The sequence below is a fragment of the Myxine glutinosa genome, chromosome 2 (genome assembly GCF_964187855.1).
Source record: "Myxine glutinosa chromosome 2, kmMyxGlut1.1, whole genome shotgun sequence".
Classification (NCBI taxonomy): domain Eukaryota; kingdom Metazoa; phylum Chordata; class Myxini; order Myxiniformes; family Myxinidae; genus Myxine; species Myxine glutinosa.
The window spans coordinates 125,871,251-125,943,339 of record NC_136262.1 but is presented as its reverse complement, the minus strand read 5'-3'; the positions used below and the strand labels follow the sequence as shown (position 1 = coordinate 125,943,339).

Below are 72,089 nucleotides of genomic sequence, written 5' to 3'. Positions count from 1 at the left end.
TTCCCCTCATTCTTTGTGCACTATCGTCCGGACCATCTTTCACAGGTAACTGGAGAGTTTGGTCGACCAACTTGGCAACCAACTTTGATGGTGCTGACTGAGAGTGACCTTTACCTTTATCACAAATTTCCTCTCTCTCTCGAAGCCTGGGAGACACCGTATTGCTCTTATCCTCTCCTTGTCACACGGTACGTATCAAAATTTTCAGGATGGATGAAGTGAGTCTTTCTAATAAATAATGTGCTAAAAGGGAAATTTTGCAAGTGGAAAACAAAATTGACAAACTATTTCCCTCATCAGAATAAGGATAAGATTGTTTAAATGTTCCTCAAGCAAGTGCATGTGAACTCTACACATGCTTCACAAAAGAGTGCCTCCTCTAACTACAGCAGCAGGTTACATTAATACCCGTAACACACACGCATACACGTACCAGTTTTTACTTGATCATAAATTGAACCTGTCTATAACAATCGTCAGGGAGTGAGTGCAGGATAGGGTGTTGGTAGATTGAGTGTAGGCAGAGGAAAAGGGAGAGGCAAACTCAGCAAAGTTTTTTTTTTTTTTTTTTTTTTCCAGCAATTCCACATCCATCAAGACCACGTTGCACAAATGTGTATGATACTGTTGTTGAAGAAACGTTAACACCCATACATCAAGCTAGGTCATCCACAATATCGCTACTGGATGTTTTTTTTTTTTTTTTTGTATACTGAATCGAGGCTCGTGAAAGAGCTGACATTTATTTCACAAACAAATCAACCAGACAAACAAAATATATAAAAAGAGGGAGCGGAAGACAAGAGAAGGGGAAGCACACAAACACTTGAGGGCACACAACATTTAAGAGCAGGGAGATGTGTGGGAGGGAGAGGGCTTGGGGGGAGGGGGGTGGCAGAAGTATCAAACACAAGGACACCAAGGACTTCCAGGACAGAAGTTGGTCATGTGCCCCGAATGTTATGAAATGGTTTATTGGGAGTGGATGGATCTGAAGTTCGAGGGAGATCTTTTTGAATCAAAAAAAAAAAAAAAAAAACTTTTTTTTTTCCTCAAAAAAAAAAACGCTTTTTCAAAAAAGATCCCCGAATCTTTTTGGAAGTTACCTTCAGTAGAGACCATACCTTGATGTAGTTAACATCAATTTTGGAGTGTTTGACCTTTCATCCTCGACCATTTCTGTGGTGAACAGTACCAGTTTTGTTTTTATCCTCAGAGTCGTGAATATAGTTCCTGCTGAAACATGAAGTAGGGCTGAAACCTTCCTCATGGAGTCACCGTCACTACAGTAGTTATCAGACCGATTTATAATATCCTTCCCAGGAGCCATAGTACTCACCACGATTTCCACACTCCACAATGATATCACCCCTGTGTACTTTGATCATATCCTTCTGCAGGTGTGGCACTTTTTGATTGATTTTAAGACAACTATAATCAACACATGACTAATGACTATACTATGAAGCATTTACTTTTTAAACCAGAGATGTGATTCTATCATTTGTTATTTGCATTTTATCACACACACACACACACACACACACACACACACACACACACACACACACACACACACACACACACACACACACACACACACACGGTGATGTACGTGCACCTGCCCCACTATTTTTCTGCACATTGAACCTCTGCCCCACTCCCACAGTATGACGTCAATAAACTGAATGAATGATCGTTTTAAGGCCATTTTCCCCGCTAGAGCGGGGGTTAGCCTTGCGGGCCCCATGACAATCATGGTTCCCTGTTTGAGGCAATGTTTTTATGGCCGGATGCCCTTCCTGACGCCAACCCTTAGTCGCCTCGTACGATGCGCAGGGATACGGTGTACCTATTCTAAACCGGGGTACACACCGTGATCATTCATCCCAGCAAGCTGGTACTCAATTTGCCGACCTCGGAAGGATGACAGGCTGAGTCAACCCCCTGGTGTTAATTCGGCGATCGATCGGGATTCAGAACCCAGGATCCTAGGATCCCAAGCCGGCACCCTAACCGCTAAGCCAACACCAGGCTTTATTACGTCAATAAACTGATGGGTTTAATTAATGTAATGTTGATGTAGCACAGGAATGATGGGCTAAACGGCCTCGGCCTGTCAAAGCTCCTTGTATGCATCTTTGTAAGTGGAGAATACAGGGTGTTTCAAAAAAAGTGGACTATTTGAGAAACCTGGTAGTTTTTTTTTTTCCTATACAAGATCGAGGCTCGTGTAAGAGCTAACATTAATCACAAAAAAAAACAAAAAACAGACACACAAAACATACAATACAGGGAGCGGGAGACAAGATGGGGAGAGAGAGGGAAGCACACAAGCACAACATTTGAGAGCAGGGACATCGGGAGATCTGTGGGGGGGAGAGGGTTTGGGGGGAGGAGGCATGGGAAGGAGGATGGGGGTGGGAGAGGTAGAAAACACATGGACACTGCGAGAACTTCCAGGAAAGATGTCGGAATTGCAAAAAATTAATGAATTTTCCTGTTGGTGCCCAAGTCGATTATTTAAGAACCGAATCTTTATCCCACAAGGTAGAAGAGTTCAAGATGCACATGAGATTACTTGTCGTTGTCACGAACCCACGGTGGTAAAATGTTATTTTTTAAAATTAAATTAAATTAAATTAAATTTTTTAATTAAATATTAAAATTTTAAAATTCATATTCAAGCTATATCTGCGTCTCACAACTGTAAATATACATCCCACGTGACCACCCATCTGACCACTTACCTGCCCGGGTCCGGGTGTTCTCTTAGGCTCGTTGATTCAGGCTCGTCACGTTGCTCCCCGCAGCCTGGAGCGGAGCTCTGCTTTGTGCTGCGACACGGTGGCCCTCACGGTGCTGAATCGCACACGTTCCGTGCGGAGACAACACGAGACCTTTCGGTGTGGACGCGGACCTTGCTACATTCTTGCTACGCTGCCGTCGAGCTATCTCATGAAGCTACTGTTGGTATGCACTTGATGTATTGCTCGCAATAAACTCCTCATAACTATCTTCCAATGTCGCCGTTTAGAGAAAATGATATGACAGGATAGGCAAATCAACCGACCGTACTCACTAACTTTCAAACGATACGGAGAGTTGCTGAAATTCATGTGGACAACTTACTTATTACCCTGCGCTCGCGAAGCGAAAAGTGCGGTTGAGCATTCAAGTGCGTACGTGTGCCGTGTCTGCATTTAAAAAAAAACATTTTCTTGGCAACCGTTGTTCCGATTGACATGAAATTTTACCGTAGGAGCGTCTCTGCCTGTAGATTTTTTTTGCTGATAATTATGACGTCATAGGTCACGTGGTACGGACGCCATCTTGGAAAAACGTTACACCTCTATATCTCCCAAACCGCTTAATGGAAAAAATTGAAGCATGGCTCATTGTCAAGTACACCTCATGGGGAATAAAATATGTTAATGATGATGTCATAGGTGCCTCCATTATGACGTCATAATTCGACAAGTACAGCGCTTGATCTGATCAGTATGAAAAAAAAAATTCCTCCAACTGTTAGTCCGATGAACACGAAATTTTCTAAATATGTGCGGCTCCTCCTGTATAATTTTTTAATGATAATTATAACGCCATAGGTCACGTGGTACAGACGCCATCTTGGAAAAAATCGAAAAAAGCTGCACCTCTATATCTCCAAAACCACTCCATGGAAAAAATGGAAACATGGCTCATTGTCAAGTACTCCCCTTGGGGAATAAGATATGTTAAGGATGATGTCATCGGTACCTTCGTTATGACGTCATAATTCGACAAGTACAACATTTATCTGATCATTGTGAATTTTTTTTCTCAGCAACTGTTGGTCTGATGGGCACAAAATTTTCACCATAGGAGCGCCTCCTCCTGTGGAATATTGTAAAGATAATCATGACATCATAGGTCATGTGGTACAGGCGCCATCTTGGAAATACCGAAAAATGTTACAACTCTATATCTCCAAAACTGCTGCATGGAAAATATTGAAACATGGCTCATTGTAAAGAACTCCATATGGCGAATAGGTGTTGTTAACGATGACGTAATTGGTGCCATAATTATGACTTCATAATTCGACAGGGACAACGCTTAGTCTGATCAGTTTGCAATGTATTGAGCATGATCTATGCAACAATTATATTTATAGAGAATATAAATTTATGATTTAATCGCTCACGTGGTCTGGCAGCCATATTGGATCAAAGAAAAATATGTTCAAAAACAGAAGAGTTGGCTCGCAACAAGTTGACTGCGCAGGGTAAGTATTCTATGAATACCATCTAGTTTTTGAAGAAGGAATAGTTTTGTTCAGTCAAAAATACCTTGTGCTCAGAATTGTGCCTGTCCACATATTTGGCTTTAGATTTGCATTTGCAAAAGCATTAAAATGATAGAGATGCTGAGTGTAGATGTGCGTGTGGAATTTTGATGCGGGTGTGGAATCTTCTTGAGATGCAATCGATTTTCCAATGGCTGAGTAATGAGAGTTTACAACTAGACAGCAGTGTGGATGTCTTGTGCCCCCATTTTGGTGTGTTAGGAACATCATACAAACAGATTTCTTTCTTTCTTTTTTCCAAGAGCATTGAATATTGTTCAGTCTGTCCAATGGCATGTCTCACAATCTGTCCTGGTTGTTAAATTGATTCTTGCCAATGTCTATATAATCACCTGGGAAAAATGCCAGGGGCATAGAAAAGGCCCCTTTATGTGGTATGTGCCATGTGGAAAACTCTAGAAAAGAATGGACATTCCACAGCTTGTAGAAAATGCCAAACAATAGAAAAGAAGGGACATTGAAAAAAAAGTCGTGTGCATGCTGGACTACCCTTGTGTTCTTAGGAGGAACCAAGTAATGCTCTAGAAAAGTTCATATAAAGAGGCGTCCTACATACTGTATATAGGATAAAACCCATCAGTAAGTAAAGTTTTTTGAACTGTATGAATCAAATTGGCGCCCCTTTATATGAACTTTTCGAGAGCATTACTTGGTTCCTCCTAAGAACACAAGGGTAGTCCAGCATGCACACGAGATTTTTTGAATGTCCATTCTTTTCTAGAGTTTTCCACATGGCACATACCATATAAAGGGGCCTTTTCTATGTCCTTGGCATTTTCCCCAATAATGATTGTAAGATGCCTACAATCGGTTTCCTTTTGAAATACAATCACTTGGTCAAAGTGATACTCTAACAGCTGTGTCCTTGTTGTGACTGTGTATGCTGTTCTGTGCACATGATGTAAATGACTTTGTTAACCCACTCTCCTTCCAAGTTGGATGTTTTTATTACCCCACGCTTATAGTGCTAGGCAGGGTTAAGCAATTTGTTAACTCTGTCTGTCTGTTTGACTGTTGTCACTCGTCAGTCTATGATCGTGGAACTACTTGATTCCAATTGAACGTTACATCTTGGACATGAATCAGAACATGAACCTGCAGTTTAGCAGTACTTTGGCTCTGAATTTGGCAGATCTCCCTCCCACACATTCCCGATGTCCCTGCTCTCAAATGTTGTGTTTATGTGCTTCCCCTTCTCTCCCCATCTTGTCTACCGCTCCCCTTTTTATATACTTTGTTTGTTTGTCGCTTTGATTTGTTTTTGTGATAAATGTTAGCTCTTTCACGAGCCTCGATTCTGTATACAAAAAAAAAAAAAAAAAAATCTCGTCCCAAGATGTGTTCTTATGCACACTTGCGGTATAGCAATTACCTAACTCTGCCTGTCTGGCAGCCAAACAAAATTGAAAATCATTCCAAACAGGAAACTTACTGTTTTTAGGGATGTCATAAAGGACACATACCACAGGCACAAATAATTAATTTAACGTGTTAAATTAGATGGTGTAAAAGATGCTGGATCAATGGTGGTAACTTCCAATTAAATGCTTTGGGGTTTTCTTTCTACAGCTTTTAATTTTTTCTTTTATTACAATTGAATTACATATTTAAACACTGTAGAATACAAATCTCCTTGTTTTCACTTCTAAAAACCTTCAGTTTAGCAATACTTGGACAAAATTATATGCTGTCTCGACCAATCAAATTTTCCACGCGCTCTGAGGGTAGAGAAACAGTGAGATTCAGACAACAATGGCAGTTCCTAGGAATGCAACCACAAAGCTAACTTCGTCCAAGGATACACTACCGATCAAAAGTTTTAGAACACCTCAAATTTTCCAGTTTTTATTGAAATTTAAGCAATTCAAGTCCAGTGAATAACCTGAAATGGTGCAAAGGTAAGCAGGAAGACAGACAGACCATTATAACCCTTAAAAGTGTATGTCTTTCCTTTAGAGAAATTGCAAAGAAAGCCAAGGTGTCAGTGAGTACAGTTTCCTACACCATCAAAAGGCACTTGGAAAGGCACTTGGAAAGAGGACAGGAAGAGGTCTGGCAGACCCAAAGCCACAACAGAATCAGAAGACAAGTTTCTCAGAGTCAACACCTTGCGTGACAGGTGGCTCACAGGACAACAGCTTCAAGCACAGCTTAACACTGGTCGAAGTAAGCAAGTCTCAGTTTCAACTGTGAAGAGAAGACTTCGAGCTGCAGGTTTGACAGGTCGAGTGGCAGTAAGAAAGCCATTGCTAAGATGGCAAAATAAGAAAAAGAGGCTTTCCTGGGCCATGAAGCACCACCAGTGGACTACTGAAGACTGGAAGAAGGTCTTATGGACCGATGAATCAAAATTTGAAATCTTTGGTTCATCACGCAGGGTTTTTGTATGCCGTAGAGTAGGCGAAAGGATGGTTCCTCAGTGTGTGACACCAACTGTCAAACATGGAGGAGGAAGCGTGATGGTCTGGGGCTCTTTTGCTGGATCCAGAGTCGGCGACTTGCACGGAGTGACTGACACCCTGAACCAAAAGGACTACCACAGCATTTTGCTGCGCCATGCAATACCCTCTGGTATACACCTGGTTGGTCAGGGGTTCATTCTACAGCAAGATAATGACCCTAAACACACCTCCAGGCTATGTCAAAACTACCTTCGAGGAAAAGAACAAGACGGTAGGCTTCAAATCATGGAATGGCCAGCACAGTCTCCAGACTTAAACCCCATCGAGCTGGTTTGGGATGAACTGGACAGAAGGGTGAAAGCAAAGCAACCTACAAGTGCAACACATTTGGGGGAACTTCTGCAACAGTGTTGGGAAGAACTTCCCGAGCAATATTTGATTTCCATTGTGGAAAGAATGCCACGGGTGTGTTCGGCGGTTATACCTGCAAAAGGTGGCGACTTTGCTGAGTCAAAAATTTAAATTAAATTTTGTTAAACAAAATGATTCTATGATTTCTTTTTTATCTCCAATTGTTTCTTTGTTCTATGCTTCATTTCAGAGAACATTGAGACATTAAACTGCGTAAATTTCAATAAAAACTAGAAAAATTGAGGTGTTCTAAAACTTTTGACCGGTAGTGTACATTTTGTTTGGTGCATCTTATTTTCAAAGCTCGTTCCAAAATCGTCATTTTCTCCAAGAAGAGTTGGCTCCTAAAATTTCTCCCAAAATTTCTAAAATTGTCAATTTTCGTCTGATTGACTTGAAATTTGAAGAGGATTTGCATACTTGATCGTTGAATTCAACCAGCAATTAGTTTAGGTCAACATAGGCCAAAAGGTCAACATAGGCCAAAATATCAGCATAGGTCAAAAGGTCAACATAGGCCAAAGGTCAACATCGGTCAAAAGGTCAACATAGGCCAAAATATCAACATAGGCCAAAAGGTCAACATAGGCCAAAAGGTCAACATAGACCAAAGGTCAACATAGGCCAAAAGATCAACATAGGCCAAAAGGTCAACATTGGCCAAAATATCAACATAGGCCAAAGGTCAATATAGGCCAAAAGGTCAACATAGGCCAAAAGGTCAACATAGGCCAAAGGGTCAACATAGGCCAACATATCAACATAGGCCAAAAGGTCAACATTGGCAAAAAGATCAACATAGGTCAAAAGGTCAACATAGGCCAAAGGTCAACATAGGTCAAAAGGTCAACATAGGCCAAAATGTCAACATAGGCCAAAAGATCAACATAGGCCAAAAGGTCAACATAGGCCAAAAGGTCAACATAGGCCAAAGGGTCAACATAGGCCAAAATATCAACATAGGCCAAAAGGTCAACATTGGCCAAAAGATCAACATAGGTCAAAAGGTCAACATAGGCCAAAGGTCAACATAGGTCAAAAGGTCAACATAGGCCAAAAGGTCAATATAGGCCAAAAGGTAGGCTAAAGGTCAACAACTTATTTTGGGGATTTCGCAAGTGTCGTGCTCTGCATGATATATTTCTTGTTTGTTTATTGTGGGGTTTTTTCAATCGTATTTATCCCATCGCTGATATGTAATTACTGGTATATGAATCTTCCCTTTGTGTATTTTAGTCAAATTATATTTGAGATATATAATAATAATCTGTTGTAATCTTTTTCTGTAAAAATCATTACTTTGTCCAATAGCTTGCAGCCCCCTCTTCCCCAATCTCATCCCTCCGTCCCGCACCCACCTTCCCATCTCCTTTCCAATTAGATAGGATTTTATGAGGTTGAAATTTTTCAAGGGACCTCAGGCTGATATTTGGGGCCATCTGTTTATGATGCTCACTTTATACACCATTACATCTTCACCCTGATCATGTCAAACTGCCTTTCTTTCTCTTGCAGCCTGTTTGTGGAATGACTTGGATTGCTGGCTTACTATTCACTACGAACATGGCTTCACGGTGCATCGGCAAATAACAGCCAATAATCCATCAATTATGAATTCCGACCTGTTGTTTACCTACCCATATGAGCGACTGCGTCGATCGTCCGATGATGGTGTCTCCAAGCTTTATCTTAACTTTGGCGGCCCAGAAGGAGAGATTGTAAGTGGTTGTAGGTTTTGTTCTTCTCAATTACTAAGAATATTTTGCAAACTGAGGCATATTGATCAAATAAAAATAGATAAATCTAATTTAATTTTGTGCATGAGGGTAAGTAGCTCTGTTTTTTTTCTCTCTCTCTACAATAGTGAGGTCTTGAAAGAACAAGGTAAATTAACATTGTGGTCGTGAGGAAACAATTGGGCACAACCAGCAAGAGAATAAATGTTCAGTAAAGCGGAGAGAGAGACAAAGAGACAAAGACAGAAATAAACCACTGAAACCAGCAAATAAGACGGTTGGGTTAGGAAGGCTTCAGGGTAGGTCAGGAATGAGGATGACAAGAGGTAGTGGTGCACTGCTCGCTTGAAAACCTGGAGGAAAGAGTGGGAAAGAACGGCCTGTGAATGAATGTGCAGCCAGCCTGGATTTTAAAACTTTAACCAGGAGAGGGTTACTGTACTAGAAGAACGTTTTTTCTGGCGGATTTTTTTTGAAGAACGTTTTGCAAGAAGATTATAGATGTTTGTGTGGTGTGTGTCTAAAAGATTTAAGACCCCCGGGGTCTGTAGGGTCTTTGGGATTGTGAGGGTCTTGGGGTGTCATGGGTTCTAAAGGGTCTGCAGCATCTATAGGGTCTTAGGGATCTGAAGGGTCTTAGGGTTCTGCAAGGTCTTAGCCTAAGAGTTCCATAGGGTCTTAGGAGTCTTAAGTGTCTAAGGGATATAAAGGGTCTCAGGCAGTCTTAGGGGGTTTAAAGGGTCTTAGTGTTATAAAGGCTTTCAAGGGGTCTAAGACACTAAATGATGTAAACGTCTAACGGTGTCTAAAGGGTCTAAAATATATAAAGGGTCTTAGAAGGGTCTAAGGGATCTCAGCAGTCTCCAGGGTCTAAAGGTTTAAAAAGTTCCAATATTACGGAATTAATAGACGTAGTTATTATGATGCAACTGACTTTCAAACAGTGCGTAATTAAGAGACGTATATATATATATATATATATATATTCACGTGAGTTAGTGGTTAGACCTACACTTGCTGCATTATACATGGATTATTATAAAATATAGATTATTACATTATAGATGTGTGTGTCTTTATGTGTCCAGGCCATAACTTTTTTTTATCATTTGAGTTTTTGTCATAAAATTCAAATCGGACGCGGATGGCCTTTACATTTCGAGATGCTTTCTACTTATTTCAAGTATTATGGTTTGAATAATATGTGGATAGAATTTTAAAGACTTCTCACCTTCTTTTTTTTCATACCGACTTCTTTCCTGGAAGTCCTCGCAGTGTCCATGTGTGTTTTTTTTTTTTTTTTTTACCTCTCCCCCCCCCCCCCCCCACCCTTCCCACGCCTCCCCCCCCCCAAGCCCTCTCCCTCCCACAGATCTCCCATTGTCCCTGCTCTCAAATGTTGTATTTGTGTGCTTCCCCCTCTTTCCACATCTTGTCTCCCGCTCCCTTTATTTCGTCTTATGTGTCCATGTTAGCTCTTACACGAGCCTCGATATTGTATACAAATTTTTTTTTTTTTTAAAGGCTAGTAAAAGTTTATCCAGTATTTCAAATCCATACATCACTGGCTTTGTGACGATGCATTTTTGTTATCTACAGTGCCTGGACCTTCTGGGCAGTCCAAAACCCATCGTCTTCATCCTGCACTCTTTCCTCTCGGCAAAACTCATCCGAATGGGACTGGTGGCATGACCCTCGATAATCCGCTTCCTGTGTCATTCTTTTGAAGTATCATCGTGGATCAATCGGCACGATTTCCTCCACATTTTCTCGTGCTTTTTTTGTAAAAGAATCCTCTTGTTTCTATGGTTTCAGCGGATTAAGATGAATTGCATCAATACTGGAGTATTTCTATTATTCTGCATGCAACATGTGGCTGTGGGTTTGGGTCATCGCCGGGATTGGTCTGCGCCCCTGTTGCAGTCATTTGTTCAGGGTTCCAGAGATAACTCGCCGACTCTTCATGAAGAACACAGCGGGATATTTAACCTTCACCAACCACTGGGAGCAGACTGGTCCTCCTGCTCCATGTCCATCCTGGGGACAGTGCAGAATCACCCTGCATGTGAAACATCAGGGAATGACAGTTTACAACTGTGTCGGGATTTGAACCCAGGTTAGGCAGCTCAGAAGTGAGTGTTCATACCTCAAGGTTATCCTGCCAGCTCATGTCTAATAGGTAAGGCAGAGCGGAACAAAAAATACAATGCACTTGAGTTGCGAAAAGGGCCCTTTACCCTCCGAAAGCAACAAAAACTACAAGTTAACATCTTTCAGATTTATTCTTGGTTTTCTTAAGATCATCTTGTTTGCACGGGAACTCGAATGGGGATTTTTATGGATTTAAAGAATATGGTTATCAATAAGTTATGGGTTTTTTTTATACAAGTGTCGAGAGATTTAACTCATCGAAAGAACAATGGAAGAAAACCATGACAACCCTGATGAGTAAATGGACGTTTTTTGAGGGTCGGTAACATGAGGGTAACCAATCTTCCAAAACAATTATTCGTTAATAATTAGGCCTCATAACTGTGAGTAACTTTGTTATTTTCTGGTTTGTTTTTCAAATATAATAAAACATTTACTGGTGCTTTCATGGCTTCTGTTTTACTTACAGCTTGTTATTGAGAAAGAAGTGCTTTTTGGATTTCAGACACTGGAGCCTTAAAATATTTATAATTTATGTTTAAGCTTGGGATAAAGAATTTATATAAGCCTGGTGTTGGCTTAGCGGTTAGGGTGCCGGCTTGGGATCCTAGGATCCTGAGTTTGAATTCCAGTCGATCGTTGAATTAACGGCAGGTGGGTCGACTCAGCCTGTCCTCCTTCCGAGGTCGGCAAATTCAGTGGCAGCTTGCTGGGATGAATGTGCCGGTGTGTGCCCCGACTTAGAATAGGTACGCTGCATCCCAACGAGTCGTAAGAGGTGACTAAAGGGTTGGCATCAGGAAGGGAATCCGGCCATAAAAGCATTGCCTCAAAAAGGGGTCAAAAGGTCAACATAGGCCAAAGGTCAACCACTTTTTTTCAAATTTCTAAAATCCTCAATTTTCATCCGATTGACTTGAAATTTGAATAGGATTTTCATATCGGCCAACTGAATTCAACCACCAGCTATTTTTGAGATCAGAATAGGTCACAAGGTCAACATAGGCCAAAGGTCTTTGAATATTTGGTCTTTGAATTGAACCACCAATTATTTTACAGTCATATTTGTTTTAGGGATTTCGCAAGTATCGTTCTCTGCAAGACATCTTTCTTGTTTTTGTTTTTGTTTTTTTGTGCACAGGATATTTCCACACATTGTTGACGGATCCGGTTGAAATTTTGTGGAGAGGTTGGGTGTATGACAAAAACAAATTGATTCGATTTAGGTGAAGATCCGGATCCGGATACGAGAATGTTTTTGTGATTTTTCATATACGGCTAAAACCGATATACAGCACGATATTTCAAAAAGTTATGGACGACTTATGACAAAACTTGGTGGATGAGTTTTAGTTAGGCAGTTAAGAGGAAGCATCGTTCATTTTTTCAGGAAAGCACCAAATTTGGCACAGATGTAGTATGGATCTATACAATAAAATTGTTTTCCTGAGGGGTGCCCAAAAATTCAGAAAATTCAAAAAATCCCCAAAAAATGTCCTGGATGCCGTGAAAAAGGGGAGAAAACGGGTATTGATTCGAACTGTAGATTCTGATATTGTGGTCTTGGCAATAGCACAATACTTTACCTACCAGTCACACGGTGTGGAGGAACTCTGGATTGCCATTGGCACTGGTAAAAGCTACCGCTACCTTGCCATCCATAAAATTGCCACCGGCCTTGGCCGCAGGAAGTCCGAGTCTTTGCCATTATTTCATGCCTTCACTGGCTGCGACACAGTGTCATTTTTTGCCCAAATTGGGAAAAAGACAGCCTGGAAGGCTTGGGAGGCATACCCCAGCATCACGCAGACCTTTCCTGCTCTCGCTTATAGGCCATCTGTGGACGCTATTACTATGGAACTACAGAGCATAGAAAGATATGTTGCCATCCTCTATGACCGGACTACCGAGATAAAGACAGTGAATGACATGCGTCGACACTTGTTCACGAAGAAGGCAAGAACAATTGATCACATTCCCCCAACAGCAGACGCATTCGAACAACACCTAAAACGTGCATGTTTTCAGGCTGGACACGTATGGAGTCAGGCACTTGTGCCCTACCCAGAACTTCCATCACCAGCTGATTGGGGCTGGATGAAAACAGGGACTTCTTGGACACCAATTTGGACCACAATACCACTGATACAGGAGGCATGTTCAGAGCTTACAAGCTGCCATTGTAAGTCGGCCTGTAAAGGCAACTGTAAATGCTCCAGGGCAAATCTGCCCTGCACATCACTGTGTGACTGCGATGGACAGTGCTTGTAGTACTACGCGTCTGTGCGAGAGCCTCCACCTTTCAAGTGCCCACAATATTTTAAGTTAAAACTGCAACTGTGTGTAACTTTGATTAATTAATACCATTCCATTGTTATCAGAGACAAATAAAACAATGTGTATCATTTGGAATTGAAATTTTACCTAAAATACTATGAGAGATTCAAGGAAAATGGAAACACCATGGCGGCCATCTTCAAATTAAAGATTATGGATGCCAATCTTTATGCAATTGATCCCATTGGATTCAGAGACCATGAAAACATGGGTAAGACACTGGAACTGTGGTGTTATCGCTCATAGTCATGAATTCCATCGTGACGGAATCACCATGTGCACTCTAATTTTGAACATATAAGGTAATTATCTTGAATGCTAAGAAGAGCAGAGAGAATTCAATTATATGTATTGAACCAGAACGGTCACATGGCTACAGACGAGTACTACTCTCAGTGAGGCTTACCCCGGTTAACAAAATTTGTTACCCAGAATAGTCTTGTGACGGAATCACACTATGTGTACATGGTCAACAGACTAATGAGATTTGATATAAAAACTCTGCTCTGTTAGTGAACACAAGGTCTAGAAAAAAAAATTCGGACGTCAACAATAGTACTGCTTTCCTATCGCAGTCTTATTGGTAATGCAATGCAGAAACTGCAAACTATAGGTGGCAGACCAGGTAATGTGATGGAATCACACGTAATGTGACGGACTCACAAGTGCGCTTGTGACATGTTAACACAGCTGAAATGACAAAGTATCCAAAATAGGATTGGAAATCCTAGTCGAGAAAGTTGTGGATATACAGAACTCGGATGGAGGAACAAATAATAAGCAATTAAACAAATTAACAAATTAATTTTAATTTCATCATTAATAATAATAATAATAATTCATTTATTTTGTTTAGCGCTTTTCAAGAAGCCCAAAGGCGCTTTGACAGAGTGGAAAACATAATGCATAACAATACATGAAAACAACAAGTGCAAAAAGACAAGAATCAATAGGGAAATATTTAAAGCAAAAGGAGGGAGAAGGAGAAGAGATAGTCAGGGGTTAAATGCTGTGGGTTGAATGTTGAATGCAGTGTTGAACAGGTGGGTCTTTAGTGATGTTTTGAATGTGGTGAGTGAGGAGGAGTCTCTGATGGTGTGAGGTAGTGAGTTCCAGAGGGTGGGAGCAGCGATGGAGAAGGCCCTGTCCCCCCAGGATCTGAATTTGGTCCGGATGGAGGGGGTCAGGAGGTTGGTACCAGCAGAGCGGAGGTTGCGGGTGGGAGTGTGTCTGGAGAGGAGGTCAGCCAGGTAGGATGGGGCCAGGTTATGGAGGGCGTTGTATGTCAAGAGGAGGATTTTGTACTGGATTATCTGGGGGATGGGGAGCCAGTGAAGCTTGTAAAGGACGGGGGTGATGTGGTCACGGGTCCGGGAATGGGTGAGTAGATGGGCAGCAGAGTTCTGAATGTATTGGAGTTTATTGGTGATTTTTGAGGGTGAACCATAGAGGAGGCTATTGCAGTAGTCCAGACGGGAGGTGATGAAGGCGTGGATGAGGGTTTCTGCAGCCGTGGAGGAGAGGGATGAGCGGAGACGGGGCATCATTGAACATGTAACGGTTATTATTAAGCTACTCTGACCGCTAGGCCTAGTTAGCTCTTTGATACACAACAACACACAACATGCATTTTAAAGGCCATTTCCCCTACTAGAGCGGGGGTTAGCCAAATTAAATAGCCAAATATCCAAAAGCGGGGGTTAGCCAAGCCAAATATCCTTGATACAAAACGAAATTAAAAGTTAGCGTTTCTTTTTGTTTATAACCAAAACCTACGAGATATATGGCACAATAAAATCAGCACAAGGAGTATAAATTAATGGATTTAATTTTTTACACGTGGGTGACGATTTTCATGGAATTCATGTAGTAAAGAAGTTATTGAGGGAAATAGGTCACAGAGGGCGGTCATGTTGAAATTCAATATGGCGGCCACCAGGGGTTCTGAATTTTTGGGCGCCCCTCAGGAAAACAATTGTATAGGTCCATACTACATCTGTGCCAAATTTGGTGCTTTCCTGAAAAAATGAACGATACGCCCTATTTTTCGGTCTTAACTGCCTAAGTATTTGTTAAGTGCCAAAAACAAGCAGAATAGATTTTGGTTCAGTTTCGAATCCAGATCCGACCTATCAGTGGATACTAAGACCCCCTTTACACAGGGCTGCGACCTTTGTGCCACCTTTGAACGACCAAAAAATGGCCAGGACGCTCAATGGTCGCCTAAACCCAGAAAATCCTGTTTCTATGTAACTGCTCCAGCGATCCTTGTGCCTCCCTTGAACCACCAAAAATGCAATTTTCGGGCATTTTCATGGCGATCTACGAGCGACCTGTGCGTCCACTGCGCCACCTGCCTGCTTACGGCAACCGTCCACTGCTTACGGCAACCTGTGCAACCTACGGCAACCAACGCGAATAGAAGCTACATAGGCGACCCCCGAGCAATGTTTGGGCAACCATTGAGCCTCCTCTGTGCCATCATCGGTGACCAACGGCAACTAACGGCGACCACTGGGCGACCATTCAGCCATGCTTCTGCCTCCTAGGCGACCCTTGAGCATTGTTTGGGCGACCCCTGGCGACTGCTGGGTAACCTGGAGTGCCTGGGTATATACATGCCCTGATTCTGGCGCTTTTCCATCAGTTTCATCCTCGCTGCCAAAGTGAGAACATGTCCAGAAGATAAAGATTTTGGATGAACAACCAACTCCTCTTGCATACTGCCATCTTACAAGGTCACCAAGCACTGCTGGTGAACCAGATGGCCATTGCTGTCCTTAGAAGAAGGATGAACAGGCACAGAAGAAGGAGACCACGAACCTGGTGGGTCCGCCCCTGGCTGACACAACAGAGAAGGTTACAATTCCGGGACTACAGCCTTTGTCTTTGACTTTGACTTTGTCTTTGACAAAACAGACTTTGTCTTCATAAGCTTGCCTAGACGTGTCCTGAGACTTTTATACCATACTTTAAGCACTGTGACATCTTTGCCCATCTCGCCAGCCTTCTGCTGCCACAGGGATTCCTTCCTCTGTTGATTCTTATATTGGGTCATCCTTTTATCATACATCTCGGTATGCTCTCTGAGCCATTCCATTATGGACTCCTCTTCTTCTATTGTGAGGTTTGGTGAAACCTTTTCCTTTCTTTTCCTCTTCTTACAGGAGGGTTGTAGGGCACTTGTGGCCTGTTGATCACCATCACCTTGGCCATCAACATGGGTATCTTCATCCCCTTCACCTTGGTCTTGAGGACCTTTATTCTCTTGACTTTGGGCAGCATGCGCTCCACCATCAGGTCCACCACCTTGGCCAGCAGGGACTTCTTCTTGGTGATCACCATGGCCAGCAGGACCTTCTTCTTCAGTAGTCCTGGCATCTCTGCGGTTCTTTGCCCTTGGTCTTGTGCACTTCTTGGGAGGCATGATGTCTTGTGCCTGTTGAGTCTGGAGACTTTCTTGAGTCGAGTTGTTCACCATTCACTGCAAACACAATGAGCCACTGCAGGTACCAGCCCTCTATTTATAGGCAGGCTGAGGAGGCACTATAGGTGGCTCAAAGGAGGCAGAAGGGAGGCAAAAGCTTTGCCATGGTGGCTCAAGGGTTGCCGTGGTCACCGAACGGAGGCACAGCGGTCGCCACAGTCATCGTTCAATGCACGCTATTGGTCGCCCAAAGGAGGCACAAGGGAGGCACAAGGGAGGCAGAAGCATCGCCCAGATTGACAGGAAAATTTGCAGCAGAACGCATCTATTACCTGGCGACCATTGGGCGACCACTGTGCCTCCATTCTGCAACCACGGCAATAGTCAGGTTCACTATGTCAATAAATTATATTTCGTTCAAAATCATGGTAGATTAGCAAACCTATACATTTTTGGAAAGGTTATAGCATAAGGAAACTAAAAATCAATGTTTACATTTGGAGAGATACCTGTATGGCGGCCATTTTGGATTTTCAAAATGGCCACTGTAAAATACATATTTTGTTCTATTTCTGCCTCTAATTACCCTAAAAACTTTTAAAAATATACTAAACCTATATTTTCAGGGACAAGGAATCCAATGAAAGTATCAAATTAGTGCTATGGGGAATGGTAAGACACGAATCGAAGGTTTTGAATTGCAAAATACTGTCTTTATATTCGCGATAAGTTGCATAATCAAATACATGTTATCATTTTGTACAGGCAGTTAATAACATCAAAATGTGTCACAATAATTCATATCACCAAACATACACAGGCAGTCAGCAAAATCATATATACACATGCAGTCAGTATAACTTCACATCTACACAGGCAGTCAATGACAAAATATACACAGGCAGTCAATGGCATCAAACATACACGATTACAGAATATGCCATTTAGAGTTCGTCATCACTGTCCTGTGTGTCGTATCCGACAATATAGTCCGCATCGTTTTCACAGTCCGTTCCACACAAGCAAAGGTCGGTCAAATTGATTGGCAAATCGAATTGGTCGAATGGTCGATCGAATCGAATTCGATGAATCGAATCGAATCGATCGAATTGGTCGAATGGTCGAATGGTCGATCGAAACGATTGGTCGAATGGTCGAATTGGTCGAATGGAATTGGTCGATTGGTCGAATTGGTCGAATTGGTCGAATCGAATTGGTCGGAATTGGCAAATGTAAACATTGATTTTCAGATTTTCCATGTAATAACGTTTCCAAAAATGTATAGGTTTGCTAATCTACCATGATTTTGAACGAAAAAACATAGTGAACCTGACTACAATGCTTGTGCCTCCCTTCTGCCTCCTATGAGCAACCAACCTCCTCGGCGACATTTGTGCGACTGATTTGAACATGTTCAAAAATTTACGGCGACCATGGCGTCCATGGCGATGTCTGACCCTCTGTGTACCACCTTTGAACGACCTAGGCAACCATTCTGCCTCCTTTGAGCCTCCATCGGCGACCTGGCAAATTTTATGGTCGCACAAGGGAGGCACAAAGGTCGCCATCCTGTGTAAAGGCCCCCTGAGCCTGGTGGAGGTATGCTCTATACGGAGTGACGTTCTAGTTTTGTTATATTGATATTGTCCATATAATAATCTTCGTTTTAAACTACAACTCTTCCACGACTGATGACTTTGTATGGAAAGAACGAAGCGGCTGTTGAAGCAGGTGAAAATTGAGCCAGTTAAAACGAAGCAGGTGCGAGTCGAGGTAATAAAAGTGAAGCAGGTGCAAATTGAGACAGCTAAAACGAAGCAGGTGAGAGTCGAGGTTATAAAAGTGAAGCAGGTGCAAATTGAGCCCGTTAAAACGAAGCAGGTGAGAGTCGAGGTTATAAAAGTGAAGCAGGTGGAAATTGAGCCAGTTAAAACGAAGCAGGTGCGAGTCGAGGTTATAAAAGTGAAGCAGGTGCAAATTGAGCCAGTTAAAACGAAGCAGGTGCGAGTCGAGGTTATAAAAGTGAAGCAGGTGCAAATTGAGCCAGCTAAAACGAAGCAGGTGCGAGTCGAGGTTATAAAAGTGAAGCAGGTGCAAATTGAGCCAGCTAAAACGAAGCAGGTGAGAGTCGAGGTTATAAAAGTGAAGCAGCTGCAAATTGAGCCAGCTAAAACGAAGCAGGTGAGAGTCGAGGTTATAAAAGTGAAGCAGCTGCAAATTGAGCCAGCTAAAACGAAGCAGGTGAGAGTCGAGGTTATAAAAGTGAAGCAGGTGCAAATTGAGCCAGCTAAAACGAAGCAGGTGAGAGTCGAGGTTATAAAAGTGAAGCAGCTGCAAATTGAGCCAGCTAAAACGAAGCAGGTGAGAGTCGAGGTTATAAAAGTGAAGCAGGTGCAAATTGAGCCAGTTAAAACGAAGCAGGTGAGAGTCGAGGTTATAAAAGTGAAGCAGGTGCAAATTGAGCCAGCTAAAACGAAGCAGGTGCGAGTCGAGGTTATAAAAGTGAAGCAGGTGCAAATTGAGCCCGTTAAAACGAAGCAGGTGAGAGTCGAGGTTATAAAAGTGAAGCAGGTGCAAATTGAGCCAGTTAAAACGAAGCAGGTGAGAGTCGAGGTTATAAAAGTGAAGCAGGTGCAAATTGAGCCAGCTAAAACGAAGCAGGTGCGAGTCGAGGTTATAAAAGTGAAGCAGGTGCAAATTGAGCCAGTTAAAACGAAGCAGGTGCGAGTCGAGGTTATAAAAGTGAAGCAGGTGCAAATTGAGCCAGCTAAAACGAAGCAGGTGAGAGTCGAGGTTATAAAAGTGAAGCAGGTGCAAATTGAGCCAGTTAAAACGAAGCAGGTGAGAGTCGAGGTTATAAAAGTGAAGCAGGTGCAAATTGAGCCAGCTAAAACGAAGCAGGTGCGAGTCGAGGTTATAAAAGTGAAGCAGGTGCAAATTGAGCCAGTTAAAACGAAGCAGGTGCGAGTCGAGGTTATAAAAGTGAAGCAGGTGCAAATTGAGCCAGCTAAAACGAAGCAGGTGCGAGTCGAGGTTATAAAAGTGAAGCAGGTGCAAATTGAGCCAGCTAAAACGAAGCAGGTGAGAGTCGAGGTTATAAAAGTGAAGCAGGTGCAAATTGAGCCAGCTAAAACGAAGCAGGTGCGAGTCGAGGTTATAAAAGTGAAGCAGGTGCAAATTGAGCCAGCTAAAACGAAGCAGGTGAGAGTCGAGGTTATAAAAGTGAAGCAGCTGCAAATTGAGCCAGCTAAAACGAAGCAGGTGAGAGTCGAGGTTATAAAAGTGAAGCAGGTGCAAATTGAGCCAGTTAAAACGAAGCAGGTGAGAGTCGAGGTTATAAAAGTGAAGCAGGTGCAAATTGAGCCAGTTAAAACGAAGCAGGTGCGAGTCGAGGTTATAAAAGTGAAGCAGGTGCAAATTGAGCCCGTTAAAACGAAGCAGGTGCGAGTCGAGGGAATAAAAATGAAGCAGGTCAGAGTCGAGGTTATAAAAGTGAAGCAGGTGGGAGTCGAGGTTATAAAAGTGAAGCAGGTGCAAATTGAGCCCGTTAAAACGAAGCAGGTGGGAGTCGAGGTAATAAAAGTGAAGCAGGTGAGAGTCGTGGTTATAAAAGTGAAACAGGTGGGAGTCGAGGTAATAAAAGTGAAGCAGGTGCAAATTGAGCCTGTTAAAACGAAGCAGGTGCGAGTCGAGGTAATAAAAGTGAAGCAGGTGCAAATTGAGCCCGTTAAAACGAAGCAGGTGCGAGTCGAGGTAATAAAAATGAAGCAGGTGAGAGTCGAGGTTATAAAAGTGAAGCAGGTGGGAGTCGAGGTTATAAAAGTGAAGCAGGTGTAAATTGAGCCCGTTAAAACGAAGCAGGTGGGAGTCGAGGTAATAAAAGTGAAGCAGGTGGGAGTCGAGGTTATAAAAGTGAAGCAGGTGGGAGTCGAGGTTATAAAAGTGAAGCAGGTGCAAATTGAGCCCGTTAAAACGAAGCAGGTGGGAGTCGAGGTAATAAAAGTGAAGCAGGTGAGAGTCGAGGTTATAAAAGTGAAACAGGTGGGAGTCGAGGTAATAAAAGTGAAGCAGGTGCAAATTGAGCCTGTTAAAACGAAGCACGTGCGAGTCGAGGTAATAAAAGTGAAGCAGGTGCAAATTGAGCCCTTTAAAACGAAGCAGGTGCGAGTCGAGGTATTAAAAATGAAGCAGGTGAGAGTCGAGGTTATAAAAGTGAAGCAGGTGGGAGTCGAGGTTATAAAAGTGAAGCAGGTGCAAATTGAGCCCGTTAAAACGAAGCAGGTGGGAGTCGAGGTAATAAAAGTGAAGCAGGTGAGAGTCGAGGTTATAAAAGTGAAGCAGGTGCAAATTGAGCCAGTTAAAACGAAGCAGGTGGGAGTCGAGGTAATAAAAGTGAAGCAGGTGGGAGTCGAGGTAATAAAAGTGAAGCAGGTGCAAATTGAGCCTGTTAAAACGAAGCAGGTGCGAGTCGAGGTAATAAAAGTGAAGCAGGTGAGAGTCGAGATTATAAAAGTGAAGCAGGTGGGAGTCGAGGTAATAAAAGTGAAGCAGGTGCAAATTGAGCCTGTTAAAACGAAGCAGGTGCGAGTCGAGGTAATAAAAGCGAAGCAGGTGAGAGTCGAGGTTATAAAAGTGAAGCAGGTGGGAGTCGAGGTAATAAAAGTGAAGCAGGTGCAAATTGAGCCTGTTAAAACGAAACAGGTGGGAGTCGAGGTAATAAAAATGAAGCAGGTGCAAATTGAGCCAGTTAAAACGAAGCAGGTGCGAGTCGAGGTAATAAAAGTGAAGCAGGTGCAAATTGAGCCTGTTAAAACGAAGCAGGGGCGAGTCGAGGTAATAAAAGTGAAGCAGGTGAGAGTCGAGGTTATAAAAGTGAAGCAGGTGGGAGTCGAGGTAATAAAAGTGAAGCAGGTGCAAATTGAGCCTGTTAAAACGAAGCAGGTGCGAGTCGAGGTAATATATGTGACACAGGTGCGAGCCGAGGTAATAAATGTGACGCAGGTGCGAGCCGAGGTTATATAAGTGAAGCAGGTGCAAATTGAGTCTGTTAAAACGAAGCAGGTGCGAGTCGAGGTAATAAAAGTGAAGCAGGTGGGAGTCGAGGTAATAAATGTGACACAGGTGCGAGCCGAGGTAATAAATGTGACGCAGGTGCGAGGCGAGGTTATAAAAACAAAGCAGGTGCAAGTCGAGGTAATAAATGTGAAGCAGGTGCAAGTCGAGGTAATAAATGTGAAGCAGGTGCGAGTCGAGGTGCCTAATAAAAGCGATTCAAACAAGGTCTGTGATCGAGTCCTTGGTGAGGTGTAGTTTCTGGTTTGTGTTCGAAGAGGTTGTACTTTATTTAGTTCTCTCGATCGATGGCTCCACGTAAAAGGTCCTCGGCGGTTTTCTCAAGACCCAGAAGGTCTCGCGTATCTCTGGGTCCCGCGGGAGAGTTTCTGAACCCCGCGGATCGGCAAGAGAAGCTGCGGCTCATTCTGCAGGACTACGAGAGTGAGGGTACGTCAGGGCGTGGTGCGGTGTGGGCGGCGGCGGTGAGGTATGGTTGAGATGTGTGTGTGGGTGGTTTTATTATTGGTCCTCCCGGAATGTATTAATAATTAAATGCGATCCGCACCCAATAAGAGGTATTTAATTTTAAGCGACAACAAATGTAAAACTGGAGGCATTTCAGTTGCTCCTCCCCTATTAATGACGTAATAGATGACTTTGGGGGGCATTGATATTCAGGGTCAAAATGAAAAATCCTTCCGTGACCCCTCCCTCCCGCCACCTTTTCGGCTACCCCAGGTGTCCCGCAGCGACCAGGACCAGGTGGTTCTCCAGGCTTAGACTTGGGCACTGTCGCTTTAATTTTTAATGCGTATCTTCACGGGAGAGTGAAGCGGGGCTTCCGCTTCCGGTCCGGTCTGAAGAGGACGCAGGCGTCACATGCTCGCCGCTTCTTCGACTGGGCCACTGTCTGTGGCTTGCTTTTTTTTGGTGGTCGTGCGGACTTTTTGGCCATTGAGTCTGCCCTCCGCATAGTCCCGGCTCTGCTCCCTGCTTCGCCTACCCGGCTCCTTCGCCTGCTCGCTGTTTCCTCGGGCACGCTCTCGTGGGTTGTGTCCTTCGCAGCGGTGTGGCGGCGGTTTTCCCACCGTGATCTTGATTTGTAGCGGCGGCGGTTGATTGCTGCTGCATTTCCCGCTTTGCCGTAATCACCCTTGGCCTCGTGATCGTCTCTTTGCTCCTGTCTGCCCTCTGCTTGGTCCCGACTCTGCTCCTGGCTTCACCTACCTGGCTCCTTCGTTTCCTTGGGCCTGCTCCCGTGGGTTGGGACCATTGTTTCACCTCCTCAACCTTGGCCTCGTGCTCGCCTCTCCACTCCTGCCTGGCATGGCTCTGCGGTACACCGCCGCAAGGCTCCTTCTGCTCAATACCTGCTCCACCCCATCATGCATCTCTGCCATCAAATCAAATGGACTCCGACGACCCAGGTACATTCACCATGGCTCCGGTCGTAAGTTTGTATATGTACAATCACTCAATCAGGTCACTCCATCCCCGTCCTCTGGTCGGCTCAGCGCACTCCCACTCATCGTCCCAGCGCACCTAATCACGGCAACGCACAAAATCGCACCTCCTGCCTGCGAACCCTGGCTAAATCACCTGAATTCATCCCCGCTGTTCAAAACAACATCAAGCTCACCCTGTTCAACACCCGGTCCCTCAACAACAAATGCCTCATCCTCAACGACTACATCCTGGAAAACAAACTGGACTTTCTCTGTCTCACCGAAACCTGGCAACAACCACTGGACTACTACACGCTCAACCTCACCACACCCAATGGATATACCTACGTCAATAAACCACGCTCGGAGGGCCGAGGTGGTGGAATTGCTGTTATCCACCGTCAAGACATCAGGACCAGCCTCATCCCCATCGCCTCATCCTCATTCTTTGAACACCTAGCTTTTAAACTCTCTGGTCGCACGCAGTCAGTCATGGCTGTCGTCTACCGCCCTCCCAAACCACACCCATTATTCCTGTCTGACTTCTCCTACTTTCTGACCCAGCTATGTTCCCTCTCCCCCTCAATCCTCCTTGGTGATTTCAATATCCACATGGACTCCTGACTCCACAATAACCACTGACTTCACTGATTTACTCACTTGCTTTAACCTCACTCAACATGTCAACTTTCCTACGCATATCCGTGGTCACATTTTGGACCTTGTCTGCTCCACTGGATTAATTCTGCACCATCTCTCTGGCTCTGACCTCACCCTCTCTGACCACTTAGCCATCACTATGACCATCAACATCCCCACCCCAACACCAAGACATTATCGCACTATCAACTTCCGTAAGCTAAACGCTCTTTCACCTACCTCATTCTCATCCACCCTCTCTGAAAAAATGTCCACTTCTCCCTTCATTGACCTCCACACCCCTTCCGACCTCACTGACTACTACAACCACACTCTCCTCCTGCCTTGACCAGCTTGCGCCTGTAAAAACCAAAACAGTTTCTTTCACCCATTCTGCTCCCTGGTTTACCCCTGAACTCCGCCTGATGAAAACTCGTGCTCGCCAACTTGAAAGACTCCGCAATAAAACAGGTCTCACAGTTCACTCCTAAGCCTACAAGGACCACCTACAACACTACAAAGATGCCCTCTCCCACGCCCGCTCCGCCTACTACTCTCAAATTATCCACTCTGGCTCCGGAAACCCAAAAGCACTCTTCTCGACAATAAACAAACTCCTCCGCCCCCTGGACACCACCACCCAGTCATTCACAGTAGACGACTGCATCTCCTTCCTTTCTTTCTTCCAACGCAAAATTGACCATCTACAACAGCTTGACCACCGCCGCACCCGCTCCCCCTCCAACCACCTGCCCCCCCCTTATCCTGCCTTCCCCTGTCTCAATTCTCCCCGGTCTCCCCTACTGACCTCTCTGAACTCCTCATAGGAATGAAAACTGCCACCTGCACTCTTGACCCCATCCCCTCCAGCTTTGTCAAGGCCTCCCTCCCTGCTCTCTCTCCACTTATCATTGCAACAATAAACTCCTCCCTGTCTACAGGCATCGTCCCACCATCCCTCAAAATTGCTGCTGTTACCCCCATTCTAAAAAAAACCTGGTCTAAACCCTGACACCCTAAACAACTTCAGACCCATCTCCAACCTACCCTTTCTGTCGAAAGTTTTGGAACGCGCTGTAGCCACTCAACTCAAACATCACCTCTCTGCCAATAACCTGTATGAAATATTCCAATCCGGAATCCGCTCCAACCACAGTACTGAAACTGCTCTCCTCAAAATCACCAACGACCTTCTCCCCTCTGACGCTGGCAACCTCAACATTCTCGTCCTCCTCGACCTCAGCACTGCCTTTGACACCATCGATCACACCATCCTCCTCACCCGACTTGAATCCACCTTTAACGTTACCGGCACTGCCCTCTCTTGGATTAAATCATACCTCTCTGACAGACGCCAGTTCATCTCCATCAATAACTGCAAATCCCCCACTGCTCCCCTCCCCCAAGGTGTCCCCCAAGGTTCAGTTCTTGGCCCCCTCCTCTTCATCCTTTACCTGTCCCCCCTCGGTCACTTAATCCGCCGTCATGGTCTCCAATTCCACTGCTTCGCCGATGACATCCAGCTTTTCATCTCCACCAAGTCCGTCTCCACCGACACCCACTCTATCCTGACAAACTGCATCTCTGAAATAAAATCCTGGCTTCAAATCAACTTCCTCAAACTTAACTGTGATAAATCTGAAATAATCATCATTGGCCCAAAAACGCTCACAAAATCCACCCATAACTTTGCCCTCAACATCGACGGTATCCCAGTATCCACCTCCCCTCTCATCCGGAATCTTGGCGTCATCTCTGACCAAACCCTCTCCTTCGACAAATACACTAAACAGATCACAAAGACAGCCTTCTTTCACCTGAAAAACATTGCCCGTCTCCGCTCATCCCTCTCCTCCACGGCTGCAGAAACCCTCATCCACGCCTTCATCACCTCCCGTCTGGACTACTGCAATAGCCTCCTCTATGGTTCACCCTCAACAATCACCAATAAACTCCAATACATTCAGAACTCCGCTGCCCGTCTACTCACCCATTCCCAGACCCGTGACAACATCACCCCCGTCCTTTACAAGCTTCACTGGCTCCCCATCTCCCAGAGAATCCAGTACAAAATCCTCTTGACCTACAAAGCCCTCCATAACCTGGCCCCATCCTACCTGGCTGACCTCTCCAGACACACTCCCACCCGCAACCTCCGCTCTGCTGGTACCAACCTCCTGACCCCCCCCCCCCCCCATCCGGACCAAATTCAGATCCTGGGGGGACAGGGCCTTCTCCATCGCTGCTCCCACCCTCTGGAACTCACTACCTCACACCATCAGAGACTCCCCCTCACTCACCACATTCAAAACATCACTCAAGACCCACCTGTTCAGCACTGCATTCAACATTCAACCCACAGCATTTAACCCCTGACTATCTCTTCTCCTTCTCCCTCCTTTTGCTTTAAATATTTCCCTATTGATTCTTGTCTTTTTGCAATTGTTGTTTTCATGTTTTGTTATGCATTATGTTTTGCACTCTGTCAAAGCGCCTTTGGGCTTCATGAAAAGCGCTATACAAAATAAATGAATTATTATTATTATTCACATGATGGGGTGTCACCCTTCCGGGACTTGCGACGCCTGTAGGGAAGCCGAAGATTTATCCCACTTATTTATTGGATGCCGCCAATACGACGGACCTATGTTGCTCCTATTTAAAATCGTTCGAGAGGAGGGGTCGGTGGGTCTGACCTGCCCGTCATTTTTGGTCATTTAAACCAGAAGCATCCGCGTTTGTGCAAGGCGGTCCGAAACTTTGTGAAAGTGTGGGAGACTTATGTAGTTATATGGATGTCCCATCGGCGTCCTTTTCAATATATATATAGATGGATATAGATATAGATAGATAGATGGGTATAGATAGATAGATGGGTATAGATAGATAGATGGATATATGGATATAGATATATAGATATATAGATGGATATAGATATAGATAGATATATGGATATAGATAGATAGATGGATATAGATAGATATATGGCTATAGATATATAGATGGATATATGGATATAGATATATAGATGGATATATAGATAGATATATGGATATAGATATATAGATGGATATATAGATAGATATATGGCTATAGATATATAGATGGATATATAGATAGATATATGGATATAGATATATGGCTATAGATATATAGATGGATATATGGATATAGATATATAGATGGATATATAGATAGATATATGGATATAGATATATAGATGGATAGATAGATATATGGATATAGATATATAGATGGCTATAGATATATAGATGGCTATAGATATATAGATGGATATAGATATAGATAGATATATGGCTATAGATATATAGATGGATATAGATATAGATAGATAGATGGATATAGATAGATATATGGCTATATATATAGATGGCTATATGGATATAGATATATAGATGGATATATATATAGATATGTGGATTGATATAGATAGATGGATATGGATATAGATAGATATATGGATATAGATAGATGGATATAGATATAGATAGATATAGATATATAGATAGATAGATGGATATAGATATAGATAGATAGAGGGGGAAGGGAGGGGGAAGGGGAGGGCCAGTCAACAATGACGTTGCAGTTCTCATGGTCGGAGAGCAGCACAACAATCGCGACATCGTCCTGCATCTTCGCAACAGCACGAAGGGGATTTTGGAGACTCACCGATCCTGTGACGCCCTCCAGTATTGGCGTTGCCGGGCGGGGGAAGGGAGACCCGTACAATGTACATTCCCAACCCGTACATTCGCCCTCTTGACTCAAGCTCACTCGGACAAAAGCCTCGCACAAATTACACCGTGAAGGCCCAATGGCCATGTCTGTGCCACAAATCAAGTACGTGAGCGAGTCGGGCGCACTGAATTGAAAATATATAGAACGCTCATACTCCGTGAAAAGTGAAGCCGCCGTGTCGCCATCCTGGTAAGCACGACTCGACCAATTCGCTTCGCGGATCTCGTTTGTTTTGAACGTGTGAATTACGTGCGAACGCGTAACTGAGTTTATGGCAGCAAGGAACATCACGTGATCGCTCTGAGCGAATCAGCGCGCCGCTCTGCCACCTGCTCAGATTTCGTGTATAATATTCCTCGCTGAAATGCGCTGAGGTAAATATGAATAAAAAATATGGATCTCGTAAAGATAAAAGAAAAAAACAAACCTATGTGGTGTGAATGGCAATGTTCCTCGCTGAAATGTGAAAAAACGCAATCGCTTTTCGCTCTGAAATACGTGCGAACGCGTAACTGAGTTTATGGTGGCAAGGAACATCACGTGATCGCTCTGAGCGAATCAGCGCGCTGCTCTGCCACCGCCTCAGATTCCATGCATAATATTCCTCGCTGAAATGTGCTGAGGTAAAAATATGGTAAAAAAATATTATGAAATATTTTTTTTTAGGTCGGCCATGTTCTTCCCAGGCTCAATGGCCATGTCTATGCCAAATATCAAGCACGTGAGCCTCTCCGTTTAGGAGTCTATCGGTAACAACACACACACACACACACACACACACACACACACACACACACACACACACACACACACACACACACACACACACACACACCACACTTTTATATATATAGATGGTGGTCCACTCAGAAGTCGAAGAAATATCGTTCGTGATTAAAATTGCCGAAACTGCCATTTTGTGTCAGATGTGTTTTTTTTTTTTTTGTAAATGGTATCTTGCACAACTTCAACATCTTGTCATTGATGTGACGCTGGCATAGTATCAGGTTTTTGCAAAGGTTAAGATGCCCTGATTACCTCCACAAAATCTCGTGAGACCGCCTCAATTCAGTCGGTATTAAAGATATTTGCATTGAGCTCCATCTCGCATAATTGCCACTCATCGTCCAGGAGCTGCCATTGTATTTTTATTTCCTGTTAATGTTAAGTATATTTTCACTGACCAATTGGATTTTTAATGGTTTTGTCATTCTCGTTAACTCTATGGACAGACCGCATTCACGCCATTGGTTGGATAATGGCCCAACTACACCGACAAAATAATCATGTGGCCACCATTTTGTAACGCTGCAAAGCTGCATTCAAGTCTTAAGCCGCAGGCCTCGGGTGTCACCCGGTGCAGTCGGAATGATCCCAGGTAGATAACCCTTATGTATTACATATGCCCAGAAGCAGTACGCATGTTTTTTGCTTTATATGTATACAACGGGATATTTTTATTTTATCAATTACCAAGCAGCTAGCTATAGCTGGATTCGGGCGAAATTTGGCAGAAATGTGTATGTGACGAGGACGAAATGATTAGATTTTGGTGCAGATCCGGATTCGGATCGGGATACTAGAATTTTTTGAGTGATCCGGATCCAGCTATCTACTCTACTTTTTTAATGGAGCTTGTGTGGCTGTAGCTATGTCAAGAATATTCACTCATCGATTGGTTGCAGCACTGACGTAATTACAGTGCAGCATCTTTATCACATGCTTTCCTCACTTGTGACACATCTGTTGATTACGATATTCATCGCGATGCTTTTCTTGACAATTCTACGCTTCTTTTACTTCCCTGACACAAAGCGGCCATCATTGTTCTGTGCGCCATCACAGGTACTCGAGGGCTGGGGGTATCCGCTTGTAAGTTTAAATTGGAATTGGATGAATTGATACCTAGATAGAGGGGTGCAGAGATATTGGGTGCAGGGATATTGGGTGCAGGGATATTGATTGGGTGCAGGGTGCAGAGATATTGGTTGTGATGTGCACTCAGGATTTGTCAAAAATTCTGATATTGAAGTTGCACATGTACCAATGGCTAACACTGCACATCTCGGGCATAAATGGCGTAGACATTTTCTGACATTGGTTTTATGGCCTGGACCAGGTTGGGTGGTGTTTTCTTTGAATTGAGCTTTGTGTTCTCCCACTGCTTTGTACTTCAGTAGCTGCACGGCGAGACAAGATCCAGCAAGGTGCTGCTCTGGCACTGCAGCGTATTGAGAGTGCATGCCGCCTGCAGATGACGTGCATGCCTCTATGGCTCCGGCAACTAAACTACGCGCAGTACAAAGGTACCAAGTTATCTACCTGGAAGTGTATTTATCTTCTGTGGCATGTGGAAAAGTTTGGTTCTACAGTTTAATTATGTTAATACTTATGATTTTGATTTATTGTGTCTTGAAACACAGTGAATCTCTGGTTATTGCTAAGTATTGAAAAAGATCACAGAACTCAATCTAGGATTCTAGCTAGTTAAGCCTTCCCCTATATTGGATAAGGGAAGGCTTGTATAGCTGTTCTAGGGTTTGGTTCTTCAATTGGTGCCCCAAATTTTAATGCGACTACAGTTTGACCCCTTGGAGTACTTAACCACCATTTATTTTTAAAAAACCAAAAATTTCTTCCTGCCCTTCTAAAACTATTTCCGAGCTGTATCTTGGATCTGGCTTGGACTTTTGGAATGAAAATTTGCAGCAACAATTTGTAAACCGTTTGTGGGATTGGCAATTTTTTTGACCTTGCCAATTTTTAAGGTCATGACCCAATTGTAAACATTTTTACATTTTTCACCACAATTCGACCAATATTTATCCGATCGGAACAAAATTGCCCTGCATATAGAATAGGGGCAAGGTGCATTTATGCTTGATTTACATCATATACCTCTTATAGATTAGAGGTTAAGGTAAAATGGCGGTCTAAAAAAAAAATAGGGGATCTCTTGGCCTTTCAAAATGTTCTTTCATCATAATAGTGTACATGCATTTAAGTTGTGCACCTGATATTTGATCAGTGTCCTTCACGTACATTTTGTGCATTGACCGAATTAACAAAAAAACTCCTTTGATCATAATTAAAATAGTTTTTCCTTAAATTTCATGTTTTATGTGTAGATTAGTAAAAAGCCTGTCAAATATGATGGATTAGAACGGTTTATTTGATGGTGCAGCCTCGCTCGCGTGCATGCGGAAGTCTGAAGCCTCAGCCAGGTGTCAGGTGTGCTTGTATCTTTATTTGTTGGACGTCATCCAGATGTAAGTGAAACACACACACACACACACACACGCACACACGCACACGCACACGCACACGCACACGCACACGCACACACACACATACAATTCTAAACCGATCGTCATAAAACTTCGCCAAGATGTAGAGGTTGTCAAAATTGAGAAGCATATTGATTTTGAGTTCAAAGGTCATCTGAAGGTCCAATTTCTAAAATCGCCATTTTTCATCAGTTTGACATTGTTATTCTGTTTATGTGAACACTCATTTTACTCTGCGTGCGTTGCACATCACGTGCAGTGAATTTCACCTCCCTGCACCTTGTATTTATTGTTATTTAAAAAAGAAACGCTTATGTACACCGCCCTTGAGGTTCGGTTTGCAAGCCACTGTCGACAATTCCAATACAACAACAAACAACTAGCATTTTAAGGCCATTTTCTCTGCAAGAGCGGGGGTTAGCCTTGCGGTCCCCATGACGATCTTCTCCATCTTGCCCTATTTTCTGCATCTCCCCTTGTTAACCCCCTTGCCCGCATTTCTTCTTCCACCATCTTTAGCCAAGTCTTTCTCGGTCTTCCCCGTCCTCTACTTCCTTCTACATTCATTTCCACCACTCTTCTCAACCAGTCACTTTCATCCTTCCTCAACACATGACCAAACCATCTCAACCTGTTTCTCTTCACAGCATCAATCACAGGCTCTATTCCCATCATCTTTCGCAATTCATCATTTGTCTTCCTCTCTCTCAACGATACTCCACACATCCACCGAACCATTCGCATTTCCACCCTTTCCAGCCTTCGTTGTTGCTCTACATTCATTACCCATGTCTCACTCCCATAAATCATAACACTCTCACACATGCAGCATACACCTTTCCCTTCAGCTTCAGCGACACTCCCCTCATCAGCACGCCACTCAGTTCCCGAAACTTCTTCCATGCACATCTCACTCGAGCAACCGTTGCTGAGTCTGATCCACCTTCTCCATTCAGCATGTCTCCGAGGTAGCAAACTGTTTTCACACCTTCCAGCTTCACGCAATCTCCAAGATCCAACTCAACATTTCCTCCATCTGCAGCTCCCTCTGTGCACACCTTACACTTGAATGTAGCTGCCACACTGGTTAATGACCCTCTCAAACCACTACATTTTTGATGAACCCACTCGGCGCACATTGTACATTGAATGGAATTCACTCCTACACCCTTCCTGCACACAGCACACAGCCACTTCCCCGTTCTTTCCACCTCACCACATGCTTTACCACTTGCCATCACCTTCGTTTTTCTGATATTCACCTTCAGACCTTTTGTCTCCATACATTCCTTCCACTTGTTCATCTTCTCCTTCAGTCCATCCATACTTTCTGCAATCAACACCAGATAATCTGCATACAACAACTCCCACGGTAGACCCTCCTTTACGTTCTGAGCCAGCACCTCCATCACAGCGACCAATAGTAGTGGACTAAGTACCGACCCCTGATGCACTCCCACCTTCACCTCAAACTCACCACTGTTCCCGTCCTTCATCCTTAAAGCTGTGCGTGCTCTTTTGTACATTGCCATCACGACTCTGATCAACCATTCCTCCACTCCTAACTTCCTCAATGCCCATGTCACTACTTCACCTGGAACCCTATCGAATGCTTTCTCCAAATCAACAAACCCAAGAAACAACTTCTTCCTCTTCTCCATATACCTCTCCTGCAACTGCCTCACAATAAAAAGCGTGTCTGTCGTTCCTCTTCCTGGCATAAATCCGAACTGCATTTCGTCGATCTTCACTTTCTTCCTTATCCTCCTCTTCAACACCCTTTCCAATACCTTCATTCCATGCTCCAATAACTTTATCGCTCGATACGAGCCAAAGTCCAGAGGGTCACCTTTCCCCTTGTATAGAGAGACGAGGGTACTCTGTTCCCAAACCACTGGAATGCGGCCTTCTTTCACCACCAGATTACAGATCTCTGCCATTCTCTTCACACCCCAACTTCCTGCTGCCTTCAACATATCTCCCACAACTCCCGTCAGCCCTCCCGCTTTTGTACTCTTCATTGCTTTTATCGCTTCCTCAACTTCCTTCTCGGTTATCTTCTCTGCCGGTGCTAAAACTGGGTTACTCTCTATGTTGCCATCCCAATCATTCTCTGTATTCAACAGCATTTCCATATATCTTTTCCATCTTCCTTTAGTTCCATCTGGGTCCACAACGATTTGTCCCACTTCATCCTTCAAGCAACTCACCCCCATCACATCACATCTCTTTTGCTATCTGCTTTGCAATCCTGAATACTGCTCTCTGACCCTCTTCCAAATCCAAGCGTTCTCCGAACATTTTCCTGCATGCCTCCTGCGCCTTTGCTACCTCTTTCTTTGCAGCCTTCTTGGCTGCCTTATAACTTTCATGCTCTGCTGTTTCTGCTCCCGTACCCTTCGCCTTCTGCCACTCCTTGAACTTCCTCCTCTTCTCGTCGATCTTCTTTCCAACTTCATCATCCCACCACCATGTTTCCGAGTGCCTCAGTGGTCCTTTTGTCCATCCACATACCTCACCAACGGCTCCCAACAGATTATCTTTCATTGACATCCAACCACTTTCAAGCTCGACCACATCATCCTCTACCATACTCAGCCTCTCTTGTAATGCCTCCCTTACTGTCACCTCTTTCAACCTCCACACCTTCATTCTCGGTTGGTACTTCACCCGCCGAGCTCTCCTCGCACCTTTCACCCTTATGTCGCAGACAACCAAGTGGTGTTGTGAAACAGCCTCCTCCCCCGGGATCACCTTTGTGTCCCGGAGGTGCCCCCTATCTCGCCTACGCACCAGCAGGTAGTCAATGGTTGTCGTCGACCCACCTGACGTGTATGTAACAAGCTTATTATCCTCTTTCTGGAACTGAGTATTACAAATCGACAAATCAGCAAACTGCAAAATCCTTTCACCTTCATTTCTCACACCATATCCGTAACCCCCCATGAACTCCCTCAAAACCGTCCATACTCCTTCCCACATGTCCATTTCGGTCTCCTCCTACCACAACAACTTCCTTATCTTTCACGTTTTCCATCAGCTTCTCTATCGCACACCAGAACTTGTCCTTCTCTTCATCGCTCCGACCAACCTGCGGAGCATATCCCGAGATGACGTTCACCAAGAGCTTTCCAATCATCATTTTCACCATCATCAACCTATCACTCACTCTAGTCACACTCACCACACTGTCTACAAACTCCTCAGAAAACAGGACACCAACACCATTCATGCCCTCCAGGCACCCTTGCCACACAAACTTGTATTTCTGTCCCTGCCTACCCTTCACCACCCTCACACCACTTCCCTTCCATCTCGTCTCTTGCACACAACATTTGTCCACTCTTCTTCTGACCAATACTTCCACCACTTCTCCTGATCTCCCTGTCATTGTCCCTACATTCCATGTCCCAAACCTCAGAAACCGATCTCCACTTCGGGCTGTACCCTGCCCATATGTAGTTGTAATTGTCATGGTTCTCTTTTTGAGGCAATGTTTTTATGGCCGGATGTCTTTCCTGACGCCAACCCTCTTGGTTGCCTCCTACGACACGCAGGGATCCGGTGTACCTATTCTAAACCAGGGTACACACCGGGAATATGATGTCACACTATCTTTATTTACACTCTATCCCTAAATGTTGAAGGTCAAGGTTGTGTGGTGGTCCAAACAAAATTTGCCCATCGTTGGATGCCAAATGTAAGTCGAGGGTGATCACCGAGGTTAAGGTGGGTGGGGGGAAAGGGGAGGTTTGAGGGAGTAGAAGGGGGGGCTTACCTCTGGCTATAGCTTTGCCATCGCAGATATCTCGTTGCAATTGTCAACTTATTGGGATCAAAATCGATCGAGCCAAAGGATTGGTGAATTGATGGGTACAGGTGGTGATGATAAATTGTTTGGAAACTTGTTTTGCAGAAATGTGTGATCAGGGCCTTTTGGGGCCTTCTCTACTCATGGTGAGTCTGACAATCCCCTTTCACAGTGAATGCTGATCTTGATTACAAGATTTTGGTCGTTGTACGTACAGATGAATTCTAGTTCGGAATTACTTCCCATATTTTGACTGTGTAGCATTTTTATTTCTTATCAAATGGTATGAGAGTTAAAAGTTCGTACCCCTAATCTTCCTCATTCTCTCAACTCTTCCTTCATGTATTTTCTTATTCCTTCCCCATCCTTGGCAGAATTATTTGCTCACTCCCTATTATGCATTCCTTTCATCCCCAATGTGTCGAAGATTTTCACAACGAGCAGGTCTGTGCTCGACTTGTATGATTGTCAAAGAATTGTGCAACACCCCCACTCTCCTCAAACTTTTCTTTCCCTTTACCCTCCCTTGTCATATCGGGCCGAAATACAGTCCATGTTCCATCAAGTTTGTACAGTTGTGCTCTTCTGCACTTTTAGCAGTTTCTCTTGAGCCTATTTACCATAAACCATCTCGTCATCAAACTCTTAATTTTGCAAATAGAACGTAGTTTGTCATGAATACAAGGGCCCAACTGATGACCCCATACATGCCTGGGTTCCCTGCCCTCTCAATTCCCTTCCTTCCCGCAGATATTACTTATCATTAATCTATCTAACACTTGGAAATGCACTTTTGCCATTCTGGCAACAACTCCACCATGTGTAGAATGATACTTCTTTGCTGATGACTCCACTCTCTGCCGCTCCATTCCTCATCCCTCAGATCGGCAGTCTGCAGCCTCCTCACTCTCTGCAGACCTGGACAAAATCAGACTGGGCAAACAAATGGAACATGTCTTTCAATCCTGACAAATCTCACACTCTTACGATGTCTCTCCGAAAAGCGACTGGACAACCCTCCCATCCACTTTCTGAATAATCCTCTCCAATAAGTTCTGTCGCTCAAGCTTTTGGGTCTCACTATCTGCCATGATCCTTCCTGGGAAACCCGCATTTTCAAGCTGGCCTCCAAAGCCAGTCGCCGACTGGGCATCCTCCGTTGTGCGAAGTCCTTCCTTGGCACACCTGAGCTCCTCACCACATACAAGGCTTTCATCCACAGCTCAATGGAGTACTGCTCTCCCCTCTGGGCTGGTGCTCCTGCCTCACACCTAGCTCGTCTTCACGCTGTTGAAACCAAAGCGTTCAGAATCATTGGAATCTCCCGCAATGACGCTATCTCCGAGGGCCTTTCACTCGCTCACCGCAGGCAGGTTGGTGGTCTTTCCGTCTTCTACCGACTCCTCTCCGGCCTTGCTCCTCCAGCTCTCTGGGCTCTGTCCCCCAAATATTCCTACAGGTCGCACAAGATCTGCCTGCAACCCTCTTATGGTTAAACTGTCAAAATCAAGACTCTCTGCTCACCTTCACTCCTTCATGCCTCTTTTCTCCCGCCTCTGGAACAAACTCCCTCACTCTCTTCAATCCCACTCCACCCTCCAGGTCTTTAAAACAGCTGTTCACCACCATCTCTTATCCTCCCCCATCCAAAACCTTGATCTTTTCTACCCCTGCTAATTTCACCCCAAATCCACTTTTTTGAGGTGACTTTTGTTGTCTTTCCTGGAAGTCCTTGGTGTCCTTGCGTTTTATACCTATCCTGCCTCCCCCAGGCCCTCCCTCCCACACATCTCCCGATGTCCCTGCTCTCTAATGTTGTGTTTGTGTGCTTCCTCCCCTTCTCTCCCCATCTTGTCACCGCTCCCCTTTTTATATACTTTGTTTGCTTGTTTATTTGATTTGTTTGTTTGATGAATGTTAGCTCTTTCACGAGCCTCGACTCTGTATACAAAAAAAAAAATACTTCACTCGTGGAAGGCCAGTCGCTGCTCTATCTCCAGAACCATACAAGATAAGCTGCCGGTCACCTATTTGGAAAATGATTATCGATGCCAGGTAGTTGTATGCTTTGAAATGACCCAATCCACATATTTGGAGTTGCTGGAAGAGGTGCAATGTTTGGAACTTCTTGGCTGCACTATCTGCCATAACCTTTAATGCGAGGATCATAACGGCAAGTCGCTCTGGATGTTCTCCATGGAGTATATGCATTCCTGAACTGCAATAACTCGGTTTGCGAGGCTCATACAGAGCTCCATGAAGTCTCTTCCTACTCGAGGCTGATGCGCCTGCTTCCCACCTTGATCCCCTTGACGTGATCTGTTAAGGCCTTTTACACCATTGGAATATCAAGATAGAAGGTGGATGTCCAAGGTCTGTCCCTCTTCCACTGGCAGAAAGTCAAAAAGGTCAAAAGGATCATTAGGCCATGCTTTAATGATCTGTATTCGTACTGAAAATAAAGTTAAAGGTAGCTTTTTGTCCTTGTGCTGTACAGGTGAGTCATGTTCACAATTGGTTTTCTTTTGGATACCTGTATTACATTTTACCAGGCGTACCACCCCAGCCAAAATCTCCTGACTGTCACTGGCTCATATTATCATGTAATTTGGGAAAGATCATGACGATGCTTGCGTGGATCGTGTGTTATCGGAGCGGAAGAAGTCTGGTTGAGTGAGCCGTAAGACGAGTTGTGATATCTCACTGTTGTAAAGTTCTAGTGCACTTCACCAAAGCTAACAGTCAGGGTTGGAGTCAAACTCAAACAGGTCTTATTCCTGATGATTATTCCAAGTGCATTCCCCGGGCTGTAGTTTTCCTGGATAGTGGATCGGGACAGTTGGAATATTGATGATCCATTCATGAGCAACACTAGTTAGATGATGAGGCATTTGGCTATTGGGGAGTAAAAAGGGCCTCACTACCTCCTCGGGAGCAATGGACTCTTTCATGCAGGCAGATATGATTCCACCTGCTGTGAAGACCCTGGAAATGGGTTGGATTGTTTTTCTCAAGTCTGCTCTCGGGCTGAACTTCAGATGGCTGCAGAGTATCGGATTGGGTTTGCGAAAACTGTGCATGGCGCAGGACTCATCAGATGCCAGGAGCGGGTATGTTCCTATCTGAGTACATCGGTCAACCCCCAGAGGAAGTTGTGCTGGTGTCTTGCCTTTCTTCTCCTCCTTTCCCTCCCTCCCTTTCCTTTTCTTCCTTCCACTTGAGGTAACTTCACATCTCGTAGCACTCCATTTCCCAAAATCATGGGAATAAAGTTGTCACGACAAATGAGTTGCCAAATATTGCCGCAACTAAGTTCCGTCATTAATTTAAGATTGTCGAGGACAAAATGCAGGTGAACCTTTTACCACTTACCTCGGTATGGGGTTTGTAACCTTCAAACATTTTAGTTTTTTTGATTTTACGTTTCCCTTCCCCCACCCGCAAGTGCTATTGTATATTGTGATTAAGAAGCTGCCACTTTATTGTTCTGGTTGCTGTGTAAGTGAAATTGGATTTGGTTCTCTATCGGGATAGATGACTGGCAAATACCTTTTTATTTCTCTACAAAGCCACAGGTGCCAGAGACTCTGGCAGAGAAGGCTGCAAGCAAGCTGGTGGCCCGCAACGCCAAGTCTGGTATGGACAAGGTTTCCATTTGGTGGGAATATGCTCGTGTTTGAGGTCCAACAGTTGAAGTTTAAATGACATGTTGCTCCCTTGTGCTCAAGCACCAATGATGTGCAAGTAATTGCATTGCTGTAACTGTGTGCTTGTGCTTCGCCGATTTCCCCCTTTAGTTTTAGGGGGTTAGTCGAATGCCTCCATAGATCAAGCCATTTAGTTTCGTGCAAACCCAAACATTACATATCTATCTTGCCATTTTCAATCCAACTTTTTAAGACGTCCTCTGTTTTCTTTCTTCTACCGCGAGCTTTATTGCGTTTTGCAGCCTCCTCTTCTAACATTTGTTGCACATGGCCATACCAACCAAGTCTGCTCTTCCTAAGAGCTTCTTCACATATCGTTAATTTTTTTTTTTTTTTTTCATTTCATATATTCCTTATTTGTGAGCTTTGCATTCTTCCAGAGACTATCCAGTCAGCCAATATATCATTCATTTGTTTTATTTTTTGCATCCTTGATCATTGCCCACATTTCACTTCTATACATCCAACACCGGTATGATCTTCACAAATCTTCTGGATATTCAGAAGCTTCTCAAAGTGAGCTTTCTATTTCTCGGCAATATTGTATATTATTTCGTTTCTGGGGATAAGTGACGAATTGCCATAATGGAGATAGGAATGTATAGATTAGCATGGACCGTGTGACATGTATAAGACATCTCGATGTACATAAGCAGGGAACCCGTGAGCATAAGGTTGTTTGTGCGTCACCACACGGAGGGTAGTTTTGTTAGTTAAATATGGCTGAAGGATAATTCTCAGTATATACTTGCCTCCTGTAATTTTTCATTTTAACATTCCCTCGGCCAGCCATGCAAACAAGCGCTCCATTAAACCACGACAACCGAGATAATGCAGACAGTGCCGAATGCACCCCGATCAGAAAGTAAACCGCGTACACCAACCATCTAAGGAAAAAGGCCCTGCCTCGTAGAGGCAGAGAATCTGTGGGCGGTCAAGAGGGCCGTGAGGCCCCGCCCCTGAAAGGCATGATTGGTCGTATGACGTCAGAGAGAGCTTGAAGGTTCGATCGGAGTAAAGAGGAACAATCCATTGCTCTCTCTCGTTCTGGTTCGAGGGTCGCATTTTGCCTCGTGAGGAAAGCTGTCGGAGCTTTGGTTGCAACTGTTGGTCTTTCGGGTGGCTCAGCTGTTTCTGGCTGGTGTGCGGTCCTGAGGAGAACTTTTTGAAGCCGCGTTGCATTTCGGAGGGAGACGAGCGGAAGAGGACCCGCCGTGCGGATTTCCTTGCTTTTGTGGCAAGGCGGAGAGGGACTTCACGCCATCTTGTGCGTTTCCCGCGCAAGTGGCGTTGGGCTGCCCTGGTTATGCCGGCATCATTCAACAGCCTCGTAGACCAGAGCTGAGTGTTGGCAGAGACAAGCAACAAAGAACATTATTTTATTTTATCTTCCCCTTGTCTGTTTTGTGTGTCTGAGTGGAGACATCTCAAATTAGGATATTATTACATATTAGCTTTTACCTCACCTTTCATTTTTATCGTATTACATTTACTTTCATTAAATCATTATTGTTGCATATCATTTCTTGTATTGTGAATTTTCCTTGTCTTGTGGTGGCTGTCCATAAAGGTAAGACCTCAGTTCCTTCCCGTCCTGTGCGCACCAAAAAGATACCGCCAAGTTTCGAACTGCTGCCTTGGAGTTAACTGTTCGGCTATCCGTCCAAGGCTGGTTTTCATCGGCCACGGACGTGACAATATTTTCACTTGAGGTCTCTTTTTGTTTTTCAAACTATCAACGTTTATCATATCTCCTATCCTTTATCATCATCTGGGGTATTGAAAATTTTACTCTTCCTATAAGGTGGTTTAGCTTTTTCCCCATTCTTAAAATACTTTATGCTTTGCTATCAGTTTCCTCCTTCAAACTGTTATAATCTTATTTATCTTGTGGGTCTTTATTCTTTTGCCACTTTTTGTGAGTTTCTTCTTCTGTTTGAGCTCTTCCTAGATTCTTCGATTCTACCACAATGGCTCATTAAAACCAGTCGGTGATTTTGCCATAAATATTTCTGGCAATCAGCTTTTCGTTTCGTCCATGTCCCATCTACATATTTGAGTTAAAGATTATCATTTTTCAGATCTAGGCTCCCACTCTCATTTTAGCTCACCTGGAACATAGTTCCAGGGACTTATGGGATGGTGCGTCATTAGTCCATAAACACTTGCAACTTCTCCGAAGCTGCTGAAGGGATTGTGACCAAACTTGGCACAAATGATATTTGGTATGTTGCAACTCAAGTTTGTTCATGGCATTAAAAAAACAAAAAAATCGGTGATAAAGTGGGTTTATGTTTAACCCCCCAAAATAGGTAGTTTTTCTTCTCAAACTACACACACAAATTAGATGACCATCATCTTCATCACCTGTGATGTACCTAAGTTTGTTCCCAGCATTAGAAAAATGTGGGTCTATGGGGGTGGTGGGGGGAGTGGGAGAGTTGCCCTCCCCCACCCCAATGTTTTTTTTGCTTGTTTAAAGTGTTATGATTGCATTCCTATGATTCTCCATGCTGCCCTGATAGTTCCATCATTGATAGTTCCTATCCATAATCGTTCTTTATTCAAATTGTTACGGATTTGTCATTTCCGTTGTTGTGGTTTTCATCCACTGTAAACATTTTTGATTCCATGTATTATTATTGTCGTTTAAGGGAAATAGAGATTACTATTTTCAAAAGGTAAAAAAGTGAATGTTTTAAATGAAACCGGAACCGGACGACAACGAAGAGGAAGACGAGGAGAGAAGGCGGAGCGAGTGAGTCGGACAAGAAGCCTAGCTGCTTCGAGGTCTTGAACAAACGTTGGCTAACGAGAGTCATGAGTGACTTTGGGTATCCTGGGAAAGGCATTCCTGCGACAGAGTTATCGCTGTGACAGATCAACCTGCGTGTCAGGTTTTGCGGTCGATTCCGAAGAGAATCGTTGGAGTGCCGTTACGCCTTGAACGGGCCGTCGGCCATTTGGACTCGTGCAGGATTTGCGCATCGCTCAAGGTTTTTCGCCTCGCTTTAATCATTGTTACCACATTCAGACGTGGATCTGGTGTGTGTGTGTAACGTGGCTTTTGAGTGGAAATCTGCGGTTCACCGATTGAGAGCCGTCAAACGTCCATACCTGAAGGTGTGATTTCCCCGTCACTTCTTGAGGACACCTTCGCCCATCTTAGGCAGTGTAACTGCCAAGCCAACGGGATTCTGGTCTCTATACGACATCGTACGGACGATCACTGGAGTGGATCGACTTTGGCTTGAAGCCGGAATCAACTTTGGCTTGAAGCCGGGAATAGACATTGGGAATGTTCTTCTTTTCGCTCACTTGGAGCACAGTGAGTTATATTGTATGAACCTGATGGTACCATCATAGGAAAAATATATTGGTTGTACAATTGATTACTATTGTTTTTGTGTTCTTGTGTGACCTTAATACAATATTTGTTTGTTGGTAACAATTGGTGTGGTTTCACCATTGATCTTTGACACAGAATAACACATCTTTCTGCCGTGACTCCTCTCGGGGCTCGGAGGTACACCGTGACCAGGGTTTGGAGAGGAGCACGTAACAATATTCAAGTTAAAAAATTGTTTTGTTGTCACCCTGCTCCTCCAACAGGGTCAGAGGTGTGGGACACTTGAATGAGCTCAGTCTGACTGATCATCTGTCCATGTAGTTTAGTGTAGGTGGTATTAAAAATAATGATGATAAAAAGTTTAACATTTAGCTTTCATATTACATATCTATTCATCATGACATCTTAACCTTCCATCTGAAAATTTGACTTCAAATATTTATAAGTATACAAGCTGGCTCATGGATATATATATATATATATATATATATATTTTTTTTTTTTAAATATATATTATATAATTTTTCTTTGTTCTGCTTGTAAAACCCATACTGTGATTTATTTTTAACATTGATGTCTGGTTTGCTGTTCTGCACCACCTCCATTTTCCGATGTGAGCAGCAAAGTGTCGTGGATCGCAGTCTGTTTTGGCTTCCCCTGCACTTGTTCGCAAAGGAGCTTTTCGAAAGGTCTGAGCATGGGTCACGCTTTGTAGATTTGGCAAATGTGGTCATGGTGCGTGTTTGAACAGGGAACACGTGTGTATTGCAGTTGAGGGAAAAAGATGTTTGATAGGGGGTGATAACCCTAAAAAGGGGAAAAAAGGATTGATGGCCAACGGATATCTGAGGACTTAATCATGTATAAGTGAGGTTTAAGGTTCATTTACCCTTTATTTGCTTTGCCTTTGATTTCCTGGAAAACTTTGGGTGATTGGCATGGCTTTTAGTCTGCCATTGTATACAAGGGCTGGTCATGTCTCTGCAAGGATTTATTATTCCTGTGAGTGCTTCCAGCAAAGCCTGATCAGTAATCCACAATCCCATCTCCTTGGCACTGATTGATGCTCAGGTTTTGGCAAGGTAGTTTTAATCGAATAGCTATCTTGCCTTAACTTGGGAAGCATACCCACTTCCAAGTACAATATAATGACAGATGTATTGCTGTTTTTATTGGCAACACCAATCAACCTCGTGGGTATAAATGATCGGTACAAAATGAGGAGGTAGTATTAAAAGGTAGAGTAACCAAGTGTATTGACCGTGTCATATGGGAAATTTTGTCCACCTGTTCCTCTGCCCTTCAGACTCATCTTGCCATCCTGTGTTTGACGTCTCAATGAACTTTAAATTCTGTAGAGAAAAATACAGAAATTGAATCCATGATTATTTCCAATCATTTTATATAGTCACCGATTGGTAGTTTTGTGTTGAAAGCACTCAACTCTGGCCTTGCTCCTGAGCACAAGAGGAAATAGAGGCTCAAAATCAATTTGATAATCTGCTATCGTGCTCGGCCCGCCATGGTCTGTATGAGAATGGTCGTCTTGCATGGATTAGTGCTCAAACAGAAGCCTAAAAGCATTGACATTTATGATTCCAGTGTTTTGTTTGTTTGTGTTGTTTGTTTGTGTGTTGTGTTTGTTTGTGTGTTTGTTTGTGTGTTTGTGTCAATTGTTCAATTGATTATCCCTTGACCTCTAGAAGAGAAGGGGGTCGTTGCTTCAGGGCCACAGCCCTAATGTTCAGGAATAAATCGCATGCATCCAGGTGCTGCAAATGTTTAAACTTGGTAATAAAATGCTGGACACTGTCCAATCCAAACAACATTAAATGAAGCGATGTTTGACATGGTTTTTAATTATAAAGGTTAAAATTAAGTAAAGAGCAATTTATTTTGTGCAGGACGCAAAAGTTGAAGAGATAAAAAAAATTTAAAAACTGCATTTTTTGAGGACAGCCCCACCTTAAATAGGATGTCGATTTTGCATTTTAAATAAACATAGGTAAAAATAAAAACTTCCAAAAATTGCCAAAATTCTAAATTGCCTCCAATCCAAAAAATCACGTGACATGTCATGCCCGGATATTATTACCTCAGCCACCGAAGGTGGATGGAGGTTGTTTTCACCCCTGTGTTTGTCTGGGTACAAGATATCTCAAAAAGTTGTGGACGGATACGGACGAAATTTGGCAGAGGTAACACGTGTGACGAGGACGAAATGATTACATTTTGATGAAGATTCGGATCCGGCTAGTAGAATTTTTAAAAAGTGATTCTTCACTATTGAGAGAGAGGGCCAAAAATGATACACAGCAGGATATCTCAAAGTTGTAGACGGATTTGGACGAAACTTGGTGGACCGGTTGGGTGTCTGACAAGGACGATTCGATTCGATTTTGGTGAAGATCTGAATATGGATTCGGATACGACAATTATTTAATTTATTAAGTGATTCTTCACCATTGAGAGATCGGGCAAAAAGCGATATATAACATGATATTTAAAAAGTTTATGGACAAGTTATGACTAAACTTGGTGGATGAGTTGGTTAGGTGATGAGAACAAGCCAATTCGATTTTGGTTCAGGTCCGAATCCAGATCCGACCTATCAGTGGATACAAAAAACATGAACTATCAGGTCAGGTGGAGGTATGCTCTACCGAGTGCCATTCCAGTTCCATTTTGTATATGTAATAAGCACTTCCAATCTTTGGGGGTGCTGGAGAGACTGATGGTCTGGCAAGACTCAAAATGGACTCCTAGATTGGCTGATATACGTCCAAGTGTTGAAATAAAGGTTTCGCAATGGTGGACTGAAGTCCACATGTCAAGTGCAAAAGTCTTGACAGTGAATGATTGATGGGATTTCCTTTAATTCCAGGATATTGAAGGCTCGTGGAGGAGACTGATGTACCTTAACCTAGGATGACAAATTTAAATGATATAAAAACTTCAACCTGCGACTCCAATTTCAGGAGCCGTCTTCAAATGGAAATGACAAACTGGTCAATCCACAAGCAATTTTGTGCAACATTTTTATTTTTTCTACCATATAATTGATGTATTTATTCCCTCTGCCAATGAGCTTGACAGTGTGTCTCTTGCAGACGGCTGCAACCAGACCCCGGTTTTCACATGCGAGTCTGAAACGAACAAACTCTGGAGCAAGACGGTGAGTTTTTGTTTACAAAATTGAGGCTCATATTCAAGGTGGTATGCAGTTCGTGGTGATGCTGAAGTGCATAAAAATAAATAAATACTACCTGATACGAGGGAGAGAAATGCCTGCAAGTAAACTTGTTGGCATAATGGTGCGAGCATCTGCTCCGAGTCTGGGAGATCAGCGGTTTAAAGATGGTACGTGACGCTAACTTGCCTGCTGAGCATTTAAACGGATAGTGCGTGGACAATCCCTATAGGTTGGGATCATGGGGAGGGGGAAATTCCTTCTTGGGAAATTCCCAGCCGAGTACAATGAGAAAGGCGGCACCATTGCTACGCCCTGGGAACTGACGGGGTTTTCCCCAAGCTCAGGGGCTTTCTCCTGTAGTCTCCTTTATAATCCTGTATGTTCACATGGGACGTGCGCTCCGCTGCGCCTTACTGATTCGAAATGGTGGGGGTTATTTGAAATGGTGATTCATCACCTGCTTGAAGTCCTGATAAGGGGGTGATTGAACCGTCTGTAAGGTAGTTCCATAAGCTGGAGAAGAGGTGCAAGAGTGGAAACGTGCATTGATTCTGGATTTTGAGCTTAAGCAGGAAGTGGTCACGAAATTTAAATGAGCTGAGGAGGGTTGAGTAGAGGAAGAAATACAGATTTAGGAGTTTGCACTTGTCTTTGATCTGAGTTGTGATAGTCACGTGAAAAAGTAAGTACACCCCATGTAAAGTTTTGACTTTTTCAACATATTTCAGCGTACAGCTATTTGATCTTCATTTCAACAATATTGATAAAGGTGATATAATATAACAAATATCATGAAACATTTACATTTTGTAGTCCATTGTATAATTTAAATAAACATAAATGCAAATTTCACATGTGGAAAAAGTAAGTACACCCCGACATTTATCACTACTTCAAATACCTAAAATTAGAATCAGGTGCACCAGCTCAGGTGCAAATGATTAGAACATCGTTAGAGAGAATCTTGGAGGAACCTGTCTTATTTAAACCTCAGACATTTAGTTTGGTTTGCTCTTTGTTGTTGAAGTGTGCGGCATCACCATGCCTAGATAAAAAGAGCTCTCTGAGGCCTTCAGAAAGAAGGTTATAGATGTGTACAAGTCTGGGAAGGGATTTGAAAAGATCTCCAAACAATTTGAAATCGATCATTGGACTGTCCGGAAGATCATCTACAAGTGGAGAAGATTCCAAACAACTGCCAATTTGTTCAGGCCAGGCCGCCCCAGCAAGTTCAGCCCGAGAGCAGACATCAAGATGCTGAAAGAAGTCTAAGAACCCCAGAATGTCATCACGGGACCTACAGGTAGCTCTTGCCACTGATGATGTCAAAGTGCACGAGTCTTCCATTAGAAAGAGGCGGCACAAATTTGATCTGCATGGGAGGTGTGCCAGGAGGAAAGCTTTGCTGTCCAGAAAGAACATCAGCGCAAGACTAAAGTTTGCCAATGAACACTGAGGCAAAGACCAGCACTTCTGGAACAATGTGCTCTGGACAGATGAGTCAAAGGTAGAGCTATTTGGCCACAGTACCAGAAGACATGTTTGGCGAAAACCAAAGACAGCATTTGACCACAAGAACCTGATACCAACTGTAAAGCATGGTGGTGGAAATATTATGGTTTGGGGCAGCTTTGCTGCATCAGGGCTTGGGCAGCTCACCATCATATAATCCACTATGAATTCTTCATTGTACCAGAGGGTGCTTGAGGATAATGTGAGGCCATCTGTCGGAAAGTTGAAGCTCAACCGAAGGTGGACCTTGCAACATGACAATGCCCCTAAACATACCAGTTAATCCACTAAGGAATGGCTGAAAAGAAAGAAATGGAGGGTTCTGGAATGGCCTAGTCAAAGCCCGGATCTAAATCCCATCGAGATGTTGTGGGGGGGATTTGAAACGAGCTGTGAATGCAAGAAACCCCTCAAACATCGCACAGCTGAAAGAATTCTGCATGGAGGAGTGGGCAAAAATTTCTCCCAGTCGATGTCAGAGACTGGTAGTCAGTTATAAGAAACGCCTACTTGAGGTTGTTTCTGCCAAACGGGGCAATACCACCTATTAGAGCCAAGGGTGTACTTACTTTTTCCACAGAAGGAAATGGCATCTGTTAATTTTTTGTTGAATAAATTATTGCAAAGTCAATTTTTCATTGTTTATTGTTCAAGTAGATCACCTTTATCTGTAGATACTGTTTAACTGACGATCAAATATTGATATGTCCACATATGTTAAGATTAAAAAAACATTTCATGGGGTGTACTTACTGTTTCACGTGACTAAATGTGAGTGGATGAAGAAAAATGTTTGTGGCAGAGTGCACACCAGCCTCTGAGAACTACTTTGATTGTAGAGCATGATGAGCAGTGTTCACCGTTGCACATCAAACTCGGTCCTAAGTAAATTTCAGTTCAAGTGTGTGAAATTTAACCGTTTTATTTTGAGATCCTTTTGAGAGGACAGATTGGTAGTTAGCAGTTGTGTACAAATCTAAACTGGAAGAATTAATTGATTAAGGGTAACATATTGGCAATGGGGTGTCAGGCAGATACAGCTTCGGGAATGAATGAATGAACAAAATTCTGGAGGTGAGGGGTAAGTTTGCCGTGTTAATGGGGTAGATTATGTTGTTTTTAGATTAGATGCCTTGAGTTGGTGAACTTTTCAGGCCTGAAACCTCCATTGGAAGTTAGGATTGAAATGATAAAGTGGTGAACCCAAGAGTGAAGGTGAATTTGAGGGTCATTACCAAATCAAGGATGCAAAGTTAACGCAAGGTGGAATTTTCTGTCTCGGAAGGTTATACAGACTGTCAATGTTGTAGTTGTGGTGGCTGCAAACTGCACTCTGTTTAAAATTCGTTCTCCAGACTGATTTGAAGTATGAACAAGCGTTACGCCTAGGTCCCCCGTCGGTGAAGTGATGAGTTGACAAAGTGGAAGACGCAGAAAACATGGAAGAGTCGATGATATTTGCGAGTGGCTTGGAGACACACCCACACACCAGATTAGAAGTTAGTAGTTCGTTTATTTTTCAAGATATTCCACTCAATGTTGAGACATATATAGATATATGGTGGCGGCCATCTTGGATTTTGACGCGACCCAATTTACAATAGCGTTCTTCCTTATGCTGAGATACACCCACACACCAGATTAGAAGTTAGTACTTTGCTTATTTTTCAAGATATTCCGCTCAAGGTTCAGACATACATGGCGGCGGCCATCTTGGATTTTGACGCGACCCAATTTGCAATAGTGTTCGTCCTTATGCCACGATACACCCACATACCAGATTAGAAGTTGGTACTTTGCTTATTTTTCCAAGATATTCCGCTCACAAGGGTCACATACATGGCGGCGGCCATCTTGGATTTTGACGCGACCCAATTTACAATAGCCTTCTTCCGTATGCCGAGATACACCCACACACCAGATTAGAAGTTAGTACTTTGCTTATTTTTCAAGATATTCCGCTCAAGGTTCAGACATACATGGCGGCGGCCATCTTGGATTTTGACGTGGGTTGCACCCACACACCAAATTTGAATTCGGTCCTTCGCTTACGCACGGACGGACGGACGGATGGACGCACGGACGGAGGGAAAACCATCGTCCCCCTTTCGCTCCGCGGTGCGACGGGGGCCAATAATCGCTGCACAAATAGCAGCGTTGAAGGAATTGATAAGAAATGGACTTTCAAACATGTTTATTGTGAAACTATGAACATTACTGAATCCGTAGCCATGTAATGAACTGTCGTGTTAAAATCCAGACTACTTTATGCTGTTGTGACGTCGATTCGGTTGTTGGGTATTGACCTCTCATTCCTTTAGAAAAAATGTGAAGGTTTTTGACCTATGACCTCTGTTTTCTGCTCTCCTTGCTAAAAAAGCTGCATCGAGTTCCCTGATAATAAAGGTTTGTTTTGTATCTCCTTGTCCAATCAGGTTCCCCAAAACAGAAGCAAATGGCACATAATGGAATACAGCAAGTCTCCATTTGAGGTGATGCTCGTTTCAGGAACTCTTTCCTTTTGCTTAAGTACTGGAGCTTCAAAATTTGCTTCTATTACAAATACAGAACATGATGCCGCTAAAGTTATTGGGCAACTTTCAACTTTTATAACTCTACATGTACGCATGACAGAAAAACTATAAATGGCATGTTAAAGTATAATTATATCATGTTAAAGTATAAATGGCATGTCGACAAAACAAACTCCGAGGGCCTTTCACTCACTCACCGCAGGCAGGTTGGTGGTCTTTCAGTCTTCTACCGACTCCTCTCCGGCCTTGCCCCCCCAGCTCTCTCTGGGCTCTGTCCCGCAAATATTCCTGCAGGTCGCACAAGATCTGCCTGCAACCCTCTTATGGTTAAACTGCCAAAGTCTAGGCTCTCTGCTCACCTTCACTCCTTCATTCCTCTTTTCTCCCGCCTCTGGAACAAACTCCCTCACTCCCTTCAATCCCACTCCTCCCTCCAGGTCTTTAAAACATCTGTTCACCACCATCTCTTATCTTCACCCATCCAAAACCTTGATCTTTTCTACCCCCGTTAATTCACCCCAGATCCACTTTTTTGAAATACCGACTTCTTTCCTGGAAGTCCTTGTCGTATCCATGTTTTATACCTCTCACACCATCCCCCCCTTCCCGTGCCTCCTCCCCCCCATGCCCTCTCCCTCCCACAGATCTCTCGATGTCCCTCCTCTCCATCTTCTTCTCCCGCTCCCTTTATCATATGTTTTATGTGTCGGTTTGTCCTTTTGTGATCATTGCTGGCTCTTACACGAGCCTCGATCTTGAATACAAAAAACGTTTTGTTAATGTTCATATTAATATTCTTAAATCCACAATTCCCCTGGGTTTCTGCGAGTTGACATTTTCTCATGTGGTGACTTCTACATCAGTGGTGAAGTCAACCACCAGTTTATTTGCATTTTGGGAGACAGAAAAACCTCTCAGGATGGCAAGTTTAAAGTCGCCAAAAAAAGTGTCTGGTGTATTTATATTTTTATGTTGAAGGCCCGAGGCATGGACTATATAGCCCTCATCGAGGCAGGGCATTAAAAAAAAAACCAAGCTGTAGAGGTCGTTCCAACTGAGAAGCCTGTTGATTTTGAGGTCAAAGGTCATGTGGAGGCCAAATTTCTAAAATCACCATTTTAAATCAGATTGTCTTGAACATTGAACAGCATTTGCACATTGAGTCACTAAATAGGGAAACCAATTGGTTTCGAGGTCAAAAGGTCAACTCTCGACAACACTTCTAAAATCATCCATTTTCATCTGAAAAACCATCAATTTACATCTGATTGACTTGGAAATTGAACATTTGCACATTGTCACTAAATAGGAAAACCAGCTATTTTTGAGGTCAAAATGTCAAAGGTCAACTCACGGTCAAACTTCCAAAATCGCAAGTATCGTGCTCTGCATGACGTCTTCTTGTTACTTGCAAAATCGAAGGCTTTTCAAGTATATTGGTCGGTTTCGTTTGTGGTTGTCTGTCTATTTGTCTGTCACTGGCCTACAGGTCACGATTCTAAACCGATCGTCATGAAGCTTCACCACATGGTAGAGTTGGTCATAAGCAAGAAGCCTATTGTTTTTGGGGTCAAAAGGTCAATATAGGCCAAAGGTCACCAACTTTGCCAAATTTCTAAAATCCTCAATTTTCATCTGAATGACTTGAAATTTGAAGAGCACTTGCATATCTGGTCACTGAATTCAACCACCAAATTTTTTTTGAGGTCAACATCGGCCAAAAGGTCGACATAGGCCAGATTTCTAAAATCCTCTTCATCGGATTTTGCAAGTATCGTGCTCTGCATGACATCTTGTTTGTTTTTGTCACTCACCTACAGGTCACAATTCTAAGCCGATCATCATGAAACTTCAAGATTTAGAGTTCGTCACAATTGAGAAGCCTATTGATTTTGAGGTCAAAGGTCATCTGGAGGTCAAATTTGTAAAATCGCCATTTTTCATCCGATTGACTTGAAAATTGAACAGCACTGGTATATCGAGTCACTGGATAGGGAAACAAACTATTTTGAGGTCCAAAGGTCAACTCAAGATCAAACTTCCAAAATCAGTTTTCATCAGAAAAATCGTCACTTTTTGTCCAATTAACTTGAAGATTAAGCAGCAATTACAAAATGCACCACTGAATTAGGAAATCAATAATTTTTAGGTCAAAAGGTGAACTCACGGTCAAACTTTTAAAATCATCAATTTTCATATGAAAAATCGTCACTTTTCATCCTATTAACCTGAGCTTTGATCAAGATCGTCAATTTTAACCTTGATGCAATGGACATTTTAATAGATCAATGGCGACCTTTTTTTTTAGGAGGGGGGGGGGGGTGGATTTTGCAAGTATCGTGCTCTGCATGACGTGTTTATTTATTTTTTCTCTTGCAGGATAACCTGACAGTTATTGGATGAAAACTGATAGCATCGTAGGTTGTATGTACCTCCATCCCCCTCCACCGATACTCTTGTATTTTTTTTTTTTTTTTTTGGTAATGTTCAATAAGAGTTGTCTTTGATGTTTAGTAAATTGAATGAATGCTGTTAAAAGTTTTAAATTGAACATTGATTTTAAATTTAATGGGGAGGAGTGCAATGTTGACATTGTTGAACCAAACTGCTCTAACTTTTGTTTTAAAACTTATGTTAATAAACTCGTTCTGAAAACGCTGGTCCGTAGCATATGTCGTACAAAAATTTGTGCTTGTTGGATGTACCTTGTAGAAGAATGACAAATGCAAATCAAAGGAAGCGGTTTCAAGTCTGTTTCATTCCGCCAAAATTACTTTTTATGCCAAACGGGCAAATTGCTCTCGGTTTACCTGGCCAATATCATTCGCATTAATACCTGGGTCATTCTATAAAGTGAAAATTAACGTACATTTGCATCATTCAATTTGCAGAAAGGTTCATTCCATTTCGCGAGTTGAGCATTCATTACACATTTAACCTCATTCAGCTGCAAAAATAGGTACATTCCAATATAAATAGTAATGAAGTTCATTCAATTTCACCACAACCAGTCGAAAGAGGTTGAATTCCATTTCGCCAGTGGCCATACATTTATCGCTTTTGCAATCGATTATCTGGTATGTTTCCAAATATTGAAATTGGTATTTTCCTATAAAAGTAGATATACCCGTTTCCGAGGATACTTCATTTCTCGACTGGTTCCTGGTAAAGGTGCACGTCTCTCAAGCCAATTTTAAAAATCAAGATGGCTGCCTGACGCCTGTGGTCATTACAGGAGAGTATCTGAGGCTCATTGAAGCTTTTGAAAGCAACGCTGATTATTGAACTGGCTGATCCACTGCAAAGTAGATTGTGACTAAATATTTACACGCTGGTCGTCATGAAAAGTTACCAACAGGAGGAGCACGTAACACCAAAGTTGAACAAGAGATATGAGCTGTAGCGAATACTGGATACCAACCCTCTGCTGACTCTTAAAGATCTATAAGACAACCCGCAAGACAAACCAATTGTCTCCCAGTACCATGGCTGGAACCTTTTGGTGACAGGGCAGAGGATGTTCCTGATGTCTGAAACACTCCGTGTACTGGACATGCATGTTGAGTATGATCAGTGGTTATTGGAGCATGGAGTTGTCCACTGCGTCCACATTGATGAAACGGGCTAGAACGTTTGGACAACGAGTTTCCTTGGGAGAGCTCCTCGCAGTGTCCTGGTGAGACGCACGTGGACAACGCGGACAGAACTGCAATGTAACATTATGCTGTTTTGGGGGAGATTGGGCTTGCACATCACGTAGATTATGAGAGATTTGAGGAATTTCTTGGACACAGCCAGTGAGTGAGTGAGCCCATCTTTCTAATCAATGACAATGTAAGATCTCATGTGCATGCCAATCTTCCACATGGTGTGGGTCTATAAGAGTTTTGTGTTGTGTGGGGTCGATTTATGAAATGTGCACCCATTGGTTGGACAGCTGCTGTTGCTAGACTCCTCCCATCATAGCACAAAGATGAAATGATATGGCTGCCATCTTGGTTTTCTGGTAGGCCTAATGCATTAGGCCTGTAGGCCTCTGCTGATTATACACTGCCTGGGTTTGTTGCATCAGATCTCCATTGGCTTTGTTTAGGTCGGATGTTATTCATCGAGGGATCCTAGAAAATCTAATAGTATGGGAAATAATAAGGTTTAACCAAGCCCATCAGAACGCATGGCAATCGAGCGTTATGCTACATGAATTATGGGGGGGGGGGGGGGGGGGGGGAGGGAGAAGCTTTACAGGATTTTTGAACGGCCCCACATTGGGGTTAAGCAATCCATGACCATGTGGTTGATCGGCTTGTTCTGCTATAACCGTGGGGAGGCGACGTGGATAACAGGGGTTGAGTTAATATTTTAATAGCGCATTAAATGTGTGTTCCACACTCGGTCGGTTGCTGTTTTTGTTGCACGTTGTGACCGCAGTGCGGGCGTTCTTGTTTCCACACTCCTGGCTCCGGAAATGTTTTTTGACCCGTGTCTTCGTTGTTTCTTTTTTTTCCTCAACTTCAATTCTTAATAGGTTCATATTCCATGTTACTAGAATTCACCAAATGTCTTTCTCTGTTCCCAGGTCCCGCAAAAACGGCTGAACTGATCGCAACAAAATTTTGGGTGGGTAATCCTGGGACCCAGTGGAGTAAAATAGGGTATATTGTTTTCTAATTTTCCCAAACACGATGGAATAATATTTACCGATATGAACAGTGATGTGGCTTTTATTGAAATTCTACAAATACCGTTTAGATTTTGATGATTTGCGTGTGATATGATTTAACGGATGTTTATATAAATCGTTTAAAATAAAAAAGCCTTAAATTTCTGATATTTTGCCTTTTCATTTGGGCCTCCCAATTGAAGGCCCATCCATAGGGCGGGTACCGTTGCTAGTATTTTTAATTCCATGATCAAAGCATCTGAGCCTTTTCTCTCAATTTTATCTATACAGTATTGCAATTTCTTTTTCCATTTATTTTAATGAAATGCCACACCACCACCTCCACCCTCATCTTTGTTGTCCCCCGTCGCACCGCGGAGCGAAAGGGGGACTATGGTTTTCCCGTGCGTGCGTGTGTAAGTGAAGGACCGAATTCTAATTTGGTGTGTGGGTGCAACCCACGTCAAAATCCAAGATGGCCGCCGCCATGTATGTCTGAACCTTGTGAGTGGAATATCTTGAAAAAATAAGCGAAGTACTAACTTCTAATTTGGTGTGTGGGTGTATCTCGGCAGAAGGAAGAACGCTATTGAAAATTGGGTCGCTACGTCAAAATCCAAGATGGCCTCCACCATATATATGTCTGAACCTTGTGAGCGAAATATCTTGAAAAATAAGCGAAGTACCAACTTCTGATCTGGTGTGTGGGTGCATCTAGGCACAATAAAGAACGCTATTGAAAATTGGGTCACCACGTCAAAATCCAAGATGGCCACCTTGCGTCTTCCACTTTGTCAACTCACATCACTTCACCGACAGGGGACCTAGGCGGAACGCTTGTTCATTCTATTCCTCATCAAGATCCAAGATCACACTACAGCTGGCTTGCCGTGGGCCAAATACTCTTGCTATTGCTACCCTTATTTGCTGGGATACATTTCTGAGTCCTTATCCATTTCTTGTTCCCCACTGACATCTGACTTTGTGGGGTTGACCGGCGGAAGCTTTACCCAAGTTTTCACGGACCAGCTCGCCAGGCCGGACGTTTTACAAGTTAGGGGCAGGAATTTTGCCATGATGCCAGCGATAGCTCACCTACTCTGCAAAGGACACCATGGGATATTTAACGTCCACCAATGAATTCTGGCAGATGGGCCCACTGACCAACCTGCATCCTAAATAATTTCCCCTTCAATTCGATTTCCCCTCTATCTCCCATAAGTCCATGAATTGGTGGGATCAACTTGTTTTGATCCTTTCAAACATTCCATTGCTTTAAAACGACCTTTGAGCCCACTCAATTTATATTATGGCACCACCTTTCACAAATAGCACTGAATATAATGTCCGAACACCTTGGCCAGCCCACCACCCACACCCTTTCTGCCCCATTCCACCTTTACATGGACAAGTCTTGCTGTGAAATGTAACCCTTGTCCTAGAAATAAAATTGAGAACATTCCAAGTACTCTGGTGGTTGTTTACGAAGTTGTTGAAACCATTTGTGTATGTATAACTAAATTAGGCCAACCTTTTGTGAAATTTAAGTTGACCAACTCACCATTTAAGCCTTGGTGTGGTTCACCCCTTTTTTAACAGAGCTCTCTACCTTTGGGCCTGCTTTACATCTACTAAACGATACCTCAAGGTAGATGCATCATGATGCTTCGTTTGTTGAGCAGTATCTTGCAATCGAAATCTGCAATTCCTACCTTTTGCTGGAACTATTGCTCAAGCTGATCGACACTAGTTCAGCCAAATTTTAATAAACATGATCTTGCCATATATATCAATGCTTTATTGTGAGAAACAAATGTTTGGACCAGTAATGCAGCCATTTCAGGACATCTACTTTTGGTCTTATCACAAAGTTTGGTATTGGCTTAATGATTAAGGTCGCTGGCTTGAGATATGAGGGTCTTCAGTTTAAGCCTCTGCCATTGAATGACCAGCAGGTGGGTTGACTCAGCCTGGCATCCTTCTGAGGTCAGCAAAATGAACACCTGCTTATGGGTAACGGGGCACTGCATCAGCTACACCTGCAGTAAATGCAGCTAGCAGCCACAGCTACATGCATATCCACCACCCACTTATCACTGAAATTTGTTGCAACCCAAATGTTGCAAAAATCAAGACTCTCTGCTCACCTTCACTCTTTCATTCCTCTTTTCTCCCACCTCTGGAACAAACTCCCTCACTCTCTTCAATCCCACTCCTCTCTCCAGGTATTTAAAACAGCTGTTCACCACCATCTCTTATCTTCCCCCATCCAAAACCTTGATCTTTTCTACCCCTGTTAATTCACCCCAGATCCACTTTTTTGAAATTCCGACTTCTTTCCTGTAAGTCCGAGCTGTGTCCGTGTTTTTTTTTTTTTTAACCTACCACCCTCTGCTGAACAACAGTGTTTTATACCCCTCCCCCCACTTCCCTCCCCCCAAGCCCTCTCCCTCCCACAGATCTCCTGATGTCCATGTTCTCTGCTGTTGTACTTGTGTGCTCCCCTCTCTCTCCCCATCTTGTCTCCTGCTCCCTTTATTGTATGTTTTGTGTCAGTTTTTTTTGGTGTGATTGTTAGCTCTTACATAAGCCTCGATCTTGTATACCAAAAAAAACGATGCTCAACCGAGTCGGCGGAAGCCATGGATTTATTTCAGGGAGGGAAAGATGGTAAAAATATTTGAACCCACATGAAAATGAATTTCACAGGTGAATCGTTTATGGTTAAAAAGCATCTGCTGTGAGTCGGAGCTCAGTGGTGCAAACCCATCTGCCTCATCCCAAAAGTCAAAAAAGGTACATGGTTGCTTCCTTGCTCAACATTCAGCATTTAAAAGGACAGAGCATAGACAAAACACTGGGAAGGCAATGGCAAACTACCCGACGTAACCCTCAACAGGAAGCAGCACCGGCACCAATTGATCATTCTGTGTGAATATCATATTTGCTGACGATGGAGCAGGCATTTTTAGTCTCGCCCCAAAGGAGATGAGACAATTGCAATGCCCGTCTGTGCCTGTGTCCACGTCTATATTTCTGCTTTAAAAAAGTTCTCTGCCATGGCTTGTCCAAGATGCAAAACTTTAAACAGAGGAAGGACTTCCCATGGAGAATATTTTATTGCTAAGTCTGATGTCACAGATCACATGGTATGGCAGCCATATTGAAATAGGGTGCATGGCTGAGGCATGTACCATGGGACCCCGCTATTCGCAGGGGATATGTTCCTGGAAAATGCTGCGAATTGCAAAACCGCAAATAGTGGGGGATAGGTTCCCGAGTTATGAAAATCCACGAATGGAGGAGCAAACCGCGAATGGTGAGGCAAATCCCGAGAATGTCGGCGATAATAGCGGAAATGGTGAGGCAAATACCACGAATGTCGGCGATAATCCCGGAAACGGCGAGGGAAATCGCACAAATGTCGGCGATAATCCCACAAATGGCGAGGGAAATCCCACGAATGTCAATGAAAATCCATGAATGCATGCCGTGCCATTGTTTCAATGGGGAACAGGGAGAGAGTTAATTGAACTAATAGGTACTGTGGAGTGTTTTCATTCTGTGCAGTAACTCGTGGTGATGACGTGTTATGCAGCTGGTGGATCCTGGTACATGAACCTAGCTCTCGATTATAGTGCGGCTAACAACTGCAGCTGCGAAAGCCATTAAAAAGCAAAGCACACAGCAAAAAAAGTTTTTTTTTCCCTCCACTGAAAAACCACGAATTAGTGGAACACGGCTGCAAATATGGGGAAAAAAGCGCGATTTCACGGAACACGGCCACGCATCGAAAAAACGCGAATCCGTGGGACACTTTTCCGTGAATAGAGAAACAGGCCGCGTTGTATCAACTGCAAATACGTGGAACCTACAAATAGTGGAACTGCAAATAATGGGGTCCGACTGTATATGGGCCATAATCGTAGCGTGTTCAGTTCATAATGGTAAGAATTCTGTTCAGAATGAACGTGCAAAGTGATACTATGCTCTCCATGAGTGCTGAAATAGTTTTAAAATGCAAATAATGCTGAAAATAGAGGGACACGCAAGGCCTGGTTGCACCAGGAACATGATTTCCCACTATCAAAATGGCAAAATTAGGATTCAAGATTATTGCACAATTTGGACAAATTGGACATGTACAGGATCTAACATTTACATCACACACTGATTGGCAAGTCCAAAATCAGGAATTCAACATGGCTAAGATTTGCAGGAATCGCAACACTCCGTTACACTCGAGATGTTTCTCGTTAATCATCACACTTGTGCAGTGCAGAGTGGAATTAAGCATTTGGTTCAGTCTTGTCAGTCTATGACTGAGGAAGTACGTAATTACCAAAGTAATCAAAAAGTTGTGGACAGATTCAGACGAAATCTGGCAGAGAGGTAGCATGTGTGACAAGGACGAAATGATTAGATTTTGGTGACTATCCGGATTCGGATCCGGCTAAGATAATTTTTTAAGTGATACTTCACCATTGGGAGATAGGGCCAAAACGATACATAGCAGGATATCTCAAAAAGTTGTAGATGGATTTGGACGAAACTTGGTGGACCGGTTGGGTGTCTGATAAGGACAAATATATTCGGTTTTGGTGAAGATTTGAATATGGATTCGGATGAGAATTATTTAATTTTTTAAAGTGATTCTTCAACATTGGGAGATGGGCTTAAAACCAACATATAGCAGGATATCTCAAAAAGTTATGGATGGATTTGGAATAAAGTTTGTGGATAGGTTGTGTGTGTGCCAAGGAAGAATCGATTACATTTTGGTGAAGATCTGGATCCAGATCCAGCTAGTATAAAAATTAAGTGATTCTTCACCATTGAGTGACATGGCCAAAAATGATATATAGCAGGATATCAAAAAGTTGTGGACGGATTTGGACGAAACTTGGTGGACAGGTTGTGTGTGTGTGTGACAAGGACTAATCGTTTTGATTTTGGTGAAGATCTGAATATTGATTCAGCTGCAAGAATTATTTAATTTTTAAGTGATTCTTCACCTTTGAGAGATCAGGTGAAAAGCTATATACAACATATTTTAAAAAGTTAGACGAGTTATGAATAAATTTGGTGGATGAGTTGTTTAGGTGACAAGAACAAGCCAATTATATTTTGGTTCAAGTCCGAATCCATGTCCGGCCTATCAGTGGGATACAAAACGTAAACTGTTCATCAAGCGGAGGAATGCGCTCTACTGAGTGCCGTTTTAGTTGAAATTGATTTTATATTTTGAACACTGTTGAACACTAACCTGCAGTTGAGCAGTACTTTGGCTCTGAATTTGGAAACTCGCACGGAGTCTTATCCCGAGTGCGCATGCGGTAAATAAATCACTTGCTTCTGTCTGGCAGTCAAATAAAATTGAAAATCATTCCAACAGGAAACTTACTTATTACTTACTAACTTTTTTTAGGCTTAGGGGAGTCACGAAGAACAAAACAGGCACTAATAACGAATGTAAGGTGTTAGACAAGGTGGTGTAAACGACGCTGCATCAACGGAGGTAAACTTCCAGTTAAATGCATTTTGTTTGTTTCAATTTACTTATGGAGTTGAACACAGTAGTACACAAATTGCATTGTTTGTACGTACTTCGAAAAACCCTCAGTTAAACAGAACTTTGGCAAAAGTATACGCTGTCTCGATCGATCAAATTTTCCACTCACGCTCTTACGAGGAGCTTATTCGATGGCACGTCGTCCGTCTTTCTGTAAACGCTTGCAACTTCTTCTCCGAAACCGCTGATGGGATTGTGACCAAACTTGGCACAAATGATATTTGTGATGTTGTGACTAAAGTTTGTTCACAGCATAAAAAAAATAAAAATAATAAAAATAATAATAATAATAATCGGGCACTGGGGGGTCTATGCGGGAAGGTTGGGGGGGGGGAGGAGAAGGGGTTGCCCCCCAAAATAGGTATTTGCTTTCTTCCCTGAAACTAAACGCACAATTTCGATGAAACTTGACCACAATCGTCAATACCCGTGATGTTCCAAAGTTTACCCATGGCATTAAAATTTTTTAAAATATATATGGCCCTGAGGGGGTCTCCTGTGGGGGGGGGTCTCCTGTGGGGAGGGGGGTCTCCTGTGAGGGGGGGGGGGTCTCCTGTGGGGGGGGAGGTCTCCTGTGGGGGTTGCCCCCCCCCCTCCAAAAATAGGTATTTGCTTTCTTCTCAGAAACTACACATGCAATTTTGATGAAACTTGAGGCAGGTTGGTGGTCTTTCTGTCTTCTACCGACTCCTCTCTGGCCGAGCTCCCCACAGCTTTGTCTGTGCTGTGTCCCCCAATATTCCTGCAGGTTGCGCAAGATCTGCCTGCAACCCTCTTCTGGTGAAACTGCCAAAATCAAGACTCTCTGCTCACCTTCACTCTTTTATTCCTTTTTTCCCCACCTCTGGAACAAACTCCCTCACTCTCTTCAATCCCACTCCTCCCTCCAGGTATTTAAAACAGCTGTTCACCACCATCTCTTATCTTCCCCCATCCAAAACCTTGATCTTTTCTCCCCCCGTTAACACCTTAAATCCACTTTCATGAAATACCAGGGGCCGGGGGGGGGGGGGGGGGTCAACATTAATCAAAACGACCGACTGACAAAGATACGACACAACATCACAAAATAAGCATCCAACGACCGCTAAATGGTTTGGAAAAAGAATATTTATTCGTCGTCAGTCATCAAACCAGCTATTGCAGATTTCACATTGGATGAAGTTGGAATAATTTTGAAGCTGTTGCGCATTACCCGACGATATTCCAATCTTCTGCTGTGCAGGATCTTACTTACAATGTGGGGCCTTTTATTCCTCAGATCATGGCAGTTATCATGACTTCCACATCAAGGCACAACAAGCAGTCTGTTGTGCAGTTCACCAATTTCCCTCTGAAGGTGCACCTGTTTGTTGTTCAGCTATTCTAGAGTTGCACATTGAGGTTGCACATTGAGGTCGCTCTATGTACAGTTTTCATTTTAGCCATCTTTACCAAACCAGACTGATAAAATGCACCATGACGTTCTCTCCAGAGCATCGTCGTATGCAAAATGGACTCTATCTGTATAAGAGGGGCTTAGATAGTTTCATCTCCGCAATGTGCACCGACCTCAACTCTTAACCAAAAACAAGTTCCTTTTGCCAACCCGGGTTCCTCCGGACCCCCGGCCAGTTAAGCTTTTTGTAAACTATCCATTATCTTCGAGTACAAAGAAAAACAAAAATGTATAAGTTTGGTATGGCTAAAAATATAATGCACAAAAGCATTATCGCCATGTGCTTCAGAGGCACAAATGTTCAAAAGCACAGTTAAGTACACCAAATCATGCCTTCCTCGTAGAGGCCATAGCGCAGACTCTAGCGCATATCCAATCACTTGAAACAAATTAATCACAAACGACCAATATAGGAATAGCAATGTTTTCATTTCTAAAACTACAGAGTGGAGCACATGTATTACCCTCGAGAAAAATGGCTGATGAAGAATCTGCCGGTGCTTCCCCTGAAAAACGTGACTGTCGTTGACAGATGACTCCGGTCCACAGACGATTTGGCGAGATGCTGGCGTAACTTTACTGCTGCGTGCACTGCACGCCTTGCCCGTGTTGGTGACCGCCCTCGTCGTCGGAACCGTCGTCGTAAGCTTCGCGGCGAGCCCCCGCGCCACCGCCCTTTGTTGTGTCCAGGTCGTGGAGGTCGACGTCCTCGTATTCACCCACGGGGTGCTCGATGTCAGGACGTGCTGGAAGCAGCTGCTCCAGCTCCTGCAGAGACACAGAAGATGTTAATTTCACTTAAATTTACTTGCAAAACGCGGATTCTAAACAAACCTGAGGGGTTTTGAAAGATCAACAAGAATTGGAAACATTATAAGGACAATGACAATTCCTGGAAGTCCTTGGTGTCCTTGCGTTTTATACCTATCCTGCCTCCCCCCAAGCCCTCTCCCTCCCACACATCTCCCGATGTCCCTGCTCTCAAATGTTGTGTTTGTGTGCTTCCTCCCCTTCTCTCCCCATCTTGTCTGCCGCTCCCCTTTTTATATACTTTGTTTGCTTGCTTGTTTGATTTGTTTGTTTGATAAATGTTAGCTCTTTCACGAGCCTCGACTCTGTATACAAAAAAAAAAAAAAAAAAAATTGTGCAAGACTTCTGTAAACGGAAACTTCCAGCGACTGCGTGTTCTGGGAAAAAAGTTCTTGTTGCAGAGAAGGCTGTTTACAGTCACCATCAACTTTGGCCTGTTTTTTTTTTTTTAAGCACTTTGCAGGGATTTTTTAAAATCACTTTTTGAGTTGAGGAACAGGGGGAAGGTAATCGATTCGTATCCATGCAGCGCAAGGACGCCACGTTGCATCGTTTCTCAGAGACCAGCTATGCACCAAATTGGTACCCCACCCTTTAGACAACTTGGCAGAATTTAAAATTTGGACTGCATTGGCATACAATGTCATATTGTTCTTGTAAGGGATCAAAGGTTATTTCATATCCACAAGTGAAAAGTCATGGGACAACAGAATGAAAACCCAACCCCCCCCCCCCCCCCCCTAGCTACCTCCCATCCCCTCTGAAAGTGAATGCACGAGACACCTCAACTGAAAGCACACTAACTCAAAGATGTCCTACAAAGGGAGCCTGATAGATTGGGGAAGAGTGAAAAAGCACCTTAACAATAGAGCAGAGGAAATGTGGACAAGAGATGGAGGAACAGAGAAGGAAGAAACGTGTTTTTAATCCCCACACTTTAAAAAACAACAAAAACGGGGTGTTGGGACCCTTTGTCACAAAAAAAACAACAACAAAAAACAACAAAAATGACCCTTTGCCATTTCCCAACTGTGCTTTAGGTGGGAAGCGTGGGGATTTGTGATGGTGCGCGCCATCGACTTCACTCGAGTTATATTTTGAAAAAGTAGCACAAAATAACTCGTACAAGTTGCTCAACATCACAGCACAAAATTCCCGCCACACGGGTGGGCCATACAGGCCGTGGATCGGCACAAAACATCGCCTGGGCACTGGACATCAGTCAAAACCCCCAAATTCACACACCTGGATCCTCTCGGCATCAATCCAGTTGTTTTCTGGAAATTCAATGTCAAACTTGATGTAAAGATCTCCCTTTTCAAAAGGATTTCTGTACGTGGGCATTCCCTCACCGCAAACACCTTGTGTGCACCCTGCAATGGCACAACAAAGGCGGAACATCAAATGTCTGACACAATCAACCACTTCATTAAACACGCCATCGTTGCTATTCTGTCGTCGAACGCATGTGCGTGTGCACACGCGTGCGCACGCATGCACGCACACATACCTACCTTTGTTCTAAAAGAAAATGGGCGAATCAAATGAAAGCAATCCTAACAGATCAGCCAAACAATTAACAGTACAGGGATCAAATAAGACTAGAGGGTTCATGGAACACGTTACCCCACACAGTCTTGAGAAAAACGACATGGGATTTTATTGGAAAGAGTTTATTAGAGGAAGAAGAAGAAGAAGAATCTAGAAGATCCCTGTCTTGAGCACAGGTAGCAAATTTGATTGATTGAGACAGCATACAATTAGCAAATTACTGGTTAACTAAAGGTTTATGGAAGTGCAAACAAGGTCATTCTAGTGTTCAAGTATATAAATTGAAAAACAATTAGAGGTTTTAAAGGCAGTAGAATTCGGACCAATCCGAATCGGTCAATCGGACCAACGGTTGCAGAGAAAATCATATTTATTCTGTGCGGACAAACATACAGACAAACAGACAAACGGACTCAAATGCAATACCCTCTCCTCTGGCGAGGGCAACAAGTGTGGCGTATCCACAAGGTTACTGAGTGAAGTAATACGACACTCCTCAAGGTCCGACTGGATTGTTTACTCCCCAATGGTGCCACACTGCACATGCACACCTGGGTAAGACAGAACATGCTGATACCTCCCTCCATGTTGCCCCCTTCCATAATAACTGGACAAGGTAGAGAGCAGACGCCCAGGTGCCTTAAACACGAGAGTAGAGCGTCGCAAAGGTGGAGACTGGGTTGTGGGGTGCCGACGGCATCACACCCAGGGCAGAAGTGGAGAGAAAGGTACAGATTCCGACATTGTGACTAGTAGTCAGGTGCACTAAGTTAACAAATATAATTTCGTTCAAAGTTTTGGGAGATGAGCAAACCTGTACATTTTTGGAATCATCAGACCATGGAGAATCCGAAAATCAATGTTGGCATTTGCACAGACACAGATGTTGGATTTTCTAAATGGCCGCCATAAAATACATATTTTGCGCGATCTCGGCTTCTAGTCAACCTAGAAACTTCATTAAATATGCTAATCCTATGTTTTCTGGGTCAAGGAATCCAATAAAGGCCTCAAAATAGTGCTCAGGATTATAGAAAAGCAACAAACAAAGGTAATTGGAAACCATTGTCTTTATATTTGTGATATAACTGTATTACATAATACATGATATTGCAAGTCTTTTGAAGTTATAGGTATGGGTTTATAAAGCAAGAAAGCAGCCTTGTTAGTATCAGATTGAACTATAAGTCCTATACACAGGATCTACTAGGTCTGTACCGTTCAGGAATATGCTTTTACAGATCTTCATCACTGTCCTGAGTGTCATTTTCGCAAAGGTGTCTACGCAAATGTAAACATTAATTTTTGGATTCCTCATGCTCTGAATATTCCAAAAATGTATAGTTTTTCTAATCTCGAAAAAATTTGAACGAAAAAAATATAGTGAAACTGACTACCTGCTTTGTGTTACACGTACGGGGCAACTAGTTGGACCGGGCAGATCCAGTGTGGTAAAGTTCGCTTTTGGAGAGGAGCTGAAAAACCACGTGTATTAACGAAGTACAGTACTGTATTGATAAACGCAACATTGATAAAAATGTGCCATTCAGAATGGATCTTTCCATTATTGACGTCATGGCATGTTTACCGCAAATAATTCTAGGGGAAATGGGAAGTTCAACCCCTCATCTTCGGTTCCAGATGCTGTTTGCAAGACGATCTGACCAGGTCACACCAACATGTAAAAAGTTGACGGACGCCCGGACGACAATACCCCTTAGCCCAATTTGGGCTGAGGGGTGAAAAGGGAACTGCTGTGTACCAAACTGCATTGCAACAAGAAAGCTTTCATCTGTTACCAACCAATCCCAAGAGGCAGAGGTTATGGGTGAGTTTGACAGAGTAAATTGCGGTGCAAACAGCATCTGGAAACCAAGATGACATTCAAAAACCTTGAGTTTCATTCCTTTCTTTTTTGCATTATTTTTGTTCGCTTTTCCTGCAAGTCTTCTGCATAGGATGTAGCTTGCTCAGCTATGTTCAGTATGCTTTGTCAGCTACGCAGCAAAATAATGCAACGTCACCTGGGTAGATGACTTTCCCAGCAGGTGACGTGACGAGGATTTGCCGACCATCTAGGTGGTTCAGTGCAAAGCAAACGCCACACAATGCCTCACAAAGGCCCACTCGCTTGGTCATGTGGAGATCATTTCCATTCCGCCGGAACATCTACACAACAAACAGAGCCAGAGGCCAAACAAAACAGTAAAACTCACAAGTCCAAAATATTCTAAATAGCATGGATTTCATATTCCAGAAAGAAGTGTTTGCAACACTAACAAGAACGGCACCCGGGAGAGCGCATAACCTCCGCAAGGCTGAACAGTTTACGTTTTGTAACCCACTGATATGACAGATCTGCATCTGGACCTAAACCCAAATCTTATCAGCTTGTCCTTGTCACTTACCCCCAATTCATCCACCAAGTTTTATCATAATCTGTCCATAGAGTTTTGAGATAACCTCCGATATATCGTTTTTGGACACAGCTCTCAATGGTGAACAAGCACATAATTTTTTTTTTAATTCTAGTATCTGGGACCCAAGCATTCGCCAAAGTTGGATCAAACATTAAAAAAAAAAACCCCCCACACACACACACAACTACACAAACAACTACACAAACAACCACACACACACACACACACACACACACACACACACACACACACACACACACACACACACACACACACACACACACACACACACACACACACACACACACACACACACACACACACACACACACACACACACACACACACACACACACACACACACAGCAGGGCTAATGTCCATAAATCACAGGTGTTGCTGCCACAAATTAAAAGAGAAACAGGCACCTGGTACTGCAAACTAGTATGGGCACGGTTACCTTATTTGTCAATTCAAAACTGGCAAGCCATAGAGGTGTGACATTTTGTGGTGATTGAAGCGCTACCCCAACACCTTTCCATTTACCTCATGCTCCTTCTCTTGCAGAACAAGGATTATATCCCCCGGCTCCATATCAGGTGCCTGGTCTCCCTCACCACGAAATGTTATCTTCTGTCCCTGCTGCATGCCTTTATCCACATGGACCTCCAGGATCTTCACCTCCTTCACAACCTTCTTACCCTCACATTGCTTGCAGCGGTCACGCTCATTTATGATCTCCCCTATAGAAACAAACCCGACATTTTAACTCTGTTGCAATGTTGCACACCTTTTTTAGCTAAACTTGATCACACCATCAGACAAAAGCAAATGTTGCTCAGGTAATGTTTTGGTAGTTTCACATGTTCTGCCAATCTAAAGTTTCTAGGTACAATTTGATACCATCATTTATGTATAACCACTATGCTTTCCACAACCCTCAAATCAACAGGATGGCAGTATGTATGAAAATACCAGATCTAGCAAGTTTTAAAAAAAACAAACAAAAAAAAAAAACGTGCAGGAGGTAGAGGGGTAGTGAGAGGTAGAGAGAGAGAGGTAGAGAGAGAGAGGTAGAGAGAGAGAGGTAGAGAGAGAGAGGTAGAGAGAGAGAGGTAGAGAGAGAGAGGTAGAGAGAGGTAGAGAGGTAGAGAGAGAGAGAGAGGTAGAGAGAGAGAGAGAGAGAGAGAGAGAGAGAGAGAGAGAGAGAGAGAGAGAGAGAGAGAGAGAGGGAGAGATAGATAGATAGATAGATATCGTGGGTGTAGGGAAGTGCATAGGGACCTCAGTCCTTAGTGGGTGGAGGGAAACGTTTTTGGCCCCCACAATAAATAGACCAGGCACCGCCAGGTTCCCCTGCTAGTACAGTATAATGTGGAAAAGTCCACAAATAGGCAAAGGTGGTTTTCCAGAGCATGGGGAGATTGTTTAGGCGTATGAAGAACAGTACCGGACCCAAGACACTGCCCTTGACGGCAGCCAAGTCCTGTAGTTTATTCGTCGATTTCTCTCAATTGATCGGTAAAACACTGCTTTTGTGTGAACTACATTCCCAGTCATGAGCTAGAGTTCATTCTTGCTGTAGTTCATTTTTGCGGTGCAAGTTGTACATATAAACTGGTATTTTCCTCGAATATTATAATCGATTCCGTCCGTGTTTCTGCCTGTCCGTCACGCTATCTCCTCCTAAACGGCTGTGCAAATTCATCAAATTTGGTAGTTGTGATCACCACATGGCAAGAAGGTGCAACAGCAGTATCATTTTGGCCCCGCCCCATGGGCCGGTCGGGTCAAATGTTAAATGGGATCAAAATGTTAAATGCCAAAAAAAAAGCAATTACGGGCACGTTTCAAACACTCTTTAATTAAACTTTGTATACGCAATCAACATTGGGGGACGCATGAAAAATGTAGCTTTTTTTTGGATTTTAACTCTGGTTCTTGCCTCAGGGGTTGGGGACTAGTGGTCACAGGGGTCAAAAGAGAAAAAAAAAATTTTTAACTAGAAATTGGGTCGCTGGCACCTTTTGCCATCACTTAAAATTGCTGTTGGAAAATTTCAGATATTTGCCGGTTTCTAAGCAAAAAAAACAGAAACCTGCCATCTGCATGCACCCCAATTTCAAGATGTCTCACCGTTGCTAGGATTCATTTAAGACCTTTGTCTTTAAAATAAAAAGAAACTGTTACAATTCAAGCAATCTAAAGCAAGAGGAGTACACTTGCAAAATTCCCTGCACAGACACAGCAAGCAAGATGTGACGCATAGAGGAACATGCCTTCTCCACGACAAATGTGGCACACAGACTTCATCTGCTGTACCATGCCCGGCACCACCTGCTGGACGACAATGCGATAGCCACGGCCCTTGCAGGTCGCACAAGGCTGCACCGATCCTGCCTTGCCTCCAATGCTGCACACGAGCATGGGAAGTTTGGAATATAAAAATGGAAACGCTTCTGATCAATTTTTTACAACTATCATTTTAAGGTGTATGCAATCCATCGAAAAGTCACGACACAATCACATTGGCAATGCATAGAAATTGTTGGCGAGCGGCCATTTAATACATCAACTCCCAGTATGCAATTGGTGCATGCTCGACACGATGCAGTGGACTTGAGTGTCACCCTTGCAATGGAAAACGGCCCTGCAACGATCCAGAGGGACTGAACCTGGCTGCCCTATTCAACCCGAGAGTAGAGGAAAGAATGCTGCATCACAGCCAACCAATAGCTTATCCGACAATTTGAGTATCCAATACTTTTTGTCGATGTAATTTTGGATCTTGTCTTGTCCCATAACACAAGTGCCACAACTCCATCAGAGTAAAGCTTATTTCACTCACTTGTGATATTTCTGGTTATAGAAATCCGATACAGTTAAATAAAATTTAACTGTTTATATAACTTGAGCTGCCCATTTAATCGACGGCAGGATTAAGATATTTGACGCACATACACGTCATCTTCCAGGACCTGATCTGGGTGTCCAATTTGGAATTTTTGTTGTCCATCAGTTGTCCAATCTTCTTCTCCTGTCTGGCCCAATTACATTTCAACTTTTTGATTGTGACCGGAATAACAAGGAAATTTGTTTCCTGGCTGATCCATTTGTTTCTCTTCTTTTCCCCTTTGGTTACACCAAGACACCATGTCTGCTTCATCTTCTTTGTTAGAGACGATGTGTAACTGCCACATTCTATTCCTGGTAGAACACAATTGTTAATTTACATTTTCAGACACGAGACAAGTTTCCTTTCCATATTATTTAATGTCGCAAATGCTGTTGATCCTGCTCTAGTACGACTATTCACTTCATCAAAGTGAACCATATCCATTTGTACAAGTTGCCCTAAATAAATGCAATTGCTGGTTTCTTCAATGGTACAACGATCAAAATGAATCTCTTCCTTCTCATCCTCCCCACCACACGGTCCCGTTCCGCCTCCCCCCTTTCCACGGTCCCGTTCCGCCTCCCCCCTTTCCACGGTCCCGTTCCGCCTCCCCCCTTTCCACGGTCCCGTTCCGCCTCCCCCCTTTCCACGGTCCCGTTCCGCCTCCCCCCTTTCCACGGTCCCGTTCCGCCTCCCCACCTTCCACGGTCCCGTTCCGCCTCCCCACCCTCCACGGTCCCGTTCCGCCTCCCCACCCTCCACGGTCCCGTTCCGCCTCCCCACCCTCCACGGTCCCGTTCCGCCTCCCCACCCTCCACGGTCCCGTTCCGCCTCCCCACCCTCCACGGTCCCGTTCCGCCTCCCCACCCTCCACGGTCCCGTTCCGCCTCCCCACCCTCCACGGTCCCGTTCCGCCTCCCCACCCTCCACGGTCCCGTTCCGCCTCCCCACCCTCCACGGTCCCGTTCCGCCTCCCCACCCTCCACGGTCCCGTTCCGCCTCCCCACCCTCCACGGTCCCGTTCCGCCTCCCCACCCTCCACGGTCCCGTTCCGCCTCCCACCCTCCACGGTCCCGTTCCGCCTCCCACCCTCCACGGTCCCGTTCCGCCTCCCCACCCTCCACGGTCCCGTTCCGCCTCCCCACCCTCCACGGTCCCGTTCCGCCTCCCCACCCTCCACGGTCCCGTTCCGCCTCCCCACTTCCACGTTCCGCCTCCCCCCTTCCACGGTCCCGTTCCGCCTCCCCCCTTCCACGGTCCCGTTCCGCCTCCCCACCTTCCACGGTCCCGTTCCGCCTCCCCCCTTTCCACGGTCCCGTTCCGCCTCCCCCCTTTCCACGGTCCCGTTCCGCCTCCCCCCTTTCCACGGTCCCGTTCCGCCTCCCCCCTTTCCACGGTCCCGTTCCGCCTCCCCCCTTTCCACGGTCCCGTTCCGCCTCCCCCCTTTCCACGGTCCCGTTCCGCCTCCCCCCTTTCCACGGTCCCGTTCCGCCTCCCCCCTTTCCACGGTCCCGTTCCGCCTCCCCCCTTTCCACGGTCCCGTTCCGCCTCCCCCCTTTCCACTGTCCCGTTCCCGTTCCGCCTCCCCCCTTTCCACGGTCCCGTTCCCGTTCCGCCTCCCCCCTTTCCACGGTCCCGTTCCCGTTCCGCCTCCCCCCTTTCCACGTTCCCGTTCCGCCTCCCCCCTTTCCACGGTCCCGTTCCGCCTCCCCCCTTTCCACGGTCCCGTTCCGCCTCCCCCCTTTCCACGGTCCCGTTCCGCCTCCCCCCTTTCCACGGTCCCGTTCCGCCTCCCCCCTTTCCACGGTCCCGTTCCGCCTCCCCCCTTTCCACGGTCCCGTTCCGCCTCCCCCTTTCCACGGTCCCGTTCCGCCTCCCCCCCTTTCCACGGTCCCGTTCCGCCTCCCCCCTTTCCACGGTCCCGTTCCGCCTCCCCCCTTTCCACGGTCCCGTTCCGCCTCCCCCCTTTCCACGGTCCCGTTCCGCCTCCCCCCTTTCCACGGTCCCGTTCCGCCTCCCCCTTTCCACGGTCCCGTTCCGCCTCCCCCCTTTCCACGGTCCCGTTCCGCCTCCCCCCTTTCCACGGTCCCGTTCCGCCTCCCCCCTTTCCACGGTCCCGTTCCGCCTCCCCCCTTTCCACGGTCCCGTTCCGCCTCCCCCCTTTCCACGGTCCCGTTCCGCCTCCCCCCTTTCCACGGTCCCGTTCCGCCTCCCCCCTTTCCACGGTCCCGTTCCGCCTCCCCCCTTTCCACGGTCCCGTTCCGCCTCCCCCCTTTCCACGGTCCCGTTCCGCCTCCCCCCTTTCCACGGTCCCGTTGCGCCTCCCCCCTTTCCACGGTCCCGTTCCGCCTCCCCACCTTCCACGGTCCCGTTCCGCCTCCCCACCCTCCACTGGTCCCGTTCCGCCTCCCCCCTTTCCACGGTCCCGTTCCGCCTCCCCCCTTTCCACGGTCCCGTTCCGCCTCCCCCCTTTCCACGGTCCCGTTGCGCCTCCCCCCTTTCCACGGTCCCGTTCCGCCTCCCCACCCTCCACGGTCCCGTTCCGCCTCCCCACCCTCCACGGTCCCGTTCCGCCTCCCCACCTTCCACGGTCCCGTTCCGCCTCCCCACCTTCCACGGTCCCGTTCCGCCTCCCACCTTCCACGGTCCCCGTTCGCCTCCCACCTTCCACGGTCCCGTTCCGCCTCCCCACCTTCCACGGTCCCGTTCCGCCTCCCCACCTTCCACGGTCCCGTTCCGCCTCCCCACCTTCCACGGTCCCGTTCCGCTCCCCCCTTTCCACGGTCCCGTTCCGCCTCCCACGGTCCCGTTCCGCCTCCCCACCTTCCACGGTCCCGTTCCGCCTCCCCACCTTCCACGGTCCCGTTCCGCCTCCCCACCTTCCACGGTCCCGTTCCGCCTCCCCACCTTCACGGTCCCGTTCCGCCTCCCCACCTTCCACGGTCCCGTTCCGCCTCCCACTTCCACGGTCCCGTTCCGCCTCCCCACCTTCACGGTCCCGTCCGCCTCCCCACCTTCCACGGTCCCGTTCCCGCCTCCCCACCTTCCACGGTCCCCGTTCCGCCTCCCCACCTCACGGTCCCGTTCCGCCTCCCACCTTCCACGGTCCCGTTCCGCCTCCCCACCTTCCACGGTCCCGTTCCGCCTCCCCACCTTCCACGGTCCCGTTCCGCTTCCCCACCTTCCACGGTCCCGTTCCGCCTCCCCCCTTTCCACGGTCCCGTTCCGCCTCCCCCCTTTCCACGGTCCCGTTCCGCCTCCCCCCTTTCCACGGTCCCGTTCCGCCTCCACAGTCCCCCGATGCCTCCATCCCCACAGTCCTGCTCCACCTAACCCCAGCAGCAAGGTCTCGCCCCAAATAGAAAAACTGAAAAACTATTGGATGTTGGCCCAAACAACTGTTTTTCATCCAACATTTGCACAACCTCTCAACCACAGCTAAATAAACTCGATTCCAAATAGTATTCTAAGCTGCATATTCTCTTTTTTTCTCAGGTGTGAAAAGGACATGTGTGTGCAGGTTATCTGGGTGCAATGAACATACCCTTTACAACCTGAACAGATCACGTTTTTGCTGAGTTGCAGTTTTGTAACCTTTCCATTGTACAGATCTTCAAGGGAAACCCTGCAACACAGAGAC

At 44.4% G+C, this 72,089-nt stretch overlaps 3 protein-coding genes across 4 annotated transcripts in view; 2 read left to right on the top strand and 1 right to left on the bottom strand.

Moving 5' to 3' along the window:
- The window catches only part of LOC137421292 (beta-2-syntrophin), a 90,584-nt gene extending 79,090 nt beyond the window's left edge, over positions 1-11,494 (top strand). The window contains exons 4-7 of the mRNA XM_068107194.2: positions 46-188; positions 2,777-2,973; positions 8,677-8,879; positions 10,497-11,494. Of these exons, the coding sequence (XP_067963295.1) occupies positions 46-188; positions 2,777-2,973; positions 8,677-8,879; positions 10,497-10,589 (636 nt within the window). The 3' untranslated portion in view covers positions 10,590-11,494. The remainder of the gene's footprint in view (positions 1-45; positions 189-2,776; positions 2,974-8,676; positions 8,880-10,496) is intronic.
- Positions 11,495-21,916: 10,422 nt separating this feature from the next.
- LOC144890657 (uncharacterized) lies at positions 21,917-51,770 on the top strand. Of its 2 annotated transcripts, XM_078771618.1 has the most exons (8): positions 21,917-22,314; positions 29,888-30,016; positions 34,914-34,954; positions 38,378-38,444; positions 42,486-42,553; positions 44,975-45,039; positions 49,005-49,061; positions 51,483-51,770. In XM_078771618.1, exons 1-7 carry the CDS (start codon positions 22,173-22,175, stop codon positions 49,033-49,035), a joined length of 543 nt encoding a protein of 180 aa, XP_078627744.1. In that variant the 5' UTR covers positions 21,917-22,172; the 3' UTR covers positions 49,036-49,061; positions 51,483-51,770. The 2 variants fall into 2 exon arrangements, with proteins under 2 accessions (XP_078627744.1, XP_078627743.1); XM_078771617.1 differs by lacking the exons at positions 38,378-38,444; positions 42,486-42,553; positions 44,975-45,039; positions 49,005-49,061; positions 51,483-51,770 and adding an exon at positions 35,183-35,860 and having other exon boundaries at positions 22,056-22,314.
- Positions 51,771-60,427: 8,657 nt separating this feature from the next.
- LOC137421295 (dnaJ homolog subfamily A member 2-like) overlaps positions 60,428-72,089 on the bottom strand; it is a gene marked incomplete at its 5' end in the record, with an annotated part of 29,496 nt that continues 17,834 nt past the window's right edge. The window contains 6 exon segments of the mRNA XM_068107195.2: positions 60,428-61,541; positions 62,830-62,957; positions 65,160-65,304; positions 66,100-66,296; positions 67,833-67,966; positions 71,994-72,074. Of these exon segments, the coding sequence (XP_067963296.2) occupies positions 61,350-61,541; positions 62,830-62,957; positions 65,160-65,304; positions 66,100-66,296; positions 67,833-67,966; positions 71,994-72,074 (877 nt within the window).

Coding starts and splice junctions, on each gene's coding strand:
- LOC144890657 (XM_078771617.1), top strand. CDS start 22,173: ATGGCTCCACGTAAAAGGTCCTCGGCGGTTTTCTCAAGACCCAGAAGG. Junction 22,315..29,887: donor GCAGGACTACGAGAGTGAGG/GTACGTCAGGGC, acceptor TTTGTACTTCAG/TAGCTGCACGGCGAGACAAG. Junction 34,955..35,182: donor TGGGGCCTTCTCTACTCATG/GTGAGTCTGACA, acceptor CATCCTTGGCAG/AATTATTTGCTCACTCCCTA.